The 72,089-nt window shown below is 45.9% G+C and overlaps 1 protein-coding gene across 1 annotated transcript; it reads left to right on the forward strand.

Annotated features, from left to right (window-relative positions):
- Positions 1-1,522: 1,522 nt before the first annotated feature.
- On the forward strand, positions 1,523-28,758 carry LOC136654023 (vomeronasal type-2 receptor 26-like). Its single transcript, XM_066630885.1, has 5 exons — positions 1,523-1,666; positions 2,586-2,779; positions 6,076-6,313; positions 26,606-26,720; positions 27,848-28,758. Exons 1-5 carry the CDS (start codon positions 1,523-1,525, stop codon positions 28,756-28,758), a joined length of 1,602 nt encoding a protein of 533 aa, XP_066486982.1.
- Positions 28,759-72,089: the final 43,331 nt, after the last annotated feature.

Here is a 72,089-nt window from a genome sequence, read left to right on the forward strand (position 1 = left end):
GAATACTTGTCCAGGAATCTTCCTAACAGTGCAAATGTATGCATGTTTATTCAGAAGGAGAGTCCAATGAAGCTGACTCCCAGGAAAGGTTGTATATAAGATTGCTGCCTATGTGCATCTGACTCCTGTCTGGCAGGAGAGAAGCAGCTTTCTCTGGTTCGCACCTCTTCTCTCCTCTTTCTTTACACTCTGAGTAAGACTCAGTTGGCTGCTCTCAAAAGTGGTAAGCTTGGATGTGTGGGACACCAATGGGCTTGACCCATTTGCCTCAAGCTCCTTGAGAAGTAATCTCTTAGTCAACGTGATCATCAGAGCATCAGAGCCGGTGATCTGGAGGCATGAATTCTGCTCCACCTCCTTGGAAATGGAAGTCACCTCCTCACAGCCATTCTACATTCCATTAGCTTGCCAGATTCTTAAATGTACAGGACAATGTGGTTCTTTCTATCTTCCTGTGGATTTTACTATGATGTATCAGCTTCATCCTTTTCATCCCCTTTTCTCTCCTTAACCTGACAATAAACTCTTTGATTCTGATGTTGTGGAGTTTTTAGACCATTGCCCCTAAAGACTCAGGAGTCTGACTTCTTAAGAGCAGCATCTGTTTTGTCCATGCTATTGGGGGGTGGGGACTGAACTGAACCATCACTTCTGGCTGCACTGACGGGGGAGGGGGATTTGTCCTTTTATCTTCAGCAAACTCTTTCATGAAATGTTTATCTACTTAAAAATCCAGTTTGAACTTGTGTGCATCACTGGCATAGCTGGAGGGAGAGCAAAGCACTAATTTTGCAGGGAGCCTCACTGCGAGATGTGAGCAGACCCACTTCCATTCAGAGCCATTCTGGGTCACGAGAGCAAAACAGAGGCAACTTAGTATTTTGCAGCCCCTGTGGTGTGGATAACTGTTGAATTGGTGGAAGTGAACGTTAATTAAGGTGACCAGACATCCTGGTTTGACTGGAGCAGTCCTCAATTCTGCATGCATTCCAAAGTATTCAGACATTGTGTGTTTCTTTTTATTCATTAATTAGTGAATACATATATTTAAGATAGTCATTTTAATAGCCCATGTCATCTACACGGGATCAAGGCAGAGTATATCCAGTTCAAACCAATGGATCCAAAGCATCACAGCCTCAAAATGTTTGTAAGTTTAATATGGTTGTTAAAGGTCTTGAGTAAACAAAAAAAGGGAAACACAAGTACAAATGCTCTAACTTGCATAAGGCATATGAAGACGTTTGCACTGCACCACCCCACTGACTAGTATATCAGAAATAACTTCTCACCATGAGAAACGACACTGGTTGTACAGAAATTCAGAAGTTGTGCATGTCAGGACCCTAACACTCCCTGAAATCTCCTTTGCAGCATAGTGCCTAACAACTACCACCATGTCCTTGCCGTTTGGTTTGCCATGAGTGAGATCAACAGGAATCTTCACCTCTTACCCAACAGCTCACTGAGTTACGCCTTCTGTCTAACTGTTTTCAATGCAAAAGGATCCTGCGCTGGCACGATGGAAGTTCTTTTCTCAAGACTTCAGAGTCCTCTCAATTACAACTGTGAGAAGAAAGACAAGCTAAGGGCCATCATTGGAGGGCTCACCCCTTATAACTCCAGGCAGATGCCTCAGATCTTAAATCTCTACAAGATACCTCAGGTATGTGTCTTTACCCATAAGTATTGGTGCAACAGGTGGGAGCCTCACAACACAATCCTATGCATTTCTACTCAGAAGTAAGTCTCATTGAATTCAATGGGATTTACTCACAGGACAATGTTTATAGGATTACAGCGTTGGGAGTGGAAAACCTATCTTTAGTCCGAAGCATGTTTCCCATCAAGATTTATGAGTTAAAATGGCTCTGCATTGTTTAGCCCACAACATGTTAGATATTCAGGTATTCATCATCAGGTATTAAATAATGCAGTACCTGAATTTCTGTGTATATTGTGTATTAGAGCCCTGGTTCCTTTTTTTTACCAAGCAGAATCTAATCTCCTTTGCTCTGTTGCTTGAGAAGCACTTTTATTTCTTTTTATTTTGAGCCCCATTTGCACATGCATGTGGTGCTGGGTGCCTCCCAAGAGAGCATGACCCAAGCCAGTAGTGTGCCTTGAAGCAGGACTGATGGCAAGAAGTCTCAGATTCTCCAGGCCTCCTTTGGTTCAGGGTACAGGCAACAATAAAAAGATCCTGCCTTCAGCTGCAGCCCAAATTCCAGGAACCCGTCTTCTTCTTTGTCTCTCACCCATAGCATCTCTCCTCTCCCCCTCCTTCCTAAGTAGGGAAAGAGCTCAGCACATATCACCCAATTCTCTGCTCCAAATCCCAATTCCTAAACGTTTTAAAAATATTAATTAGACTCTGACATGTGAAATTATGCATAAAATATAATTAGGACTCCAGTAATCCTGCGCAGACTGCAGCATCAGAAGTCTCCACAATATTTGCTGGACAATGAACACAAACTGAAATCAAACTTCTATTGTGTCACACATTTTGGGGCATCAAATGACATTTGCAGATTGTGAAAGATTCTACTGTGCTCTGAAAATATCCCTGGCGTTCCCTTTAGCTCAGCTACGGCTCCTTTGATCCAGCCTTAAGTGACAAAACTCAGTTCCCCTCCTTATACCGGATGATCCCAAATGAAAAGTCTCAGTACGATGGGATTGTGCAGCTGCTTCGGCATTTTGGATGGACCTGGGTTGGCCTCATTGTCTCAGATGATGACAGCGGAGAGACCTTTGGGCGGATCCTCAAGCCCAGGCTCCTCCAGAGCCACATTTGCATCGCTTTTAGGGAAGTTGTTCCAACACTCAAGTCCTTCTGGGGAGAAATGGAAAAGCAGATTCATGATCAACTGGAACGAACACGTTCTACCATCTCCTCAGCCAAAAGCAACGTGATTCTCGTTCATGGGGGGTTTCGTTCCATGGAGGGTTTACGCAAGATTCTGTCAAAAAGTGAACGTGATAAAATGAAACCAATAGAGAGGGTTTGGATCATAACAGCTCACTGGGATTTCTCAGTTTTTTGAGAGTTGACAAGGCACCTCATGTGACTGATCAACCCCTGCTGCCTCCATGCCCCTGGTCCTCCCCCTCCTCACCCGGTTTTCCCAGTAGCCACCCCTCCCCACCCCCACTCCCCCCGCTCCTATTCATCACCTCCCCCCACTGAACACCTTACTTGGTTCTGCAGGGTCTGTTTGGCTGAGCTGCAGCACTGCTGCCTCTTGAAGCAGCGCTCACAAAATGGCCACCAACGGAGTGCTGCATACTCTGCTGGCAGCCACCTTACGACAGAGGATGTCTTCTGCTGTCATAAGTAGCTCCATGCGACAGCCCAATCCTGGTGATGAAAGGATTGCCATAATCCATAGAGAGAATATGACAATACTTACATGCCAGTATGTGGATATATAACTAACGGCACAATCCTAACCCCTTTCCAGCACTGACATAAGGGCAATGCAGCTCCAAGATAAGGGAACAAACATTCCCTTCCTTTGAGGAGGACTCCGTGAGTGACACCCACAAGATTGCCACAAGTGCCCAGAAGATCACCACCCAAACAGGAAGCAGGATCAGTGCATCCCTAAAACAATAACTTACTTGTCGAGTCAAGAGCCCTTGGGAATTACACTGATTTCCTTGGCTCTCTTCTTTTCTGCAGTCACTGGAATAGTGATGTGGGTCTTCATTCAACACCACGATACTCCCATAGTCAAGGCCAACAACTGGAGCATCACCTGTGCCCTCCTCTGCTCTCTGCTGCTTTGCTTCCTCTGCTCCTTTCTGTTCATTGGCCAGCCTGGGAGGGTGACCTGCCTTCTCCGCCAAACCGTGTTTGGCATCATCTTCTCCACTGCTGTTTCCTGTGTGTTGGCCAAAACCCTCACTGTGGTGGTGGCCTTCATGGCCACCAAGCCTGGAAACAGGATGAGGAAATGGGTAGGGAAGAGGCTGGCAGTGTCGGTCATCATACTCTCCTCTCTGACTCAGACTGGCATCTGTGCAGTGTGGCTGACCACGTCTTCCCCCTTCCCAGAATCAGACATGCATTCTCAATCCACTCAGATCATAGTGCAATGCAACGAAGGTGCACCCACCATGTTCTACACTGTGCTTGGCTACATGGGCTTTCTGGCCATCATCAGCTTTGCCGTGGCTTTCTTTGCCAGAAAACTGCCAGATACTTTCAATGAAGCCAAGTTGATCACCTTCAGCATGCTGGTGTTCTGCAGTGTCTGGGTATCATTTATCCCGGCCTACTTGAGCACCAAGGGAAAATATATGGTGGCCTTGGAGATCTTCTCCATCTTGGCCTCCAGTGCTGGATTGCTGGGTTGCATCTTCATCCCTAAAGTCTACATTATTGTGCTGAGGCCTGAACTGAATACCAGGGAACAGCTAGTAAGGAAAAAGGATTTTGCTACCTGACTGAACTTCTCTTTCTTCTTACTTGTCTCATTATTTCCCCCCTCACTTTTATGGTTTGTCTTTTAAAAAAATTGTGAAGTCCAACTACTTTGATGTTCGTAAAACACTTTGGAACATGCATGCATTTAGTACATTAGAAAAGGTTCCTCATATGTCATTTTTTTGCCCAATTATTGTTCCAGCAGAGCCCTGCTCTTAACTTGATGAAAAGGAATGTGTATGCACACACAAGCAAACACACACACACACACACACACACGCACACACACACACACACACACACACACACACAGAGAGAGAGAGAGAGAGAGAGAGAGAGAGAGAGAGCCTTTAGCCCTGCTTTGCTACAGTGCTCTTCAGCCAGGTCAATGGACAGCCATTTCAGCCAATGGAAGTGAGCCTTCTGGGTGTGACAGGGCCAAACAGCTCCCATTGCCTTCAGTGGCATCTCCTTTCATTCGGTTTCACGCAGGGTTTTTGTGATGCACAGGCAGCTCTTTCACACTGCTAAAATGACACTGGAAGAATCATGATCCTGATATAAAGTCCATCTTTCTTTCCATTAAATGTGATTTAGAAGAGAATTTCCATTAAAAGACAATTTCAGTGTAAGTAAATTGCAATGAGCCTGGCATGTGTGTCTTGAATCAGTATTGCTGGGTAGGTACTAAAGGCCTGGGTGCCTCAAAAAAGCCCACTGCTGATCCCAGAGAGTGCCTTTGGGTGGTAATGGCAGGGGGACTTTCATGGGCCTAGCCGGGCAGCAGATGCTCCAGGGTGGGGAGGTTGCAAAGGGTCTCCTGAAATAAGGACAGGCAGCTGGTAGCTTCAAAATACAGCGACACAGAAATGTTTGCACTTCAACAGATTTGTTGGTCTTCAAGTGGTGTGTGTGTGTGTGTGTGTGTGTGTGTGTGTGTTATGAGATAGAGGCTGCAATCCTGTTGACACTTACCCAAGAGAAAGCCTTGTTGACTATAATGGGACTTACCTCTGAGCTTCCTCAACCCCCTTTTCTGATGTTATTGAGAAAGCATTATTGGCATTTGATGAAGTTAAGCATGGAGTCAGGACGGGATAGCTTAAAAGGGGAGAAAAGACAGCAGCTGACTCTCTCCTCCAGCGTAGCACTGGAGGACTAAGTGGGAATTTATATGTGATAGGAAGTAATGTCCACTGCAGGCCATGCTTGAAACTGATATATGCATTATTTAATAAACTCTGGCTCTACCATCCTATAAGTGCCTTGTCTTCTGTGATTTATTGGAGGTTGTGCAGGCAATTCATAAAGTAAACCACAACTTGGTGGAAAAATGAAACCTTTCCCCATCTTTTGAAAACAAGTCTTGAGACTCTCAGTGTTTTGTGGAGAGTGTTAATGTCCCGGAACACACTCCAGCACCCTGTGTGGGTAGCAAGCTGGACAGCAGAATTTCAGAACATGGGATTCTGAAATAGCCAGCAATCTCCGGCAAAGAGCACCTCAATGAGATCAGGGTATGTAGAGAAAGTGAACTTGTTCATCTAATCCATGGAGTAAGACTACATTTGAGAAACCCCACATTGCAGGTTCATGCCTAAATACTACCAGCATGCCCTTGCATTTCTCTTTGCCATCAGTGAGATCAACAAGAATGCCAAGCTGATGCCCAATGCCACGCTAGGACACCAGATGTTGGACGATTCTTTTAATTCAAGAAGAACCACTTGGAACACTCTGGAACTCCTCTTCAGCAAAGTGAAACTTTCCAATTACAACTGTGTCAGGGGGAAGAAGTTAATGGCTGCGATTGGTGGGCTCACTTCTCAAAACTCCATGCAGATGGCCAACATCTTGAATGCCTACAACATCCCACAGGTATGTGTCTTCATAGGCATGTTTCTTCACAGGTGTGCACCTTCAATGAGAGAAGTGGAGATGGGCTTCCAGTACCCTACCTGTACCCCCTCCAAGTGTGGAAGTTGACAGGACTACTTAGCAGAAGCTGCTGTCATTAATTCCTTGGGCTTCTTGGAATGACAGGGCCATGGCCTTATAATTCTAGTAGGGTTTGCTTCACCTCATTACAGAGCATGAGGTACTTTAAGCCTGTACTTTAAGCCATGAGTCAGACAAGAGTCAACGCAATTCCTCTCATAGTTGCTTAGCATTCACTCCATGGTATAATTTTATGTGTGTATCAGTGCTCTCTGCTCCAATAGCAAGTTTTTGAAGGGTACCTCTGTTGGAGTAGTGTTTTCTCTGAATGTAAGAAGAAAAACACTGTTTAATAATGAAGGAATACATTTCTTGCTTTAAAAAAATTTGTCTTCCTGAGCTGAGCTATGGCGCTTTTGACCCCATGTTGAATGATAAAATTCAGTTCCCCCTTTTCACCTGGAAGATTCCAAACAAAAGCCTTCAGTATGCTGGAATTGTTCAATTGCTTAATCATTTTGGATGGAATTGGATTGGCCTTTTCATACCAGATGACGACAATGGAGAACATTTTCACCGAACACTGAGACTGAGGCTCCTCCAGAAAAATATTTGCTGCTGCACTGGTGCTCTGCACACTTAGGATTGGGCCATCAATTTAGTGGGAAGAGACCTCACATCTTAAGTATCTACAAGATTCCACAGGTACGTGCGATCATCCATAGCTTCAGGACACGCAGCCCACACTGTACCCAGTGCTGGGTTTGAGCAGGCTGGAGGTCTCCTCAGTGTAAGAGAATGTTTGTGGCACTAGGTTTGCAACACCCAGCACCAGCTGCTGCACTGGTGCTCTGCACGCTTAGGATTGGGCCGTCAGTTTAAAGGGAGGATTCCACTGGGGTTGGAAGGCTCTTGCAAAGCAGGTGTTTTCCTCTTGCATATCTCCATCTCTGTTATAAATGAGCCATGAAAAACAGAAAAACCACTGGCAGCAATGTGCACAGAAAAGGTTTTAGCAAACACCCCCAACCCCTTCTTGTTGCTCTGCTCCTAAATCTCACCTGTATAAACTGCTTTTTTTTGGGGGGGGGGGGAATAATTGAGGTTCTGGGACTTGCATTTGCAGATAACTGAATTAGATCATTGGTAATCCTTTCCTGAGAACCATATCACAAAGCCCAGGCAGCCCAGTCCTCACCTGTGCTGGAGCAGGCAGGCCAACTGGCATGGGCTGTATCCAGTGCGGGTGAGGAGGTGGCTGTGGTGCAACTTGGAGAAAACAAATATCTATCCCCTTACCCCATGTCACGCACCAGCCACCCTTTACGGGGCTATTCTGATCTATGCCAGTGAAATCTGGCCAAGTTGATCACCTTCAGCATGTTGGTCTTTTGCAGTGTTTGGGTGTCCTTTGTCCCAGCATATCTGAGCACCAGGGGGAAATATATGGCGGCAGTGGAGATCTTCTCCATCTTGGCTTCCAGTGCTGGGCTACTAGGATACATTTTTCTCCCCAAGTGTTATATTATTGTACTGAGACCTAACCTAAATACCAGAGAGCAGCTGGTAAGACACAAACATCTGCAGCACTAACTTATGTTCCCAGTTCATCACACACCTCCCCCCTCTCCGTCTCTATGTAATCCTATGGACAAGTTGTGTCTTCATCATAGTTGGAAAATAATCTAGCATGTCTTAAGCAGTCACCAGTCTGATCAGTGTTTTACACTGGCACCCCCCAAAGAAGCACACGAGACACAGGCTTGGAATGATTTAAACTTTAGTAATAAACAACAAAACTGCAGCAGGGAGAAATTTATCTGAAGTCCCCCAGCATGCTGGCATCTAATAGCTTGGGGAAAATGGCACTGGCCATCTATCTCCCCCTGACCCCAATAGGGCGTCACATCCTGGCCCAAGGTGTCACTCAATCGAGGACTGAGTTATCCTATCGCAGCCAACCCCAAAGGGTCAAGGCAGCCAGCCAGCACAGACCCACACTGGAAAACCTTGTGTAAGCCTTTGCTTGAACCAGCCAAGGGGCTCGCCAGCCAGCCTCATCAACCCGGGCAAATGTTGTCAGAGCAGTTCTGGCTTACCCCTTGGCGTTACTAACCTCAGCATGTATGCCAGTCCCCGCTCCTGGCTACCCAGCCAGCACGCCACCTGCCACACGGGGGGGGGGGTAACCTAGCGCTTAAGCCCCACCACCCCAAGTAAAAACCCTACAGGTTCCGCAGACCCTGCTGCAGATGAAACAGAAAAATATCGGCCCCAGTCATAGATAGATGTACTCTGTGAGAACATGATCTCAGGGTGGAAGACGAGGTTCCACCCTGTCTAGACATTATCCACCTTAGGTATGCATAGATCTTGTGCCTGGAGATGTCAACTACAAGAGGGTACAAGAGAGCCCCAAGCCAGACCCTTCTGGGGAACATGTCTGACCAAATTATGACAATTCCTGATAGCCAGCTGTGAGTCAGAGCAAGATCCCTACAGACCAGTAGCCTGAAGGACAACGAGGTCCTCTGGTGCAGGTCATTCTCACTAAAGTGTATTAACAGTACCTGAGCAGGTGTCCTGGAATCCAGAAAGTTCACACAGCAAAGGGAATAGCTGGCCCCAGAGCATACATCTCTTGGAAGCCCACTACATCTCCGCCATGTCGCCCAAGTCGAGCTGGGTGCCAAATTCCAAGGCCAATGCCCTCTTCCTCACCCAAAGCACAATGGAGTGTCCAATAAGAACATAAGAACAGAAGAACATAAGAATGATGCGGATACAGGTGGGGAACACTCAGCAATGACTTGAAAATACAGAAAGGAGTGTAAGTAACCTGAATCTGTAACCTAAGACCTGTAACAGTACACCTTAAGTGTCCATCACACTGGGCAAAAGAACTAGGAACTATCACACCCATCCCTGATCAGGCCGCAGCCACAGCCCCCACATGGGAGGCCCATCACACCGGGCACCCAAACACTCACTTAGTGGTACCTATCACACCAGGTACTGTTCATCTGCAGGCCAGGCCGGCACATAGCCTATTGGCCTAGTACTTACTTGGGTAGAACTTATAAGCGACCAACCTCCACTGGCCGATGCACTGGTAAAAGGCTAATACTGCTGCAACAGATGCTGCCCCAATTCTGAATGAATGCAGCCCACCCATGTAGGGTGCTGAATACCAACCAGCCACTGCAAGGCAAACACTGGGCAATGAGGGCCTACTTCACTTGCAAATGTAGCCCATACAGTGTGCTGAATGCTTGCCAGCCACTGCCAGGTAACCAGGGGCCAATGAAGTCCTCTTTCACTCACAAAAACCTACTCCTATAAAGAGTGCTAAATGCCCGCCAGCTACTTCCTGGCAACCATTGGCAACTGAAGGACATCACTTGTAAGTGTAGCCCCATATAGGGGAATGAAACTCTCTGGTTACTGCCAGGCAAACACGGACCAATGAAGACCTATTTTACTTGCAAATTTTGCTACATATAGGGTACTGAATGCCCACCAGCCACTGCCTGGCAAACATTGGCCAATAAATACCATTTTCACTTGCAAACATAGCCCCATATAGGGTGCTGAATGCTCGCCAGCTACCGCTGGGCAACTATATGCTAGTAAATGCCTACTTCACTAACAAATGTAGTCCCATATAGGGTGCTGAATACTTGCTGGCTATTGCCAGGCAACGAGGGGCAGTAAAGCCTACTTCACTTGCAAATAGGGTGCTGAAAGCTTGCTGGCTACTGCCATGCAACCATGGACCAATAAAGGCCTTCTTCATTTACAAATGTAGACCCATACAGGGTGCTGAATGCCCACCAGCTACTGCCAGGCAACCATTGGCCACTAAAGGGCCTACTTCCCTTGTAAATGTAGCCCCAGATAGGGTGCTGAATGCCCAGCAGCTACTGCCAGACAAACACGGGCAAATAAATGCACCTGCAAATGTAACCCCAGAGAGGGTTCTGAATGCTCGCTGGCCCCTGCCAGGCAAATATGGGCCAGTAAAAGCTTATTTCACTTGTTAATGTAGTCCCTTATACTTTGCTGAGTGCTTGCTGGCTACTGCAGTGAAATCATGGGCCAATAAAGTAATATTGAACCTACAAAGGAACTCCTATATAGGGTGCCAAATGCTTGCCAGCTATTGCCAGGCAACTATGGGCCAAATATAATAGTTTCCCACGATCTGATGTGCTACAATATCTGAGTAGATGTACAAAGTGGTAAACCCTGCTGTTATATCTGCGGTGAAATGTACTCTCTTGACGGGGTTGCCAGGGAACAGCCCTAATATATAGGCCAGCTCACCATTTTCTAGAAATGTGTAAGTAAAGGGGGTTTAAGCCTGACCTTCCTAGCCATGGTGTCATAGTGCGGAACCATTCCCGGGGGGCCTCGTGGGCCCACATGGTGTTGTTCATGTGATCCAGCAGCTTAGGTATGGATGCGTAATAGCCCCTTGGTAGAAAAAACACCCACTTCCTCACCCCATTAGAAATTTCAAATGTTGCATCCTGTGTTTGTATTCCAGCTGTGCGGGTACTGTATCTCTGCTAATCCAACTTCCCAGTCCCCCGGCAGTTCCAGGGGTTATGCCAGCTGTGTGGTGAAAGATGCACTGGTGTTCTGAGGAAATACTTTAGAGCATGCATTGCTAGATAGAGTGATATAAAATCCATTTCCCCCCATTTTCTCACCTATGCAGGTTCACGCAGATCTGCACCCGCAACCGAATTGTTGAATTTGACAGGCCAGCCTAACCATTTCACCAAGTGTTGCTTTTTGTTACCCCGCCCCTTCGTAGCTAGAACTTTTTCAATCCTGTAAACCTGGTCCTTGTTCTTCACCTTTTGTAATTCTTCAGGGTAGAATGTCCCAACAATTGGGTCCCCTGCATAATCTTTTAACCTGAATACAGGCCTTTTTGCTTTGTGGTGGGCTTGGTCAACTATGAAAACCTTTGTGGTAAAACTCTGTTCATAACCTTTTTCGAAAACCCCCTTGAGCTTGGAGACTCGTACGTGATCTCCTTTTCTGAACAAGGGAGCTGCTTTTTTTTCTGTGTACCCTGTCTCCATGAACTGTTCTCCAGACAGATAGTGTGTTGAATTTGTTAACATCCACAGGCCGTGTCTTGATTGTTCTGTGGAAAGAATGGTTATAACACCTTATAAGCTGTGGAAGCACTTCAATATAGCTGAATGTGTTCGTAGCTGTAAAAAATCTCCACATTCTTGTTTTCAGAGTCCTGTTAAAATGCTCCACAACTGCAGCTTTGACTTCATTGTTGGTAACAAAGTGGTGGACGTTGTGCTTTTTTAGTAGCTCCCTTACAGGCTTGTTCAGGAACTCTTTACCAGAATCAGTCTGTAACTTGCGAGGTATTCTTCCCTGTTTGAAGATATGTTAAAAAGCCCCAGAAACCTGCCTTCCTGATTTATCTTCTAGGCTCCTAGCCCATGCATATTTAGACAGTATGTCCACCACCGTTAAGATATACTTGTGACCATTGTTGTACTTAGAAAACTGCTGCATGTCCACTAAATCTGCCTGCCATTGAGCATCCACTCCCGAGACAATAGTTTTGTTTCTTTTAAAATGGACTCATGCCTATTTGTGCAGTGTGTAAGCATTGTGTTCTGAAAGCCATGTGCTAACTTGTTTTCTGGTCAGTGAATTACTTTGCTTTTTATCCTCCTGGTAGAGTAGGTTCACCCCTCCGTAGCTCCCGACTGACCCTGGTGAATAATATATGTTCTTTAAAATTTGATCTGCCGTGTTGTTGACTAGCACACATATGGACACAAGTGTCTGTTGTAAAACATTTTTATTTACAGGTGATTCTTCTCCTTTTGCCACAACAAGTCATTCAAGGAACAGGCCTTTGCAGGGTTGTCCTAGAAGCTCCCCAATAGACAGATTTTGAACACTTCTAACCAGCTCATCTGTCTAGACAAAGAAAAATTTTCTCAACACACAGTATATACGATGGAATAGCAGGCCCCAATACATTGCCCCAAACTTCTACCTCCATATATTTACTGGTGAAATGAGGCGACCGGGCCCTGCATCCCCCTCTAATTCTCGGCTTCCAGCCGCTGTGTGGTCCCCAACAAGTGGGAGGATGCTTGCTTCTTCTTCTCCTTCCAGTTCTAAAGCACGACTCCAGTATGTCACCCATTCTGGCGCTGTCATCCTGTGCTCCATTTCCTCCAACCTCTGGTTATAAAAATGTATAGTTAAACCATAAGCACAAATATTCACAGACCCCCCCCCCCCGGTTATAAGCACACTTCCCACCACCCTTCTATGTCATAAGCACTTTTTGTAAAGCGTGTATATTTACCATTGGTTTTGGCCAAAAGGGTCCTGCACCCGTCTCTAATTCTTGGGGAGCCACACTAAGGGGATCAACAATTGTCTCATCTTTCAGTTCTAAAGCACAATTCCAACATGTCACCCATTCTGGTGCTGTTGAACTTTGCTCCATGTCCTCTGGCTCCTGGTTTTAAAAATTGATTGTCGTCCCAAAACACTGACTGTCTGGCAAGTCAAGTTCCATGGGTCTCTCCAATCCAAAACACTCTGGCAAGTCAAGATCCATGGGTCTCTCGCTTCTTCATTGGCCTTGGTTTCTCTGTCATGGCCATCATTGCCATTTGGGCATGAAGGGTTACCAATGCTGGTGTCTTCATGGGAACCCATCAACATCTTCACAACCTAAAAAGCTAAAAAACATTTAAACACCTGTGAAGGAAACTGCCCAGGAGAAAACTGAGTTTCAAGATGATACAGCTGCCTGTACGAGGCAATCATGTATCATAGTTCACTATATCCTGGATCTACCAGGAGTCGATAATAAGCAGCACAGTATTTGAAAGTCAATGTGGAATATGGAGAGACCTTAGGCAAGGAATGTGGGATTCAGCAGGGGCCTGGATAATGGCAAAATTGGATTAAATGCCACTTAAGGAGTTTGAGTGTGGAAAAAATTAAATGAATGTGTTGGTTGTGTTGTCTGGTTTTGGCCAAGGCTGCCAGGGCAGTTTACATGGGCTGCACTGGGTGCTTTGTATCCCTAATTCACTCAGCAGAAAAAAGCAGCAGCCAATGGGTACTGTAGTGCCAGACAGCATCAAAAAGATGAATATCTACACAATCAAAATGGCTTTCATTTAAAAAAAAATCCAATTGGAATCAGTGGCATCACTAAGGTTTGTGTTACCTGGTGCGGGATGGCAGCGTGTCATCCCCCCATGCAGTGGGCGGGGCAACACCCCCGGTGGTGGGCGTGGTGTTGTACCATCACTCCTGGTTTTTTGGCTGTACCTTTAGATAGAACAAAGATAGAACGCATTCTGCAAGAAATTACACATTGATTGATATACTATGATGGTATTATTCCTCCAAACTGCGATTTTAGTCACTAGTGGTGTCACACCCCCACACCCCCGGGTGTCAATTTACTAATACCTTATTACAGCAGTTCTCAAATGTTTAGCACAGGGACCCACTTGTTAGAATGACAATCTGTCCCAAGACCCAGCAGAAGTGATGTCATGGTGGAAGTGACATCATCAGGCAAATTAAAATAAATAACTACAAATAATTAAAGTAAAACAAATGATTAAACAAGCAAGAGCCAGCCTCATCAGCTGAAGCCTCTGGTTTTTTGGATCCTTTTCAGTGGAGAGGGGAAGCTGCCTTCTGGAGCACTTGTTTAGCTCCTGGTGCATAGGCTCAGGACCATTCTGGTAGCCTTGCACTCTCCTTCACCCGATCTTCCATACCAGCCAAGGCATGTTTGCTTACTTGTGAGTAAACGCGACAGTGAGGCTTAGTTTTGCTTTCCATAGGGCTCAATACATTCATCTGCTTGGAGGGAAGGACGTCCTTTTCAGGTATTTTTGGGGGCTGCATTCATTGAATCAGGACTGTTCTGGTGTCCTTGGATTCCTCTCAGCCTGCCCTTTCCAACGGACTAAGACAGGTTTGCATACTCACGAGTAAACATGCGATGCAACTCACTTTCCATAGAGATCCATGCATTTTTTGTTATCTGGTTTATTGGTCATAACTTTTGATAGAAAGGAGATATTTCACTCTGGTTTATTGCATTGCATTCTGCTCAAAATTCCACATCCAATGGTATATAATATGTTGGGGTTACTCCTAACCACCGCAATTTTAGTGTATCACCCCCCCATGCACATCACCCGGTGCGACCCGCACCGCCTGCACCCCCTAGCAACACCACTTATTGGAATTGCTAATTTCTACTCTACAGTGGTAAGTTGAAAATAATTCAGCACAGGTCCAGTGTCATCCCTTCCCCAGACCTCGACTGTGGCCCTGAGAGTCACTGTTTTCCAACTAAGGAATTAAAAAGAAAAAATTGAGAAACTGCTGAATTAGAATTTGTCAGGAATTTTGACCACAGTGGATTTGGTTTGAAGAAAGGTGAAGCTTTTCTGTCTCATTTCATTGTGAAATAACTTACAGTCCCATTCTATCTATGTTCCCATTCCACTGATGCAGCTGCACCATCAAAGTACCTACTACATCCTGTGGGGGGGGGGGTAAATAATCCTGGAGGTCTCCTCTAGGTAAGGGAACATTCGTTTTCTTGCATGGGGGTAAGCCTTTGCAAACATTATGGGTCTACTCTGACCTATCAAGTTCGCTCACTCAAGTGTAAGTGGACCTGAAAAAGTGGATTGAGGCCAGAAAGGGGGATAGGATAAAATGGGGCTACTGTCATCAGTACTGCCTTTCCTGTTCTCAAAAAACACATTTGGGCTTGAAGCGTTGCCAGTGCTGGTATCATCATGGGAGTTCATCAGCATCTTCTCAACCTAAAAAGCTGCACATTTAAACGCCCATGAAGGAAACTAAGTTCCAAGACAATACAGCTGTCTGCAAGAGACAATAAAATATCGTAGCTCACTATCCTCTTTCCTGGAGCTATCAGGATAATAAGCAGTATAGCGTTTGCTAACAGGGCCAGAGGCTGACAGACACAGTCATGTTTTCTGTAGCATTTTCTACCACTCCATGAAAGCCAATGTGAAATATAGAGAGACCTCATGCAAGGAACTTGGAGTTCAGCAGGGGCCTGGATAATGGCAAAATGGGAATAAATACCACTTAAGGAGTTTGAGTGTGGAAAAAAATAAATGGCTTTGTTGGTTGTGTTGTCTGGTTTTGGCCAAGGCTGCTAGGGCAGTTTACACGGACTGCACTAGGTGTGTTGTATCCCTAATTCACTCGGCAGAAAAAAGCAGCAGCCAGTGGGTACTGTAGTGCCAGACTGCATCAAAAAGGTGAATAACTGCACAATCAAAATGACTTTCATTAAAAAATATCCAATTGAACTTGCTCATTTCTACTCTACTGTGGTAAGTTGAAAATAATTCAGCACAGGTCCAGTGTCATCACTTCCACTGACCTCAGCCGTGGACCTGAGAGCTACTATTTTCCAACAAAGGAATTACAAAGAAAAAATTGAGAAACTGCTGAGTTTGAATTTGTCAGGAAATTTGACTATGTTGGATTGATTTGAAGAAAGGTGAAGCTTTTGTGTCTCATTTCATTGTGAAATAACTTACAGTCCAATCCTATCTACATTCCCACCCCACCACTCCAGCTGCACCACCAAAGCACCTATTGCATCTGGTGGAGGGGAGGGATAATCCTGGAGATCTCCTCTACGTAAGGGACCATTTGTTCCCTTGCCTGGTAAGCCTCTGCTAACATTATGGGTCTCCTCTGACCTGTTCCATCAATTTTGCTTGCTCAAGCCTGAGTGGACCTGGAAAAGTGGATTGAGGCCAGAAAGGGGGATAGGATATCAGTGGTGCTATTGTAATCAACACTGCCCCTTTCCTGGTCTCAAAAAACATACCCCCCTGACTCTGTCTCCACCTTGTTCCTCCCACACTCTGTTCTGCCCACCCCAGCCCACTCCCAGTACCAATGTATTGGTGCCAGGGCTGTTCAGGAGGCCACTACCATGTAGCTGTGGTCACTTACTACTTGTGGCAGTGGCCTGGCTGTGCTAAATGGTGGATCGTGCTATGTGACATTTCAGGCTGAATCTAATTTCACATTACCACGCATTCCCCAAATAAAAACAGCCGAAATCAGGTATGGAATTAAAATGGGCCACTTTATTGAATACAAAATATTGCAACAGGGCAAAAAACCCGTCCCTAAACGGGGGAAATGGCCCTAGCCGTCTTGGTTCCCCGGTCTCATAGTGCATCCACCCGACTCCAGGCGTAACTCAAATGTTATGAAGCCCGCCTCTCAATGTTGCCCGAAGAGGGTAAGTCAGCAGAACTGCTATGCCTTGCAGGTCACCCCTGCAAGGCCCACCAGTTTGGGCAAGGGGCTTGCCAGCCGGCCTCCTCGAGCCGGTCAGGCATCATGGGAGCAGTTCTGGTTCACCCCTCATCCTTGCTGACTTAGACTGGACACCCAGAATGTCTTCTGCCTGCCCACCCTGCACTTCTAACGCCAGTGACCAGGACGTTAAATACCTATATCAAGACCCAAAACCCACTCCACAGTCAGTCTGGGGTAGGCAAAATAACCACCATCACAAACCAATTTAGATGGTGATTAAGAATTATGACCAGGCCCTCGCAGAGCAACCAGCTAGTCCCAAGCCCATTGCTGAATTACTAGTGAACAGCCAGAAAAGAAGCGGAGTGCAAAAGGCAATGGGGTGGGAGGGACAGACAAACAAAATGGGCAGGGGGCAGATGGCAGCCACTCATGGTGCTCATGAATCCCTGAAAGTGTAGCAGGGAGTGGGATGGGACAGGCAGAGTTCTTCTCCACTGGGTCCAGAACTCTGCGTCAGGCCTCCTGGGGCATTTCAACTCTGTGCTGGCCGTTTCTCCGGTGCAGACTTGAGTAGCCCCATTCTGGGACCTGCTCTCCTACCTGGGGGAAGGGAATGAGTATCCCCTTCCCTCAAGGAGCCACCAGCAGCTGCCTGGTGCACTCAGGATGCAGCGGTCACCATTTTAGTGCTGCTGCTCCTCAGGGTGCTGGACTCTGGATTGGACGGTTAAACTCCTCCACCTGTTGATCACCATCCATGCACCCATCAGCAAACACTGGGTCCTACATGTGTTGGGCTGTTGACACAAACTCACACACACATGTGCACAGCTCCTTCAGCCTTACAGGCATCTGAAAAAGTTTCTTAATGCGATCATCTGCCTGGCAATTATCTAAATCATTGCCTTCCATTAGAGAAGTCCCAGGGATAATCTGAAGCCACCTTCAAAACTCATAACAACAACAGCTGACTCCACTCGGGAGCTGAGGATAAAATATGCACTTCAGCTTTGGAAAAGCCAGCTACACCATGTAGCTCTGGGATATTCTGTGTAGACAGCTGTGTTATCTACTGCTTGACTATGAAGATTTCAAGGGAGGGACTTGGCAGTGGGGATTCGCTCAGCCCCTCTACGGTCATTTCTGCTCGTGACTGATGATTGTGTTCATACTGCCCCGTGTGTGGAAGTCACTGGAAATTGGTTGAATGCTGTGGGGCTGAGGTTCAGATATGCTGCTGTTCAGACGGTCAACAGTGCTGCTGCTACTGCTGCAGCTGCCTTACATTGTCAGCAACAACTGCCACTACAGGGGGGTGGGTTCACAGAAGATCAGCTATCGGTCTCCAGATGTAACTATTGGTGTCTTTTCCTCTTTCATACTTGTTGACAAGAAAGATCTCTCTTTTAAAGAAGCTCCAGATGTGTCTTCCCTGGAAGGAAAGTAAGTTGGGTTGTGGTTTGGATTTAAACTCAGTGTTGGAAATATACGTAGAAAAATTACTCGGGATTACATACTTTGGGACTGGTGGCAATAGGAGCAGTAGTGGTGGCATGAAGTTCAAGTTCACATATGCAAAAAGACCCCAGCAACTAGAGAACTGGAAGGTCAAGATGAACACAAAATAAATATTGCTATTGTTATTATTGTTATTGTTATTATTAACACTAGGCTAGAACTCTTTCGATGTGCCCTGATCATTATCCTTGTGCAGAGAAGCTTGTTTGTAAGAAGGAACAGAACTTTTGGTTATGTGAGCTGCAGCCGGTGCTCTAAAGTGGTTTTGCTAGTGGGTGTGCTTTTAAAGACATGTGGAACATGACCACACATGGAGGAAAGCTAATAGGCCTGCAGGTTTGATTATGGTGGTCAATGGCACAAGTTTGTGGACTGACACACAAAAACTATGGGACACAATGCTGACTATGTAACAATGCATCGCATTTATTGTGGGGATAATAATGCAGTAGCAGAAATGTGGAGTCAAAATACAAAGCAATAGAGTGTATCGGATATTTTCAATCTTTTTCAGCTCATGGCATACTGACAGGGGTGTAAAATTGTAAAGACTCACCATGGGTTCCTGAACAAGGCACACCCAGCTGCCAGTCAGAGTGCTCACATCACCCAATGGCCTAATAAATGACCCTCCCAAACATCCACGGCACACATGCAGACCGTGCATGGCACACCAATGTGCCACTCACAGGGGTTGAAAATCACTGCAGTGTATTCACTACTCACTCATGCAACTCGGCAAAATCATAAACAGTTGCTAGGGCTGCAATCCCATAAACACTGACCACATGTTCATATCATTTGTTGAATGCTTGGGGCTGATCTCAGGCCTCCCCCTTAAATGATTCCAACCTAGACAAGAGTCCTGGACTCAGACATGTCAAGGAGAACATGATGGAGGTGCTAATTGTGTCATCAACTTGGCTGCAAATGTGCGAAGAAGCTAGAGAGGCTTAGTGAGTCACTGGCCAGGCTTGCCGAAGGTGCTCTATCTATATCTGCTACAGGAGTTTGAAGAGTTGCAGGAATCATGAGGCTAATTTGCCAAGACTACTGGCCCAGTGTGATCCGCGCCTTGTGCTGACTGCACAAATGGCTGGAGGCCCCTGAACGTGGAAGGTGTGCAGATCCCATTCCAGAGCAGGTGGGTCAGCAGAGTAGGTGCTCTGAGGAAGGATCAGGCTGGGAGGCATGTTGAGGGTGAGCCTCAGTGACAGTGGTGGTGCCAGTAGGCTAAGCCCCCAGACTGGGTCGAATGCAGTCGCTTGGAGCTACTCAGATCTATGTCAGCAACAAAGCTGGTTTCTTAAAAGCCGGAGGAGTTTAAAATGTAGAAGGAAATAAATCAATAGAGGCAAAATGGATACTTGATTAGAGACACAGACTGTCCAATCCCATCTCCTGCCACTCTAAAAGGTGGAGGTGCACACTGCATGCTCTAGGAAGAGCTTGAGGTTTCTGGTGGTGCACACACATGGTTGCCAGCCATTCACGCTGGTGGCTCCATTGAATGCACTGTCACTGCTTCTGTAGTGGAGAGGGATTCCAGTGATGGAACACCTGCTCCATCAACAGAAGGTGCCATAGGATTAGGCCTTAGGGCTGCGTGGCTATTCACATTGACCTGGAATTAAGCCGCATTGAACACAATGAGGAGACATGCATATGGTGGCAAAGTAAAGAATAATACAATCTTAGAGTTGGAAAGGACCTAATAGATCATCTAGTCCAAACCCCTGCCTGTAAGCAGGAAATTCTCTTAGAGCACCCCCAAAATAAAACAAAACCAGTTTTGAATGAAACAATCCCTGCAATATAAGGGGATTTGTTTGTCTCTTTCTACCCTTGAAGGTCATCAAGGTACGAGCAAAGGGCTGTTCCGTGACAGAAACAAAACACGTTACCTCTCAAGCCAGCCTTCCCTTCTCAGGAGTTGGGGAACTGAGGCTCCACTTTCCTCATTGGCTTGTTCCAGGAGAAGAAACTTGTCATCCTGTTCAACCACCCATAAACTATGGGAATATGAGTGGACACATCCAGCAGGCCAGGTGACCAGATCCCTTCAGACTTTTGTTCAGAAGGAACTAGTGTGATAGGGCTATATTATTTCCCACCTCGCTTTCTTGTTGGGTTATTGAAAGATGTTACTGGGAATTCTTTGCCTGTAACTGGGCATAGCAGGAGCTGGAAAGTTCATAAAAGCAGAGGGGCATGAGGGCCAATCAACTTGATTTTAAGCACAAGTAAGCACATGCAAAGAGCACATGCAAAGAGCATGGAGCATTCCCATTCACCATATGGAATATGAACCAGAGCTTAAGACTACATGATTGTCTCATTTCAGAATAATTCCAAAGTACTTTCAGCGTCTCTTTGCCATGATGTTTGCCAGGTTCGAAATCGAGAAAGATGTCAACCTCTTGACAAATAAGACATTGATTATATTATCAATTGAAAATGATAACAATGCCAGGGGATCCTGTTTAGGAACTATGCGTCTCCTTTTCACACATCAGGGACATCCCCTTAATTACATCTGTAGCAAGAAAAAGGAGTTCATTGTCATCATTGGGGGGCTCATTCCTCAAAACTGGAAGCTGATGCCTCACATCTTAAATATCTACAGGATCCCACAGGTATGTGTGTTCCCTAATCTAGAGAGAGGTACAGCCACTAGGATTGCTAGGAGAGCAGACAATCTGGGCTACAACAAGTGAAGACAGAAGACTCTTCTCTGTCCATTTAGCACATAGTTGGAATCAAATGTTAATCAAGTTTTGTGTGAAATTGTCAAAACCTGATTAAGTTCTTCAAAAACCACTTTAAGGAGGGAATAATTTGTACTGAATTAGTAGCAAATCTATGTGGGTAAAATATTTTCTCCAATACCGTCCCTTGAGGAGGCCTTCATGAATGCCCCACACTGCAGGATGCAATGCATAACACATTGACAGCTGAATTAAAGCTAGAAAGTTGGACAGGATTGGGTCCTGAGAGCCCAAGCCTATGCCTGTCTACTCAGAAGTAAGTCCCAGGATAGTAAATGGAGCTTACTCCCAGGAAAGTGTTGACAGAATTGGAGCCTGAATGAATTATCCTAAGCCTCTTGGTCATCCTGCCCAAAACACTACACCCCAGAAAACAGAGACTTCCAAATTTTTCTTACAGGATCAAGTACAAAATCTCTACTATATCACCTGCCAGGCATTTGAGAGAGGACCTTTTTATTTAGGAAAAATCAGATGTTTGTCTGCCCTAAAAAGCTCCTTGTCTTTCCCCTTAGCTCAATTATGACTTCTTTGACTCTGCACTGAGTGACAGAACTCAGTTCCCTTCTCTCTACCAGATGGTCCCAAATGCAAGATCTCAGTGCACTGGGATTGTTCGACTGATTAGATATTTCAAATGGAACTGGATTGGTGTCCTCGTTTCAGACAATGACACTGGAGAAACATTTCTGAGGACTCTCATTCCCAGGTTCCTCCAGAACAACATTTGTGTGGCTTTTACGAAGGCTATTTTGGAAGCAAAGGTGTACTTGAATGATAACAAACCCTTTAAAGATCATCTATTTGGTATAGGATCTACTCTCTCTGCATCCAAAAGCAACGTGACTGTTGTTCATGGAGATTCACGATGTATGGAAAGTTTGCGAATGATTCTAATATTTTATGAAATTGGTCAGCAAGACCCAACAGAAAAAGTATGGATCATGACATCTCAGTGGGATTTTGCAACTGTATTAAACCCACTTTTTTTCACACCCAAATCCTTCAATGGTACCTTGTCGTTCGAACTGCACACAAAGGATGTGCCAAGATATGAAAACTTCCTTAAGGCCATAAATCCGTATCGGTCTGTGTTTTCTTACTTGTATGATTTCTGGTCAGCTGCATTTCTGTGTTCATTCCCCACATTTAACTTATATCCACCAAATGCAAGTAAATGCACTGGGAAGGAGAAGCTGAGCAGTCTCCCTAGTTCTATATTTGAAATGAAAATGTCTGGTGAGAGCTACAATATCTACAATGCCGCTCATGCCGTAGCACATGCTCTCCATTCCATGTACTCTTCAATATCCAAGCATAAATGGAAGGGAACTGGAGGCACAGGGGATATTTGGGCTGTTCAGCCATGGCAGGTAGGAGTTTCCTGGAAGCCTCTACTATGTATGGTCACGGATGGACTTGGATCCACTCTTGCAATGCAACTGGACTGAGCGAGAAGTGAGCCAATGTTTTCACTTTAGTTTGTCTAAGCCCAAGTCTTTTCTATTTGGAAAAGGACTGGCAGCCCAATCCAATGCATGTTTACTCAGCAGTAAGTCCCATTAGAGTCAATGGGGCTTACTTCCAGGAAAGTGTGGCTAGGATTGGGTTGTTAATTGCCTGCCGCATCATCCATGTATTAACTGTTTTTAAGCTCATTATTAACAGTGAGAAACCCAGTTGAGACAGGCTGTCCCTCAGTTCTGCTACTATGCTGATTACCTCTGAACTGAATGTCACAATATTAGTATGTCTACAGTGGTTTAGCTCAAGGGAGGCAGGTAGTACCATGTGACACACTCAGGGACGGTGATAATATGAGTGGCCTAAACTGTGGATATTTTTCTATGTTTGAATCATGCCATCATGATATATATCCTTTGATAGGTAACAATGCAAAATGTAATGAAGCAAACCATGTTATCTGTTTTCTGTCAAACATTCTAGCCAAATAACCAGAAAAGGAAAACACAACTGCCTTATGTAACAGAAAGTGAATTTCTTTAACTCAAAACTAACCATTGAGACTTGGGGTGCAATCCTAACCAACTTTCCAGCACTGACTTAGCTGTGCCAATGTGGAGTGCACAGCATCCTGCAGTGGGAAGACAGTCAAAGGGGCCTCTTCAACATATGGGCATGTTTGTTACCTTACCTTGGGGCTGCATTGCAGCTAGGTCAGTGCTGGAAAGTTGGTTAGGATTGTGCCCTAATTGTACCAAGAGCAAATGATGTGAGATAAAACAGCATGGAACCAATAAGTGTTAGTCTGAGTCAGTTCTAATTTCCATGGATGAGAACTCACACTAGCACTCCTATTCTTTTGTGTGTGTCATCACGTTTGCCACTTTTTCTTTGTTGGTTACTGATTTGTTGGTTGACCTGGAATTTTGTATAGTAAAATAAATAAATAAAGTTAATGGGGGTGACACTAACCCTAGTCATGACACTAGTGGGACTTTTGGGTGGTGTTAGTCACTGACTGAGTTGAAGTTAGATTGTCACTTTTAAGTTAGTGGACGCCAGAATCTTGTGGGGACAGGATGACAAAGAGGGGGACATGTGGGGGAGGGGATAACATTGGGGATGGAAAGTTTCTTATCTTGGAAGGACGGAGATGAGTAGAGGAGCAATAGACTGAAGGATTCCTATTGGGGCTTATTAAATGAATTGTGAATTCTGGTGCAAATGGGGACTGGGAATAGGAGGAGGGGGTGAGAATAGCTCTGAGAAAGTTTTACTATGCAAAGTTTATAATAATCACAGATAAAGAAATGTTCTCATGGGTTTTGCTGGCATGCAAGGTCTTTCAGGTCACACGGAATTCCTGCAGCTTGTTGACTAGGAGGAAGGGGTTGCTAATTAATGTGGGGCATTGGGCACTTTGTGTGTTGTTGTTGACTGCCTTAGATGACTTTAAAAGTGGGTTCCAAACATTAATGGTGGACTACAGGTCTATCCGTGGTTATTAACCATTCTGGCTACATTGAACCTCCAGGTGCAGGGGCAGGATATCACAGAGTACTAGGTGCAGAGACTTTGACCCCTTGCTTGTGGGGAAATGTTCAATGCCTTTATTTTCTGACCATGAATATTATTTATTTCAAGTCATGACTCCAACTGAAAATAATTTTGTTGTATACGTCTGTGTGTGTGTGTGTGTGTGTGTGTGTGTGTGTGTGTGTGTGAAAAATGTATGGGCCCCGGGTGTCCAATGACCTAGCCATGCATCTGCTTATATAATCACAGTCTCTGCATTGCCAGAAGGCCAAGGTGGCAGATTCCAGTGATCTCAAAAGAACTCCTGCTCCACAATTGAACCCAGTGTTTTATTTTTCTTGTCCTCCAATCAGCTTCACCACTTTCTGAGAAACGTTCGCTTCAACAATAACGCAGGCGAAGAAATATTCTTTGAAAATGGGGAACTGGCAACAGGTTTTGATATCGTCAACATAGTCACGTTCCTCAATCACTCTTTCCGTAGAGTCAAGGTAGGAAAGATGGACCCCTGGGCTCCTGAAGGAGAAGAGTTTGCCGTTAATGGAAGCGCCATTGTGTGGAAACAGAAGTTTGATCAGGTGGGAAGGATCTGGATGCATTTTCTGAGCTATAGTTCCATAGTTGTAGAAGAACCCAGAATTACTCTTCAGCAGATGCCTGGGAATGCATATTCCTGTACATGATGCACTTACTCTGAAGCAAGCCCTATGGCATTCACTGGGATTTACTCTGGATCTGCCAGCCTTCTATGATGATCATAACAGTGATGCAAGTGTAACACTTACAAATTTGACTGACTTGTTATAATGTTTGTGCTTGTAGACTAGGATGAATAACCATGGATAAGCATGAATAACCATGGATAACCGGGATTTAATCCTGGATGAGAAAGCCGACCTGGTACGTATTACGGAGACCTGGTTGGACATGGCGGGAGGAGTTAATCTCTCCGAACTTTGTCCATCAGGTTTCCAGGTGTTGCAGCAGCCAAGATTGCAGGGACGGGGAGGAGGAGTTGCAATGGTCTATCGTGAGTCCATCTCCCTTGCCAGGTGCCCTGTCCAGCAGTTTGATGGGTTCGAGTGCCTGCATGTTGTGTTGAGAGGGCCGGACAGGATTGGGATTCTATTGGTGTACCACCCGCCCTGCTGCCCAACAGTCTCCCTGCCTGAGCTGACTGGGGTGATCTTGGGAGAAGCATTGGAGGCCCCCCCCCGTCTACTAGTGCAGGGGGACTTCAATGTTCATACCGAGGCCCCTGCAGCAAGTGCGGCTCAGGATTTCATGGCCTCCATGACAACCATGGGCCTGTCCCAGAAAATCTTGGCCCCAACACATACTGCAGGACACGTGCTGGACCTGGTGTTTACAGCTGGGCACGGGGGTAGTGATCTGGATGTAGAGGAGATCAAGATGATCATGACAGATCATTTCGTTGTCATGGACAGATCACTTCCTAGTAAGGTTTAGGCTTGTTGCGACTTCCTACCTCCGCAGAGGCAGGGGACCGTTTTCTATGGTCCGCCCCCGGAGGCTAATGGATCCTGAAGGTTTCCTGAGGGCTCTGGGGGATCTTCCCACTGCCAAGACTAGCATCTCATCTGAGGCCCTGGTTGACCTTTGGAATGGGGAAATGACCAGGGCAGTGGATGAGATTGCTCCAGAGCGACCTCCGCCACATCGCAGATTCGGAGCGGCTCCTTGGTTCACTGAGGAGCTGCGAATGATGAAGACTTGAGTCCCTTCGGGGAGAAAGGCAGGGTAAAAATAAAGTTGTTGTTGTTGTTGTTGTTGTTGTTGTTGTTGTTGTTGTTGTTGTTATATTTGCCAAACTCTCACATGTGCAGGCATATGTTATCCATGCTCTTTTGTCCTCTTGTTTGTCCATCTCTTCCTATGAATATTCAGGCTGAATTGATTAAGGTGATGAGAAGAGGTGGTATGTAAAGGAACTAAAGGAAAACATCTGGAGGCTGAAGGATTCTATATATACAACAATATTGTAAAGACCCTCATTGGAACTAACTAGGACAGCCCACCTATGTAAACCGTCTTGAGTAATATCTGATGAGAAAGGCCTTAGGTAAATACAGGTGTGCGCCACTTAAAGACAGGGATACATTCCCTGATCCCTGTTATGTGATTAGGTCATTCAGTGAACATTCAGTGCAATCTATTGCCTTTGTTGTGGAAACAGACACGCCCTGCCAGACACTAGCTGGCTGCACAGGCTACTGGAGACAGATGGCCTCTTCTTTGCATTAAGGGCCTCTGTGTTGTGTAGACAGACACTCTGCTGCAGGCTACGGGAGATGCGATTGCCTGCTTACAAGCACCTTCATTGTGCTTTGACCATCATCATATATGCGATCAGTCATGAAGTGAAGTGTTGTTAAGCGGCGCACGCCTGTATAGAAGTAAATTGATACCTATAAGAGGTCAGAAGAGCTCATGAGCTGTGTGTCATAACTGTATTCTCGTGGACAACAAACAAAACCAAACATCACAGCAATGAGAAAACAGTTGATTTCCATGCTAACCATTTCTCCTTTGGGGTTTTTTGAAGATGCCACCCCGATCGACATGTACTGAGAGCTGCCATCCTGGACAGACAAAGGTGGTACGCCAGGGGGAGCAGATCTGTTGCTATGACTGCGCTCAGTGTTCTGAAGGGAGGATTTCCAGCCAGCTGGGTAAGTGAAGAAGGTGATGCTCCATCCAATCGGTGTAGCAGAAGTTTGTGGAAATGAGCTGCTCAAAGGTCTTCCAGCCCAATCTTTTCTTTCCCAGCACTCAGAGGAACTGTGGCATCAAGGAACTATTGTCCCCTTCCCCTGAGGAATGTCTCAGATCCCGCTATGGGGCTTCTCATGTTTGCACCAGCTATTTTGCTGGCACAGATGTGAGAACCTATATGTCAAGCTCTTAGGTCGGACACAAAGGATATGATCTTGCGGAGGAGGCCTCTGCCACTCCCACACCCCTCCCACCCCATCTCTTTCCCCTTCCCCACTTCCCCTGCTCAGATCACCATCCCAAAACTGATAGGCTATACCACTGCCTGGTGGTCCCATTTATCTCCACGCAGTCACATGGCATTCTTCATCCAGCACCACCTACTCCAAGGGTGCCGTAAATGTGCTTTATGACATGTTTACAACACCCAGTGCCAGCACTGGAGCTCAGCACCGGTGCTATGAACTTTTAGGATTGGACCCTGAGGGCCCAATCCTCAATTCATCATACTGATGCAGTCAGTAAAGCAGCAAATCAGCAGAACGTATGGCCCAGTCCTATGGGACTGTTATGACAGTGGGGCAAGGGTCTACTGTTGTAAAAGGCCCAGTGATGGCGTGAAGCTGGTGCCACCACTGGGCCAAACCAAGCATCTGCTTCAAAGCAGTTGCAGATCAGGAACCACATTGCTGCAGATGCCGGTTCAGAAGTGGGGGCATGTTGTGGATGGGGTGGGGTCAGGCCAGGGAAGAGAGGAGGTGGATCCTGGTGGCAGCAACATGCACCAGTATCTAATCCTTGAACCTGCTGGCCGGCTGTTTGCCCCCCATGACAGCACACACTTCCTAGGCACAGCACAGCTGACCTTTGGGTAAAGCCTGATGCCAGTTTTACTAAAGGTTAGCATTGAAAGGATACCTGATTGTGTTACATACAGTGATGGATGTAAGGAAAAATTTGAGTGATTTATTTTGTATATATTAATTGACATGCTTCATAATATGATCGCACTGCACTGTTGCCAGACAGCCTAAGGTGACACAGACACACTTTGAAATATTGAATCCCTGCATGTTTCTCTTAGATGCAGATCATTGCAGTGACTGCCCAGAGGACCAGCATCCAAGCAGGAACCAGGATCACTGTATTCCCAAAGCCATCACATTTTTGTCCTATGAAGAGCCCTTGGGAATCATTCTGGCTTCTTCTGCTCTGCTGCTCTCCACCATCACACTTGTGCTCGTGCGGAGCTTCATTCGGCACAGGAACACCCCCATTGTCAAAGCCAACAACTGGAACATCACCTGTGCCCTGCTGTTCTCCCTGCTGTGTTGCTTCCTCTGCACATTTCTGTTCATTGGCCAGCCCAGAAAGGAATCCTGCGTTCTCCGGCAGACCTTGTTTGCCATCACTTTCACAGGAGCTGTTTCTTCAGTGTTGGCCAAAACCCTCACTGTGGTCCTGGCCTTCATGGCCACCAGACCAGCCAACAGGATGAGAAAATGGTTAGGGAAGAGTTTGGCCATGTCTGTCATCGTGGCGTGTTGTCTGATTCAAACTGGCCTCTGTGCAGTGTGGCTGGCAGTGTCTCCCCCCTTCCCAGAGTTTGACGCGCACTCCCTGATAGGTCAGATCATAGTGCAGTGCAATGAAGGCTCAGTCTTCATGTTCTCCATTGTTCTGGGCTACTTGGGATTTCTGGCCCTTGTCAGTTTTGTGGTGGCTTTTTTGGCCAGAAGTCTGCCTGATACTTTCAATGAGGCCAAGCTGATCACCTTCAGCATGTTAGTCTTTTGCAGTGTTTGGGTGTCCTTTGTGCCAGCCTACCTGAGCACCAAGGGGAAATACATGGTGGCCGTGGAGGTCTTCTCCATCTTGGTCTCTAGTGCTGGATTGTTGGGTTTCATCTTTCTCCCCAAATTCTTCATTCTTGTGTTGAGGCCCCAGCTGAACACCAAGGAGAACTTAGTAAGGAAAAAGAATGTTGTTACCTGACTGAATTGCTTGAGTTCCTTCGTCCGTAGCATTGTGCATGAACCCCTTGAGATATGTCCACTGTTTTATAGAAACTCATGTGACTTCCTTCTCTATTCCCAACTGTTCCTCTTGGACATAATCCTGAGATTCTTTTCAACTTTCACCAATCTAATTTCTCATTCCTATTTCTCCTCCAAAGTGCAATCATCTACTTTAGTTATCCTAAGCTGTTTGTAACTGCTTAAAAAATAATAAATTGTTACGAAGATGGTGAATTGCATCTTTAAATTGATTGAGTGATTGACAGCCTTCATGTTCTTGCGTGAGACGTCATGAAGTGGGCAGTAGAAAAGGGTATGTGTTATGGTCTCAATACAATCCCTACCACACTTGCATTTCCTCTCCGAGTAGGGAATACCACTGAACCTGCCCGATAACACGGCTGATGGAAGAGCATTACATCTTGCAAGTGTGAATGCTCTCCGAGCCTGTGGGCACTCCAGGTGATAAAAGAAGGAGGCCAGTTTCCCAAAACTGATTGGAACATGGAGATAGAGTGGAGAGCATGTGGTTCTGGCGGCACTAAACAGCTCTTGTTGTTCGATGTCAAGAATTCTTTCTTTGACGATTCTGTAAGCAGCATCACACCCAATCATGCCTAGCTCTGCAGTGTCCAGCCCTATTGACTTGAGCTTGGTTAGAAGATCAGTGATCTCTAATGGCAGGACTGAATCCGACAATAATTGGAGCATTAGACCAGAGGAGGTAGGGTTAAATAAAGTCCTAAACCAAAATTTCAGTAATCTAAGCCAAGCAGTAGTCTTTAGCCGAATTAACCCCACCTCAAGACACAGAACCGAGTAGGGAACGCACCTGGGTAAACCCAAAATCTTCCGCAGAAAGGAGGCTTGAATGCGTTCTAATGGTTGGGTAATAGCCTTATACCAGATGGGAGAGCCATAAAGGACCAGGGAAAGAATCTTTCCCTTAAATGCCTCCAGAGCAGCTGGAACATAACCATTGCCGCAGGTAAAAAAGAAACGGGAAATAGCTGAGGACGCCAGTTTGGATGCGTTCTGCACTGCCTTACGATGAAAAGCCCAAGTGAGCCTGTAATGGAAGTTGATTCCCAGGTACTTGAAATGCTTAACCTGCTCCATTTTATTGCCATTACAAGACCACTTAAAAGCCTTCCATCTATTGGCAAATATCATTATCTTAGATTTAGCATAGTTGATTTGCAATTTGTTGGACAGAAGATACTCTTCAGTGCGATTCAGCAGACATTTTAGGCCAATCCTAGTACGGGATATCAGTACTGCATCATCCGCATACAGAAGTAGCGGCACTTGGCTTGCGCCAAGCTTCGGGCAATGGCTATCTACTTCCTTCAGGGATGGGGCAAGGTCGTTTAGAAACAGATTGAAAAGCATGGGGGCCAAGACACAGCCCTGTTTGACCCCTTTGTTGGTAGCGATGGAATGAGTTAGATTCCCACTCCAGGAGCGTCTAACCCTGCATGAAGTATTTAGATGGAGGGACCTAATCAGTAGCAACAATCTTTTATCAATCCCCATGTTTTCCAACTTGGACCAAAGAAGCTCCCTATCCACAGAATCGAAGGCACCTTTCAGATCAAGGAAGGCTACATAAAGGCGAGCCTTGCATATCCTAACCTGCTTATGGGCCAAATGAGATAGGATCAAACAATTGTCCAAAGTTGATTTGCCCCGACAGAAGCCAGATTGCTCGGGGCCTAAGATGCCTTGCGAAGTAACCCAGAGAGTAAGTTTATTGCATAGATATTTAGCATAAATCTTACCTATTACAGAAAGCAAACTAACGGGCTGAAAATTTCCTGGTGTGGTAGGGTCACCCTTTTTATGGATAGGAATAACTGTCGCTGTAAGCCAGACATTGGGCAATAGGCCAGAACTGTCAATCACTGTAAAGACGTGGGCAAGTATCTGGGCCCACCATTCCGGATCGCCTTTTAAAAGCTCAGGTGGTATTTCATCTGGACCTGCAGCCTTCCCTGGCTTCAATTGCATAATTAGTTCTTTAATTTCCTCAGGGGTCACAGGAGGCCAGATAGGCAGATCCACAGAGGTAAAGTCAGGGTAGGCGTCTGGGGATTTGCTCTTATCGTAAAAAATGTCTGTGAAGTGTTGAACCCATGTAGATGATGGAATAATAGCAGAGTCGTATGTTTCTGATCTACACGAACCTGCTACAACTGCCCAAAATTGTTTATTATTTTTTTGTTGAATTGCTTGATGCAGCTTGTTCCACTGAGTTAAAACAAACCTTTTCTTTTTCTCTGTCAATAAAACACTTAGTTGTTTTTTAAGGATAGAGTATTTAACCAAACACTTGGAGTCATTGTACTTTCTAAAATCTAAATAAGAAGCCCTAATACACACCTTAAGATTCCTACATTCACTGTCAAACCAATCCTTTTTGTCAAATGCACCACAGGATTCAACCAACTTAGGCTTCATACTCAAAACCTTAAAAACGTGACCAATAAAACCTTCAAAGGATTTGATTTGAACAAGGGGATCCGAATCCTGTAGAATGGCTGATAAAAAATCTCTGCTTGCTGGTTCCGTACTTAGACGATGGAAATTAGGGGAAAGGGCGCTATTAGCCACAATTTTATACCTACCCTCTGGATTTGTATCCATCTCAGCTTGTGATGGAACACTCCCAGAATGGAGGTCAAGGACCAAGATTAAAGGTAGATGGTCACTAAGGGTTAGGTCCCCAATGGCAAAATCTTTCACATGATGTTTCATTTTAGTGGAAACTAAAATGTAATCCACAACGCTGGCACCACGAGAGGATACAAAAGTAAATTCATCAGCGTTGGGGAACTCTCTTAGACCATTGAGCCAGATCATGTTAGAGCTGATGGAAAACTTAGCAAGGGCCATACCATTAGCATTATAGTATGCATCTTTGGACCGCCTGCTTAATGCGCAAATGGGGGGGAGGGAGCTGTCATCAACCACATCCCAGGCTCTGCGAAAGATATCTGCTGAATTTCCCACCCTGGCATTTAAATCGCCCTGCAAAAGAATTTCAGCATGGGGGTGGGCCCTCTTGAGGTCATTCATACATGATGATAGATCATTCCAGAGCTGGGTCCTTTGTAAACTATTAAGCAAAGGAGGGATATAAGTGTTGACGCAAATTAAGTCAATGTCTGCAAAAGACACCCTCAGTGCTTGTATCTTGCAACAGCCTGGAATGATGTCTAGAGGGCATGACTTAAACTGCTTCAGTACAAAGCTGGCTAAACCCACCAAAGGACGACCATTAGAGGTGGATTTAGTTGCAGGTACTACAAAAGCCTTGTAGCCAGGGATATACAGATGGTCCAAAGCCCATGTCTCCTGCAACAAAATAATGTCAAAGGTTCTAAGATAGCTTAAGAAGCCACTGTCATTTTTCTTATTCTTCCACCCTGCAATGTTCCAGGAAAGAATTTTTAGTTGGGAAGAAGTAGCAGGGGCTACTTTTAGTTGGGAAGTAGTATCTAGGCCCTTTGCTAACTAGGATGCAGGGCTGGGAGGACTCAATCATGCTTCAGTCTCTCCTTTCCACATCTGACTCTGAGACCCTTGATAGGGTCGCTGCCTTTTTATCTGGGGTAATTGCCAGGCAGAGCTCTGGAACTCTGGGCAGTATGTGAGGAAAAGACTGATGTCTATGTTGTGGTGTCTTTGTATATTTTTGTTTTGTTTTGTTCTTTCTCTGTATTTTATGCCAATAAAGGTCTACTGAACTGAACTGAACTGAACTGAGCCTTCATGTTCTCCAGCTCCAAGGAGAAATACATGGTTGCTGTGGAAGTCTCCATCTTGGTCTCTTGTGCTGGATTGTTGGGTTTCATCTTTCTCCCCAAATTCTACATTATTGTGGTGAAATCTGAGCTGAACACCAGGAAGCAGATTGTAAGGAAAAATAAATTGGGTCCCTGACTGGCCTTCTATTTTCTCTTCATACTTCTCCTCCCATTCAAGTTTGTGCCTTGCAATTTTGTGCAATATAAACTTGTATTGTATTTGTATTGCATTTAGCAGGTTGCAACCAGTGAGAATAGATAATAAATGAGGGTGAATTGACTCATTTTCCTCCCAGATGCAGCAAAATATGTTCTGTTGATCCCTTTGGGGGATGAGACTTAGATATGCTTCTGTCAAGCACCTGACACTGACATCTGACCTGACAATAGAGAAAGAGATTTCTGTCCAGTAATGCAGGACGCTGAGGTGGTGCAACATTTGTGCCATCAGAATTTCACTTATGGCAGTGGATAGCTAAATGGCACCCATTGAGGACCAGGGATGAGCAATCACGGGCCCTCAGGTCACAAATGAACGTGTCTTGATGAGCTCACTCCTCAAAAGTTCTCACAGGATTCTAGGGGAAGAACAGGTCTAGAATTTGGTTCATAGGAGACTTGATGTATTTCCTGTGACATTGAGATCCATGTGACATTGGTTCATTCCTTCCCAGTCTGAACTGTGATGTTTTAGTTGACCAACAGCCTCACAATCTCAATGAGTCATGGATGGCAGGAGGTCTGGTCTAGAGGGTAGAGCCTCCATTTGCCTGAAGATTAACATCCACAAGGTCGCCAGTTCGAGGCCACCGGCACCGTGCGACCTTGAAGCAGCCGGCAAGCTGCAGCTGAGCTGTTCCATCTGCTCGGAGCGTGGGAGGATGGAGGCCAGAATGTTAAACCAGATCGGAGTGTAACATCTTGAATGTGGTGGTTCTTGAAAGAGAGAACCTTCTTTCAATTTGTAAAAATCCCTGCGTGGATTTAATAAGCCTGCCTGTGTAAACCACCTTGAATAAAGTCTTGAATAAAGACCAAGAAAGGCGGTATATAAATACTGTATATTATTATTATTATTATTATTATTATTATTATTATGGCTGCTTTTCACCTGCTTTCTACACCAGTATAACATGTCTGTCAACACCCCCTGCCAAGTAATCTCCAATACTCAGGTTATTCTGAATCCGCTGAACTCCACACACACACAACCATTGGCTACAAATCAGACAAAAATGATTTCTTTACCCCTGCAGATAGTCAAAAAACTTCTGGTCTGCAATGACCTATCCTGTAATCATAATAATCCCTGCCTTCAGTTCCTGAAAGCACCAGGGGCAGACAGCAGCCACTTAAGGATCTTGTAACTAAAACCTTGAATTCTCCTTGGGAGCTGGTGATCTGCTTCAATCCCTTTATAAAGCCTCTCTTCAAAACAATGTGCATCATGTGGATTTAGGAGGCTATGGCTGCAATCCTGAACACATTTTCCTGAGAGTATGCCCCATTGAACAAAACAGAACTTACTTCTGAGTAGACCTGGTTAGGATTGTGCCCTAACTGAAGATAACCTTCCTCAGTGGATGTTTGGGAATTAGACATGGTGTAAAGGTCCTGTTTCCCTCACCCCTTTGGCTGTCAAGGTGGATTCCATAGTTTTGTTTCTTTGTTTGCAAAGTCCGATGGTTTTGTGGCCCCAGCACTTCCAGTGTCCATGTCACCTTGAAAGTCTCTGAGCGCAATTGAGACTGAGACCAAGATATGCTCCTGTTCAGGCTGTTCTCGTTGCTGCTGCTGCTGCTTTTGCTTCTGCCTCATGTTGTCAGCAAGAAAGCTAAATCGAGTTGGTGTCTGCTGCCCAACATTCAACGCAGCCTCCGAGATTCTTCTTCCGATGATCTTGTCATTGGCGAATTTTCCCCCTCTGTGTTGCTGAACTGAATGAGGTTTCTTTCAGCAAAACTCCAGATGTGTCTTCACTGGAGGCTTAGTAAGTAGCTCTCCTCTGCTTGAAAGATGTACCAAGGGCCACATTGGCATTCTGGTTCTCCTGCTTCCCATGTATGGTTGTGTGGTCATAGCGCTGTGAGCATCCATGTCACCAGGAATGCCTTTGAGTGCAGTTTGGATGGTGGCCTCCTCTTCTCAGCCCCATCCATGCAGCTGTGTGTGTTCATTTTAATTCTCATAGTTGCCCTGATAAGTAGCCTGGAGTCCCTGTGATTTCTCTGAGGTGATGGGGAGAGCTTTGCAACTAATCATAGATTTGAGTCTGGGCTACTGGTATCCAATCACAACTCTGAAGTATCTGCTTCATGCTGGATTCCCACAGTTTTTCTCTTTCTTTGAGTGAGAGGCAGAAACATCCCCAATTATTGAGTTGAACTGATAATCTGCTCTTTGTTAAAACCAAGGCACAGTTTCCAGTGTGGTAGTGAACCTGTGTCTGGTCAGTTCCAGTGCAGACTGGAGGCTGGGACTGCATGATAGATTCCTGAGATGTTCAAGAGAGTCACACCACATATTGAAATCCGTATGGACGTCCTATTAGACCTGATCATCACTGAGGTTAAATACGCTTCTCCTGACAGGGATGTTTCCAGATCATTTTCTTTCCCCATTGATTTCTGTAGTAAAGAAAAGGTGTAGAGGGGGGGGGAATTCTAAAAATATTTTACATAATGATAAAATATGTGAGATAATAATAGAAAGAAAACTAGAATTTCAAGGAGAACACCAGTCTAGAACCCTTGTCCTTCATATACTAGCTTTCTGCCTGCGTGGATTTTATTTTTGTACAGAGGAGCATATGAAGCGGCACAGCCAGGCACAGAATTATTTCTGTACTGAGAGCTGCATCTGGTCTAAGAGGCAGGAAGGCAGTGAGGACCTGTCAGGCTGCTGTCAGAACAAAAACCACCCCCAACACCAATGCCCCACCCCATAGGTTGGTATCTTGCGTGTCTGTGTGTTCATTGATTTAATCACCTGTTCCTTAATTGTAAAATTTACTGATTCGTTTGGGCAGATTACAGCAGTGACTAACAAATGTATCTGATCAACTGCATCCCTCAAAAGAGTCAAAACCAGATTTAGGAAATGGAAAGGATGTGGGGAAACAGCAGCAGACAAAAGTAACACAGTAACCATCTGTAATGTCCATGGCGGCAGGAGGCCCCTGCCCTGGGGTTGGTACCGAGCGCGAGGGGCTTACCTGGTCGAGGCGTGGTGGTCGGCGGTGAATTAAGGAACAGGAAGCGGGTAGGGCAGCTTTAAACAGACGGTTTAATTGAGTCAACCTCTTTGCATTCATGGGGGCTCGTTACTTCACGGCCCCCCTCAGTCTAGGCTGACTGGTGTCATCATCGTCGGAGCGGCTCAGGACCCAGTCCTTCCGGTTCTTTGGAGATTGTAGCCCCGGCCTCCTGGCCCGAGTCCCTCGGCCCTGCGCCCTGGCTCTGGAGGGCTCTGCCCCGGCTCTCTGGAGTCAGGCTGGCTGGCCTTGGGAGGGCCCACGGTACCTTGTTGTTGGCTCCCTTCTCAGTTAGTCCCCCCTGGGTTGTAGTAGGCATCGAGCGTCCGTCTTGACAACCACCTCTCAACAGGGTACATCCTCTGGGTCTGGGCAGGCCCTGGGTCAGGGAGGTCTCTGCCCCAGCCTCCTCTCTGTAGAGCTGACTGCAGCCCCCTTCCTATGGAGGCCTTTCTCCTTTTCCTTTGGCCTGGGTCACCTTCTCCCACTGGCTTCCCTCTGGCCTTCCAACACTCTGGAGAGGAGCGACCCCCTCCTCCCTCTCCAGCTCCCTTATGAGGCTTACCTCTGGTCTGTCTAACCCCACCCTTCCTGCCCACATGTCTTCCTGCTCCCAGCTGTTCCCTGTCCCTACCCCCATGTAGGTGTCCTGCACGGGTCCCCAGTCCTGCTGACACTCGGGGCTTACTCCTGAGGAGGCCTTGACTCCCGAGGACACCCCTGTGCCCAGGGAACTCCTGGTCACCTGGGCTGGATCCAGGTGACACCATCTTTTAACAATGACAGCGTATTTATGAAGGTTTTGCCCTAGTGCTGCATATACACAGTAACAGCTTCTAAGAGTCAGAAAGGCCATGGTGGGTACATTAATCCAGCAATGTGCATTGGAACCTAACACTGCATGTAAATCTCATTGCAGCATCATTCCCAAGTACTACCACCATGTCCTGGCCTTGGCATCTGCTGTGAATGAGATCAACAAGGATGCCAGCCTCTTACCCAATAGCACGTTGGGATGCAAGATCTATGAAAATGCTTACAATGCCTTAGGAACCAGCTTTGGAACAATGTCCCTCCTTCTTACAGGACAGGAAGACTCCCTGAACTACCACCGTGGTGGGAACAGGAAGCTGGTGGCCATCATTGGAGGGCTCACCCCCCCCAAAACACCAAGCAGATGCCCCATATCCTACTTATCTATAAGATGCCACAGGTATGTGCAATTGTCTATATGGAGAGGTGCAACTCCAAAGAAATGAGATATTCCTCATCTCTTGGATCAAAGCTAACTGCACTATCTATTCCAACACACACCTTCAAATGTTGATGCCTTCTTTCTAAAAGCACTTTAAGAAAGGGGGATTAGAATGGGATAATGGCAGAGGTGAGGAATTAACCTGTTCTCTGCTCACATCATATACAAATTAGCTGAATGTTAAACTCTTTATTTGGAAAAGTATGGGTGGAGCGGGCTTTGGGTTGAAGAAGCTCTAAGAAACCAGGGATCCCAAAATTCAGACTTTTGCACCAACTGAAGAGTGCCTTTTGCCCTAAGTTCCCAGGCAGGAGTTCCCAGGCAGGAGGATTTATTGCCCTGATTTTACAACACTGCAAGGCCATCCTTATGAGTACCAGAGCTATTACTGCAACACGCCGCTGAGTTGCTTTGGTGAACCAAAGGTGCCTGTGATCTCTTGGTTCTTGATAGTTGGGGTGAAAAGAGACATCTTCTGGGCCTTGGCAGAAGAAAGAGAGAAGAAACCAAAGCTAGTGGAGAAGAAAAGGAAGATGAAAAAAGACCTGCCCTTTTGGGATTCTGCATTAGGGGGAAGGTTTTTTGCTGGCATCTCCATGTGACTGAAACACATCAATATTCAATAAATGTTTTGCCTTTACTACATATTTGAGGCGTTCTCTCTTTCTAAACTTGAACAGTACAGAGAAATATGTGATTATTCCATATTATCATCCCACCCACCTTCAACCCAATCTAACCTGCTATGCCTTTAAGATGGAGCATTGGACAGTGCAATCCTATGCGTGTGTTCTCAGAAGTAAACCCCATTCGGTTCAGAGGGACTGGCTCCCACCTAAGTGCATATTGGATTGCCAGGCCCTACTAGCCTGTCACTGACTAAGTGCAATGTGACCAGCCACTTTGAATGTATCTTTATCTCCATTCCTATGGATTAACTTAATTCCGGTGGCACGTGAATTAACGTGCCACTGGCGTTTGCCCTGGTCCCACACGAGGCACAGGAGGGGCCAGCCCTGCAGCCTATGGGCGGGGGGCTAATTGAATTGAGGCCACGTGCAGGCTGCTTGGAAAGCCCGCACAGTCAGGACGAGGCAGTGATCAGAGAAGGACCTCCTTCGCGCTGCTCCCCGACACAGGTCACGTTGCTGTGGCCCTGAGCCCAGCGAACTCAGCAGTGGGCACACGCCTGCCCACCTGCCCTCTTCTGAGGCTTACCTGGGGCAGTGAGCGTCTGCTGGCAGTGGTACCCGAGTTGGGGCTGCTTGACTGGGCTGCTGGGGGCTTTCCTTACAGGGGCAGCTGTCTGGCTGCGCCCCTCCTTGGCTGCGTGAGCGCAGCTGGTGCTCCCATGCCTGGTGCAAGGGAGGACACGGGCTCCCCACTCGCAGGCTGAGAGGCAGCTGGGCGTGGTTGCCGGCTGGGCTCAGCGGGAGCCGCAGAGCACGCGACCTCCCCCCCAACTCCCATGGGCGGTTTGGGCAGCCAGCACTGGGGCACGTAGCGGCTCTGCTTGGGCAGTTTCATGCCTGAGCCTGCGCTTCGAGTAATTTAATTGAAAGTATTGTAGGGGTGATAGGTTAGTTAGCAGTGCCCCCCCAGTTGTTCAATTGTAAGTATGCCTAAGAGAACCAAGAAATTCGGGGGAAGGCCCCTAAGCGTCCCCCCCAATCCTGCACCAGCTTCTTCCTTGGATGAGGAGGATGATACAGCTGTGCTGCAGACCCTGGTTGCACAGGGGAGGCGCTTGAGAAGGAGAAGGCAATGCGTGAGACTGGTCTGGGAGATGGTGGCAGCACATCAGGTAATCCGGAGATGCGTTTCAACATTCATCAATCTGACATTTCAGGGTCAGTCTAATTTCTCGTTCCTCCCTTCTCCTCCAAAGTGCAATCATCTACTTTAGTTATCCAAGCAGGAACCAGGATCGCTGTATCCCCAAATCATAACATTTTTGTCCTATGAAGAGCCCTTGGGAATGGTTCTGGCTTCTTCTGCTCTGCTGTTCTCCACCATCACACTTGTGCTCGTGTGGAGCTTCATTCAGCACAGGAACACCCCCATTGTCAAAGCCAACAACTAGAACATCACCTGTGCTCTGCTGTTCTCCTGGCTGTGTTGCTTCCTCTGCACATTTCTGTTCTTTGGGCAGCCCAGAAAGGCATCCTGCATTCTCCAGCAGGCCTTTTTTTGCCATCAACTTCGCTGGGGCTGTTTCTTCAGTGTTGGCCTCACTGTGGTCCTGGCCTTCATGGCCACCAGACCAGCCAACAGGATGAGAAAATGGTTAGGCAAGAGATTGGCCGTGTCCATCATCGTGGTGTGTTGCTGATCCAAATCAGCCTCTCTGTAGTGTGGTTAGCAGTGTCTCCCCACTTCCCTGAGCTTGATGCACACTCCCTGATAGGTCACATCATAGTGCAATGCAACGAAGGTTCACCCATCATGTTCTACACTGTGCTTGGCTACATGGACTTTCTGGCCATCATCAGCTTTGCTGTAGTATTTACATACACAGGCACTAAGGTTTAAGATGTCTTAGCATATTTGGCATCAAGGATAGTCAGTCACGCCTGCGCAGTTGAGCACGCTCAACCTACCTTGAAAATATGTTGGGTCATTGAACTCTGTGCCTGTGAGCAGCAGAATGCTATGAAGGAGAATCATATCTAGGAATGTGTTTGTGGTTAAGCTAGAACTAGCTAGTAGGCAGCCAGAATGAATCTTAGCATCTTTGTGGAAATTTCCCTACTATGTAACCTTATATCATGTGTTTTGAGACTTAATAAAAAGCTGGGTCAGAAGCTGGGAGACTTCACTTCACTTCTCCCTTGATTTCATTCTTGCTCCTGCTTCCAGCACTTTCAACCTCTCTGAAACCTGTCTCTGTTGTCTAATTCTTGCCATGGCTTCTCTGCCACACCAACGCAGCATCTCAAGCTGCTTCCAAAGTAGCACCAAAATGCTACATCTGGCGCAAGGACCCTCGCTTTTTCTTATTTCAAGCAGCCTGACTTTCTTTGTTGTTCCCCACTCGCTGCTACATCCAGCACAGTGAATGGGGACCCTTTCTTTCTCTGGCTTCTGCGCCACATCAAGCAGTCCTTGACTTCCGGGGTCTCGGGCTGCTCCCCAGGTAGCATTATTGCTACATCTAGCGCAGCAGGCAGAGACTTTCTGCAATGATCAGGTACAGTAGAGCCAGGCGGCCTTGATCAAGCGGCCTGTCCTCTGCCTCCGAACTCATTGCTTTGACTATCTGTTGTTCCAGTTTTAACTTTCAAACCCTCAGAGTGCTTCTGCTTAGCACTCTCCCTCAGGCAACAAGGTACAGTCTTGTGTGTCTCCCATCAAGCACCAAGGCCTCAAAAGCCTTGGGTGCTCCGCAGAGCAGCATCTTGTGCTGCTACATCAGGCGCCCAGCACGTGGGGCCAAAATTACGCCCGGCAAGGGCTAGAGCTCAATCGTCCTTCGGGACCCCAACCAATGGTAAGCATAAGTACTTAGGTAAGTATTAAAATAGTACAAGCCTCCGGCTACACACTTTTCTATAAAGCTGAGCACCTTGTTTTCTTCTAAGAGGTCACAGACTTAATTTACCATTCAAACTTTCACTCTGCATGCAGAGTAGTAAAGCAGTTAGAGGAAATAAACAGTAATACATCTGTCCTCTTATCATAAAATTGTGCTCCTCAGCCCAAGCCACCAGGGCGAGAGAAAAGCACTTCTCTGTGTTCCTCCAGGTGCTCTTTAAAAGCCCTTTTTTGTCAGCTTGTATTTTTCCCCCCTCTGTACCAACTTAGTAAGAAAAGAACTCCACAGTAAGCAAGCATGAGTAACACACAGCCAAACCAAACTAGACCTCTATAAGAACAACAAAAACCATGCCCTCGGTATTCCGAAAGAAGCGCCTTTAAACATGGTGCTTTGCAAACAGAACAAAAGGAACAATTAAACATTACCAAATAGCCTTTATTTGCAAAGGCTATGGCGCAAAAAAGCCCTCAAAAAATTAATAGCAAAAGAAACTCTAGAAAAAAGAAAAGCTATCCATAATTTCTTTTGTGTATTCAACCAATCAGAATAAAAACTATAATTTGCCATATGGCACAACTCCACAGGCAATGTCCTGCTACTTACCTGGCTACCAGGTAGCCCAGTTTAGGTGAAGCAATAGCCTCTGTCTAAAGAAAAATTGGAGGCATTGCACCCATTAATTTAAGAACAATTATAAGTCAAACATTGTTCTTTTCATCAGTCCATGGAATATACCAATATTGTCATAAGAAAAGAAATTTAAAAAATGGAGACTCTTGTATGATCTCCATGAAGTAAACAAACGAATCCAACCCATGAAACCACGTTAATTTGGCCTCCCAAATCCAAATTTAATTTTTATGATGTAAAATAACCCCATCTTGTGTTAGTAATATGTAAATCAAGCCTTGCAGCCATTTAATTATGGAGCAGGCCCTCAATTTTAAATGAAATAGCATAAACAAATATTCTTAAAAATTAGGAGCTTGCCTTAATAAAATAAGCAAGTCTTTAAAAAATAGTAAACTCCTCCTCATTCTGTGCCACAAAAAGTATAGATTGCACTTAAATATTCTGGCATCATTAATAGATGCCAAAAATCCACAAAGTATAGTAAACAAGCAGCCACCCTGCCAAAAAAGTCAAATGTAGTATACCAATGCTCCTAACTTTGCCAAGACAGACATCACTCCAATAGTTCAAACAGCAAAACCAACCCCCCACCATAAACAGCTTTCCTATATGCTGTTAGGTGAAAAAGCATTTAACACAGCAAAACCACAAGCTTATTATTCTAACCATCAAACATACGTTATATTTAAAATGTGATGCCACATTTCTGGCAATAAGAAGCTCCTAAAGCGCATAGTTTTAACAACTGCACAAAATGCAGTATGGCTCCATAAGCATCAACCACCTTAAAGAAAGGACCAAAAAAATTATTAGCAAGTTTTCCTTTAAAGTAAGTCTAACAGCCCAACTTTGTGTTAGCCTCCTCTTTTTGGGGTATTAGTTCATCAGAACAAAAAACCATGATTTGCCCTGTGGTACAATGCCACAGGCAAGCCCTCAAAAAACAATAAATTCCCCTTCATTCTGTGCCTTTTATAGGTACAGATTGCATTTAAAGTTTTTGGCATCACTAGTATATGCCAAAGATTTGTAAAATATAGTAAACCAGCTATCACCTTAAGAAAAATCTTATAGTAAGAAGTCCCTAAAGTAAATTTTAAGTTTTAATTCCTGCACAAAATGCAGGATAGCCCTGCGAATTCCAATTACTTTAAAAGCCCCCAAAAGCTGCAACAATAGCAGCAGCACTGACCTTTTAGTTTTTCCCAGTGCCCTTAAGAAAACAGTTCCATTTTCCAATTAAAGATGAAAAAACATCATAACCACAGTCATTAGTAAAAAGATTTTATAAAGCACCAACAACCAATGATGAGCTATAAAACGTGTTAAGCAAACCATAGCCATCATTTTTCAGTGTTTTTTTTTTTATTCCACACCCTTTAAGACAGCAACCACCAGCCATTTTAAGTTTGGTAAGTTTCCATAAAAAAAAATCCCAAACTTTTTCCATAAGTTGAAGTTACTATAATAGTTTTCAAACTTTATAGTATCTCACATTCCACATCCTTCAAAACTGCAGCCATTAACCATTCTACCCATTAGTAGCAGTCATTATAGCATTTAAAGTCATGTTATTAAGTTTTATGTTTTTAAATATTAAAAGCAAACCGAAAGTCACCAGCAGTTTGTTTAATTTAGCTGTAAACCACAGTGTTCCCAAACATAGATAAGAAATTGTAAACAACCGTGAAAGTCTTGCTGTGTTTACAATCACAGAAGAGAGGGAAAAAAAGTGCTCCAACAGGTTAATTTTTTGGTTTGCAAGCCTCTTCCAATTACTATCTAAAGAAAACCATATCAGATCCCCCAGATCTTGTATAAAAAGATACCAGTCAATTTAGATTTTTTATAGTTTAATGTATATGTATAAATGATTAGTAAATAATATTTTAAGTTAATTGTGGTGGTTTAATTACATCAGAAAGTTCACAGTTTAAGATCTCACAAAGAAGGTAAAAGCATGTAAGTTTTAGCAACAGTTATGTTGCCTGTTGAAGGTTAGAAGTAAGTTGTGTGATGGTTGTGAGAAATGAAGTCATGTGAGTGAAAGTGAAAGTGCAATGCCACTGTTGAAAGTATGTGATGTGTAAGATTGAACAACAGAATTGTTTCTAGTGAGAAATATAGGTATTTCAAAGAAAGAACCCCACTTTGTAAAAAATTTTTAAAAAATAATTAAAATGAGGGATATGATAATGATGTGTTTGTTTGATTAGATCAATATATATTTTAGAGATATTTCATAGGCTTAGGAGCCTCCCTGTTTTATTAAATGAAATATAATTGACAATGTAATTGTTTGTTTGTTTGTTTGTTTGTTTAATATTAGATGCAGAAAGGATTCACCTCTCAAGAAAAGCACCGCCCACAAAAAGGCAAAGTATTGCCTTTTAGCCAAAAAATGAAGTAACTAACCCATATGTTTAAACAATTGTGAGACCCAAAAAAGGGACAGGCCCAAACCCCCAGAATTTAAGGTAGGCTCTATTATTGTGTTTAATTTTACAGAAACGCTTAGTGTCACCACAAAATCAGCCAGGAGAACCAAGGCCTGAAAAGAAAAAAATCCAATTTCCAATTTTCAAACTTTCAACTGCAAGAACAAAACTCAAAACCAAACCACCCGGCAACAAGGCCTCAAGCCTTGATTACCTTCCATAACAGCAAAAGACAAAAAAAGAAGCCTAAGCAAAAAGCACATCCCATTTTTATATTGACATTTAAAAGTTCAGAAACAATTGTTTGTCCTGATGGAAAAAGGAACCAAAGAACTTTTAAACAGCAGTTAAAAATGCCATGGCACAATCACAACCTGCACACTACAGCAGTTCCCAACAAATTACAAAAGACTTATCTGATTTCAGTATGTAAACAAAAAGAACTCAAAGCCATAACAACTCTGTATGCCCATGAAAACCAATTCAATGATGCGTTATTATTTTTTGAAAAGTCTATGTATGTGATAGCAAAATTTTTAGAATTATTTTAGCCAATTGATTAAGTTTTAATGTTTTCCCTTGTTGTGTTAGGTTTTGTATTTTGTAGTGTTAAACCTTGTATATAATAACCCCATAGCGTAATTTAGAAAGAAAAAAAGGGTGAGATGTAGTATTTACATACACAGGCACTAAGGTTTAAGATGTCTTAGCATATTTGGCATCAAGGACAGTCAGGCACGCCTGCAGAGTTGAGCATGCTCAACCTACCTTGAAAATATGTTGGGTCATTGAACTCTGTGCCTGTGAGCAGCAGAATGCTATGAAGGAGAATCATATCTAGGAATGTGTTTGTGGTTAAGCTAGAACTAGCTAGTAGGCAGCCAGAATGAATCTTAGCATCTTTGTAGAAATTTCCCTACTATGTAACCTTATATCATGTGTTTTGAGACTTAATAAAAAGCTGGGTCAGAAGCTGGGAGACTTCACTTCACTTCTCCCTTGATTTCATTCCTGCTCCTGCTTCCAGCACTTTCAACCTTTCTGAAACCTGTGTCTGTTGTCTAATTCTTGCCATGGCTTCTCTGCCACACCAGCGCAGCATCTCAAGCTGCTTCCCAAGTAGCACCAAAATATGACTTTCTTTGCCAGAAAACTGCCAGACTTTCAATGAGGCCAAACTGATCACTTTCAGCATGTTGGTGTTTTGCAGTGTTTGGGTGTCCTTTGTGCCAACCTATCTGAGCACCAAGGGAAAATACATGCTGGCCTTGGAGGTCTTCTTCATCTTGGTCTCTAGTGCTGGATAGTTGGGTTTCATCTTTCTCCCCAAATTCTTGTGGTGAGGCTCCAGTTGAGCACCAAGGAGAATTTAGTAAGAGAAAAGAATGTTGTTACCTGACAGACGAGCTTGAGTACCTTTGTCCATAGCATTGTGCAAAAAACACTTGAGATATGTCCATTTTAAAAAATACAAATTCATGTGACTTCCTTCAATATTTCCAGCTGTTCCTCCTTGGATGTAATTCTGAGATTCATTTCAAATTTCACCACTTTGACATTTTAGGGTCAATCTAACGTCTCATTCCTCCCTTCTCCTCCAAAGTGCAGTCATCTGCTTTTGTTATCCTAGGCCAATTGCAAATTCTAACTGCTCCAAAAATAATAAATGATGATGATGATGGTGAACTGGATCTTTAGGTAAATTTATTTCTTTATTGTGATTTCCTGCTTGTCCTGATGAACATGCAACACTCAGAGATCATTATGCCTTGAAGCAACAGGCTGAAAGCCAAGATGGGAGAAATAGTCAAAGTGATACAGTGCTGGTCCTGACATATCATGAGAGCTTTATTGTAGCATCGTGGTAAACTGAATGAGCTAAGAATCTGGATTTGCCTGGGGAGATACTCCATTTACATAAGACATTCCCTCTCTGCCTTAGCTGCAAGTGGGCATACTAATTATTGAAACAACAGCACAATCCCATGTGTGAATATGCAAAAGTACCATTAAGCTCAATATGATGTGCTCCCAGGGAAGTTTTTATAGGCTATCAATATGTTCCATTGAATTCAATGGGACTTATTTCTGAGTAGTCATGCACAGGGTTATGTGAGAGCAGCAGTTCACAAACAATTTGGTTTCTGGAACCCTTTACACTCCTAAAAGGAGTCTCTGCATGTGTAGTGTCTCGGGTAGCCCCTGAGCACCTGTGCATTTACAGAGTGCTGCAGCACCAAATGCCTTGCAGACATTTGAAAAGGTTTCTCAATGCAGTCATCTTCCAGGTAATTATCTAAATCACTGCCTTCCGTTAGAGAAGTCCCAGGATAATCTGAAGCCACCTTCAAAATTCATAACAAAAACAGCTGACTCCACTCGGGAGCCGAGGATAAAATGTTCATTTAAGCTTTTGAAAAGTCATCTACACGAGGCAGATGTCGGGTATTCACTGCATACAGCCAGGTGTCTGTCGCTTGAGTATGAAGACTTCATGTGAGAAACTTGGCAGTGGGGATTCGCTCAGCCCCTCTATGGTCATTTCTCCTCATGACTGAGGATTGTGTTCATGGTGCCTCGTGTATGGAAGTCACTGGAAATTGGTTGAATGCTGTGGGGCTGAGATTCAGACATGCTGCTGTTCAGATGGTGCTGCTGCTACTGCTGCAGCTGCCTTATGGTGTCATCAACCACTGCCACTCCAGGGGGGGTTGGCAGAAGAGCACACATCAGCCTCCAGACGTTACTGTCGGAGTCTTTGCCTCTCTTGCAATTGTTGACCAGAAAGATCTCTCCTTTAAAGAAACTCCAGATGCGTCTTCTGTGAATGGAAAGTAAGTTGGGTTGTGGTTTGGATTAAAATTCAGTGTTGGAAATAAAGAAAAATTACTCGGGATTACATAGTTTGGGACTGGTGGCAATAGTGGGGCAGTAGTGGTGGCGTGGAGTGAGTTCAAGTTCACATATGCAAAAAGACCTCAGCAACTAGAGAACTGGAAGGTCAAGATGAATACTAAATAAATATTGTTATTGTTATTATTTTTATTGTTATTATTAACACTAGGCTAAACTCTTTCCATGTGCCCTGCTCATTATCCTTGTGCAGAGAAATTTTTTGGTAGGAAGGAACAGAACATTTGGTTATGTGAGCTGCAGCCGATGCTCTAAAGCGGTTTTGCTAGTGGGTGTGCTTTTAAAGACACGTAGAACATGACCACACATGGAGGAAAGCTAATATGCCTGCAGGTTCCAGTGTGGTGGTCAATGGCACAACTTAATGGAATGACACACAAGAACTATGGGACACAAGGCAGACTGTGTAACAATACATCACTTTTATTGTGGGGATAATAATGCAGTAGCAGAAATGTGCAGTCAAAATAAAAAGCAATACAGTGTATCGGATATTTACAATCTTTTTCAGCTCATGGCACACTTTCAGGGGTGTAAAATGGTAAAGACTCACCATGGGTTCTTGGACAAGACACACCCAGCTGCCAGTCAGAGTGCCCATATCACCCAGTGGCCTAATAAATGACCCTCCCCAAATGGCCACAGCACACATGCAGACCATGCGTGGCACACCAATGTGCCACTCACACGGGTTGGAAATCGCTGCAGTGTATTCACTACTCACTCGTACAACTCGGCATAATCTTAAGCAGTTGCTAGGGCTGCAATCCCATAAACACTGACCACATGTTCATATCATATGTTGAATGCTTGGGGCTGATCTCAGGCCTCCCCCTAAAATGGTTCCAACCTAGACAAGAGTCCTGGACTCAGACATGTCAAGGAGAACATGATAGAGGTGCTAATTGTGTCCTCAACTTGGATGCAAATGTGGCAAGAAGCTAGAGAGGCTTAGTGAGTCACTGTCCAGGCTTGTCAAAGGTGATCTATCTGTATCTGCTACAGGAGTTTGAAGAGTTGCAGGAATCATGGGGCTAATTTGCCAAGACTACTGACCCAGTGTTATCCGCTGATTGCACTTGCAATCCTTCAGCCAAGGCTTGGGCTGCAGAGGTGCACAGGCCCCCAGCACAAATGGCTGGAGGCCCTGAACGCGGAAGGAGTGCAGATCCCCTTCCAGAGCTGGTGGGTCAGCAGAGGAGGTGCTCTGAGGAAGGATCAGGCTGGGAGGCATGTCGAGGGTGAGCCTCAGTGACAGTGGTGGTGCCAGGATGCTAAGCCCCCAGATTGGGTCGAATGCAGTCACTTGGATCTACTCAGATCTATTTCAGCAACAAAGCTGGTTTCTTAAAAGCCGGAAGAGTTTAAAATGTAGAAGGAAATAGATCAAAAGAGGCAAATGGATACTTGATTAGAGAGGCTTTGTCCAATCCCACCCCCCACCCACTGAAAAATGGAGATGCACATTGCATGCTCTGGGGGGGAGCTGGAGGTTTCTGGTGGTGCACACACACGGCCGCTAGGCATTCACGCTGGTGGCTCCACTGCATGCACTGTTACTGCTTGTGTAGTGGAGAGGGATTCCAGTGGTGGAACACTAGCTCCGTCAACAGAAGGTGCCCATAGGATTGGTCCCCAAGGCTGCATGGCTATTCACATTTACCTGGAAGCAAACCACATTGAGCACAATGAGGAGACATGCATACAGTGGCAAAGTAAAGACAGTTAGCGCTGTTTGCGCTACCGGCCATTGCCCTGCCCCACCTCGTGCGGGCAGGCTGAAGGGGCTGGCTCCCATTGGACCGTGCAGTTTGGCACGGTGGGGGCTGAGCTTATGTGGGCAATTCCTGCCTGCAGGAGTTCAGTCCTGGGAGCAGCAGCGATGCAGGGCAGGCACGCGCAAGAGGCTCTCCTCTTCCCTCCGTGTCCTCAGCACCCAGCGAGGCTGCGAAGGCAGTGATATCGGGCGGGAGGGAGGCTGGCTGGAGGAGCACTCCCAAGGAACCACGGCAGTAGTGTCTGGGAGAAGCGGGGGATTTTCTTTTCCCCGTGTTTGAAGGCAAAGCGGCAGGCGGGCGAGCAAGGACCCCCCCCGCCTCCCCCCTCTCTTTGGGCAGCCACCCGAGCAGTGCCTTTGTAGTGCACCCGAGGCTGCAGGACCCCTTGCAAGGGGTGAGGGGTGTGCTGGGTGCCCAGGCGCTTCAGTAAGGGGTTGCTGGAGCAGGCAAGGTCACACCCCACTCTGCCACCTCACAGGCAGTCTTTTTTTGGGGGGAGGGCTGCTTAGGGCTGGTTGCCCCCCTTTTTTCCATGAAGGTTGGTAGCCACTGCTCTTCCATAAGAGGAGTGGGCTGGTGGTTGAGGGTGCTTGGGTTTGGGAATACAATAAAGCTAAGAAGGTCAGCTATGGTTGGGTTTTGGAGGGGAGACCTAGAATTGGATAACATAGCGTTTTTCCCCCTTTGCTTTCCATAACATTCAAGTGCAGAACTCCCCCCCCCCCATTTATTTAAAGGCTGGTATAGTGGCACTGCTTGCTTAAGTTGCTACCATGCATAAGAAAGCCCAGAAAAAAGGTGGGAAGGTGCCTAAGCATCCCCCACCCAAGCCGATGGAGCCTGCCTCATCTTCCGATGAGTTGGAGGAAGTTAATGAGCTGAGAGCTTTGGTGGCATGTTTTGGGGCATGCCCAAAGGAGAAAGCTCTCCGTAGAGCTGGCTAGGGGGACGGTGGTGCTTCTTCAGGGTCCCAGGCGCCTGGGCGTACATTTAGTAGGCCAGGGCGTGGGTCTAACCTAAAGTCAATTTTATCCTGTGGAAAAAGGGCCAAGGCCATGGTGGTTGCTGAGGACTCTTCTGAAGGCGAAATGCAGGTGTCCGGGGAGTTGGAACAGTGCCATTGGCTGCTCCTATGGCCAGTGCAGGTGAGGTCAATTCCAGCGAGCATAATGCCATTGCAACGGTATGGGGGGAGGGAGAGGCCTCACCTGGTCAGATCTCACCTCTGGCCCCACCTCATTCAAATGGATGGCAGTGGTGGTGACCACAAGGAGCAGTTGCACAAATTTATCCGACTCAGCCCTGGCCAGCTGGAGGGTATTATGGGCATACTGGCACAGCTCCTGTTGCTTTGGGTTATGGTGGCATGCCTTCGGTATCACCTACTATTCCTGGTCCGATGCCTTCCCCGTCCCTGGGGCAGCTGGTGGGCCCACAGGGCCCCTGGTTGGGGGGTGGATTGATCACTGAAGCAAGTGAGTGCCCAGGATCTCCTATGGAGATATTGCTCTTCCCCTGGGTGGACACCTAGCTCTAGCTGTTAAGGAGAAGATATGGAGGGGGGAATATGTGGACATATTCAACCTCTTGCAGATGGAACCCGAGCCAGTTCCAAAGGTGGGTGAACCTTTGAGAGACCAAGAGTTAGTTCATCGTAGAAAGATAGATAGGAACTGGACCAACTGGCTGAATGGGTTTGTGATATATGCATCAGTGGTGCTGCAAATGTACCCCAATAAGGCTACAGCCTTGTTCAAGTATCTTGACATAATCCATTGTGCTTTTCGTGATTATTCGGGGCCCGCTTGGCTGTCTTATGACCAGCACTTTAGACTGAGGGCATCTCATGACCCCGCCCTTCATTGGAAGGATCCCCAATGGGAGTTGTGGTTGCAGCTGGTCGTGCCTTCAAAGTCAGCCATGGGTGACCATTTGGACAGTCTCCATCTCATTGCCCACAACTGGTATGATCATGTTAGGGCACCTAGTGGTGCGCAGGGGGTTCAATACCCATGCACCTGTTTTGAATTTGACTCTTCCAGTAGGTGTAGCCAGGTTAACTGCAACTTCCTGCATGCATGCGTCCAGTGCGGGGCAAAGCATGCCGTTGCTGCCTGCCCCATGCTTGGGTGGTCATGCCCTGGATCAAGGGGTACCTTCTCCAGTGGAAGGAGAGGTGGAGGCCCTGCACCTGCAGTTTCGGGAAAGGGGGCCAATGCTGATTAGGTTTTCTACATTGTTTGCTTTATTGATTGATTACCCCAATAGGTCGGCTGCTCAATATTTAACTGGAGGTTTTTATCAAGGTTTCAGAATTCCGGCACCGCCTCCTCTCTGCCACACTTGGGCGAAGAATCTTCGCTCTGTCTGTGTTATGGAGGAGATAGTTCAGAATAAAATTAAGAAGGAGGAGGGGGCGGGTCAAGTGGCTGGCCTGTTTCTTAATTTGCCCTTGCCTAACTTGCAGGTGTCTCCCCTGGGCGTGGTCCCCAGGAAGGCCCCTGTTGAATTTCATTTGATTCACCGCCTTTCATACCCCAGGGGTGATTCTGTCAATGATGGGATCCCCCATGAGTTGTGTTCTGTGAGGTATACTTCTTTGGACCAAGCCATAGCCCTTTTGCGCAAATGTGGCCCCGCAGCTTTAATGGCAATGGCAGACATTCAGTCCGCCTTTCGTCTCTTGCCAGTCCACCCAGTTGATTTTTGTCAATTGGGTTTCCACTTTGATGGTGCATTTTACGTGGACAGAGCACTGCTGATGGGCTGTTCGGTTTTGTGTGCAGCCTTTGAAAGTTTTAGCACTTTCCTCCAGTGGGCGGTACAATCCAGAGTTGGGTCTGGATTCACCGCCCACTATCTTGATGATTTTTTTAAGGACCATGCTGGATCCAGCGCCTGCCGCGACACCTTGGCGGGCTTTATTTCTTTGTGTGAGGATCTGGGCATCCCTTTGGCTCACGATAAAACTGAGGGCCCCACCACTTGTCTTACTTTCCTTGGATATGGTCCAACAAACGAGCAGCCTTCCTCAGGTAAAACTTGAAAGGATTGTGCAGCTATTGAGAGCTGCCATTTCATCCCATAAGCTTACATTCCGGGAGTTGCAGTCTCTGGTTGGGCACTTAAATTTTGCATGCAGGGTAGTTTCACCTGACAGGGCTTTTTTGAGGTGCCTCTGTGTTGCAATGGCAGGTTTGAGGCGCCCCTACCATCGTCTTAGGGTTACAGCTGAAAGGCGGGAGGACATGCATTTATGACACAAGTTTATGGAGCATTTCAATGGAGTTTCTTTTGGGAGGGAGCAAAGGCTTTTAGAAGCGGAGCTCCAGATCCAATCTGATGCTGCAGGTGGTCTTGGCTTTGGGGTTGATTTGGGGGCTGCTTGTGCGCCGTACCTTGGTCGGCATCTTGGAAGTGCGACGGCATTTGTAGGGACTTGACCTTTTTTAGAACTAATCCCAATTGTAGTTGCAGTATTTTTATGGGCATCAGAATTTGCTAATTCTGCTGTGAAATTCTGGTGCAACAATCAGGCAGTGGTGCAAATAGTGAATAGACAGACCTCCAAATCTCCCCAAGTCATGCGCTTGTTGAGGGTTTTTGTTCCACACTGCCTGCTTAAATATACTTGTTTACTGCTAGACATGTGCCCAGGGTCCAGAACAGCATTGCCAATGTGCTCTCTAGTTCTCAGGAGGAGCATTTTCGACCGCTGGCCCCAGAAGCTTCCCTGGACCGAGAGCCCAGGGAAGGAGGAGTTCAAAATGATAGAGCCCTCCAGTGGGATGATTGCATGTTGGAGAGGGACTCTGATCGCCTTCGCATTCGAATGTCCAAGACAGATCAGGCAGGTAGGGGGCATCTGGACACACTTAGGTCGCCTACTGTGAGCATTTGCCCTGTAAGGGCCTTAGCTGCATATCGCGCTTTGGCCCCACCTGGCCCGGACCCCCTTTTTCGCCACAGCGATTTTTCCCCATTAACTGTTGCGCAATTTAGAGTTCTTTTCCAGAGGGCCATCAGGCGTATGGGCCTCCCTCCAGGTGAGTGTAGTCTGCACTCCTTTCGAATTGTTCTGGCCTCGGCAGCAGCGCAGCTAGGCCTCCCAGTTGCGGCCATTCAGAGGATTGGTAGGTGCACTCCGGGGCCTTCAAGTATTACGTGAGGTGAGGCTGCCCGGCATTGTTCAGAGTTCTGTGAGTATGGTTTGGGACCCTTCTGCCCCTCAAGGGAGGTCTCAGTGGCATTGTGCCTTCCTGGGGGCCGTGTGGCTCTGTTTTGTTTTGGGGTTCCTAGTTGGTCTCCTGGTTTCTGCCCTGAGGGGAGTTTGGGCATTTTGCTGGTTATTGATTTGTTTTTCTCTTAACTTGGCAGGTCCTCAGTGGCTGACCCCAGTGCAGGTCCTCATCTGCGGGCACTCTATCGTTTTTGGGGCCAGGAAGCACGCCTTGTCCACCAGCTATGGCTCGCAGCTGGGGTTTAGCAGTTCTGCCAATATCAGCTGTGCAACCCAAAGAGGCATGCGCTGGGGACAATGCCTGCCCCTGGTTTGTCAGTTCACACCCTTTCACACCCTCCTCCTCAGGTAATCTTGATCCATTTAGGTGAGAACGACCTGGGCCAGAGGACCTCTAAGTCCTTGAGGCTCCAGGCCCATAGGGACTTTATAACATTGCAGGGTTGGTTCCCAGGAGTTGTTATTTTTTGGTTGAACCTGTTGCCCTGTAGAGTGTGGCGTGGCACTAGAGTGTGAGGAGGATTGATGTCACCAGAAAGTGTGTCAATGATTACCTGGGGAGGGTTGTTGCGAGTTTGGGCAGGACCGTTATTCCTCACCCAGTTATCTGGTGGGATTGCCATGCCTTCTTTCGTAGTGATGGTGTTCACCTTTCTTCTTAGGGCTACGATTTGTTGTTAGCAGATTGGCAGCAGGGCTTGCGTAGCCTATTTTTGGATGGGGAGAGGAGGGACAAGCAATAGGCTGTCCCTCCCTGTGGCGTGATGCATGCGGGGCGGGGTAGGTAGGGCAACTCGGTGTCCATCCAGGGCAGTAAGGTCAAGGGGGGCGAGCCAGAACAACCCACATGATGCCCATCCGGCTCGAAGAGGTAGGCTGGCAAACCCCCCTGACTGGTCTGGCTACGCTTGCATGGTTTGCCCAGCGAGCCAGCTGGCCAGCTCCCCTGCCCCCTTTGGGAGTGATGTAGACAGGCTGTACCCAGTCGATCGACTGGTGGCAGCCCGAGTTAGTTGGTTCCACCTTGAGCCCCAGGGGAGATAGACGGCTAGATTCGTTTCCCCCAATTTTAGGCCCCTGCATGCCGGGGGGCTAGCCCCCTGGCCCCATCTAGTCCTGCTGCTGTTTTGTGTTGTTGTTGTTAATAAAGTGGCCCTAGTTCAACCCCAAAAACCTCAGCCTGGCATCTTATTTGGGGGGGTCAGGGGTAAAGAATAATAGAATCATAGAGTTGGAAAGGACCTAATAGGTCATCTAGTCCAAACCCCTGCCTGGAAGCAGGAAATCCTCTTAGAGCATCTCCAAAATAAAACAAAACCTGTTTTTAATGAAACAATCCCTGCACTATAAGGGGATCTGTTTGTCACTTTCTACCCTTGAAAGCCATCAAGTTATGAGCAAAAAGCTGTTCCATGATAGAAACAAAGCACACTACTGCTCAAGCCTGCCTTCCCATCTCAGGAGGTGGGGAACTGAGGCTCCACTTTCCTCATTGGCTTGTTCCAGGAGAAGAAAATGGCATCCTGTTCAACCACCCATAAACTATGGGAAGATGAGTGGACACATCCAGCAGACAGGGTGACCAGATCCCTACTGACATGTAACTAGCGTCATATAGTTATATTATTTTCCATCTCTTTTTCTTGTTGGACCATCAAAAGATGTTACCAGGAATTCCTTGCCTGTAACTGGGCATAGTGAGGACTAGAGGGTTCATGAAAGCAGAGCTGCATGTGGGCCCATCAACTTGCTTTTAAGCACGAGCAAGGGCTATGCAAAGAGAATGAAGCATTCCCATTCACCATACTGAATATGAACCAGAGCGTAAAGTATTGGCAACCTTCAGTCTCGAAAGACTATGGTATCGCGCTCTGAAAGGTGGTTCTGACACAGCGTCTAGTGTGGCTGAAAAGGCCAATCCGGGAGTGACAATCCCTTCCAGCGGTATCTGCCCTCTGGATGGTGAGGGAGGGAAAGGGGAGATAAAAGGAGACTTAGAGATGGCAGAAAAATTAAATGAGTTCTTTGCATCTGTCTTCACGGCAGAAGACCTCGGGCAGATACCGCTGCCCGAACGGCCCCTCCTAACCGAGGAGTTAAGTCAGATAGAGGTTAAAAGAGAAGATGTTTCAGACCTCATTGATAAATTAAAGATCAATAAGTCACCGGGCCCTGATGGCATACACCCAAGGGTTATTAAGGAATTGAAGAATGAAGTTGCAGATCTCTTGACTAAGGTATGCAACTTGTCCCTCAAAACAGCCACGGTACCAGAAGATTGGAGGATAGCAAATGTCACGCCTATTTTTAAAAAGGGAAAGAGGGGGGACCCGGGAAACTATAGGCCGGTCAGCCTAACATCTATACCGGGTAAGATGGTGGAATGCCTCATCAAAGATAGGATCTCAAAACACATAGACGAACAGGCCTTGCTGAGGGAGAGTCAGCATGGCTTCTGTAAGGGTAAGTCTTGCCTCACAAACCTTATAGAATTCTTTGAAAAGGTCAACAGGCATGTGGATGCGGGAGAACCCGTGGACATTATATATCTGGACTTTCAGAAGGCGTTTGACACGGTCCCTCACCAAAGGCTACTGAAAAAACTCCACACTCAGGGAATTAGAGGACAGGTCCTCTCCTGGATTGAGAACTGGTTGGAGGCCAGGAAGCAGAGAGTGGGTGTCAATGGGCAATTTTCACAATGGAGAGAGGTGAAAAGCGGTGTGCCCCAAGGATCTGTCCTGGGACCGGTGCTTTTCAACCTCTTCATAAATGACCTGGAGACAGGGTTGAGCAGTGAAGTGGCTAAGTTTGCAGACGAAACCAAACTTTTCCGAGTGGTAAAGACCAGAAGTGATTGTGAGGAGCTCCAGAAGGATCTCTCCAGACTGGCAGAATGGGCAACAAAATGGCAGATGCGCTTCAATGTCAGTAAGTGTAAAGTCATGCACATTGGGGCAAAAAATCAAAACTTTAGATATAGGCTGATGGGTTCTGAGCTGTCTGTGACAGATCAGGAGAGAGATCTTGGGGTGGTGGTGGACAGGTCGATGAAAGTGTCGACCCAATGTGCGACAGCAGTGAAGAAGGCCAATTCTATGCTTGGGATCATTAGGAAGGGTATTGAGAACAAAACGGCTAATATTATAATGCCGTTGTACAAATCTATGGTAAGGCCACACCTGGAGTATTGTGTCCAGTTCTGGTCGCCGCATCTCAAAAAAGACATAGTGGAAATGGAAAAGGTGCAAAAGAGAGCGACTAAGATGATTACGGGGCTGGGGCACCTTCCTTATGAGGAAAGGCTACGGCGTTTGGGCCTCTTCAGCCTAGAAAAGAGACGCTTGAGGGGGGACATGATTGAGACATACAAAATTATGCAGGGGATGGACAGAGTGGATAGGGAGATGCTCTTTACACTCTCACATAATACCAGAACCAGGGGACATCCACTAAAATTGAGTGTTGGGCGGGTTAGGACAGACAAAAGAAAATATTTCTTTACTCAGCGCGTGGTCGGTCTGTGGAACTCCTTGCCACAGGATGTGGTGATGGCGTCTAGCCTAGACGCCTTTAAAAGGGGATTGGACGAGTTTCTGGAGGAAAAATCCATTATGGGGTACAAGCCATGATGTCTATGCGCAACCTCCTGATTTTAGGAATGGGTTAAGTCAGAATGCCAGATGTAGGGGAGAGCACCAGGATGAGGTCTCTTGTTATCTGGTGAGCTCCCTGGGGCATTTGGTGGGCCGCTGTGAGATACAGGAAGCTGGACTAGATGGGCCTATGGCCTGATCCAGTGGGGCTGTTCTTATGTTCTTATGTTCTTATGTTCCACACCGGGAGCAAGTGCAGTCTGTCCCTGGTCTGTCTCCCTGGCTATGGGCCTTCCTTCTTTGCCTCTTTGCCTCAGACTGTTGGCAAAGTGTCTCTTCAAACTGGGAAAGGCCATGCTGCACAGCCTGCCTCCAAGCGGGCCGCTCAGAGGCCAGGGTTTCCCACTTGTTGAGGTCCATCCCTAAGGCCTTCAGATCCCTCTTGCAGATGTCCTTGTATCGCAGGTGTGGTCTACCTGTAGGGCGCTTTCCTTGCACGAGTTCTCCATAGAGGAGATTCTTTGGGATCCGGCTATCATCCATTCTCACGACATGACCAAGCCAACGCAGGCGTCTCTGTTTCAGCAGTGAATACATGCTAGGGATTCCAGCACGTTCCAGGACTGTGTTGTTTGGAACTTTGTCCTGCCAGGTGATGCCGAGGATGCGTCGGAGGCAGCGCATGTGGAAAGCATTCAGTTTCCTCTCCTGTTGTGAGCAAAGAGTCCATGACTCGCTGCAGTACAGAAGTGTACTCAGGACGCAAGCTCTGTACACCTGGATCTTGGTATGTTCCGTCAGCTTCTTGTTGGACCAGACTCTCTTTGTGAGTCTGGAAAACGTGGTAGCTGCTTTACCGATGCGCTTGTTTAGCTCGGTATCGAGAGAAAGAGTGTCGGAGATCGTTGAGCCAAGGTACACAAAGTCATGGACAACCTCCAGTTCATGCTCAGAGATTGTAATGCAGGGAGGTGAGTCCACATCCTGAACCATGACCTGTGTTTTCTTCAGGCTGATTGTCAGTCCAAAATCTTGGCAGGCTTTGCTAAAACGATCCATGAGCTGCTGGAGATCTTTGGCAGAGTGGGTAGTGAGAGCTGCATCGTCGGCAAAGAGGAAGTCACGCAGACATTTCAGCTGGACTTTGGAATTTGCTCTCAACCTGGAGAGGTTGAAGAGCTTTCCGTCTGATCTGGTCCAGAGATAGATGCCTTCTGTTGCAGTTCCAAAGGCCTGCTTCAGCAGGACAGCGAAGAAAATCCCAAACAAGGTTGGTGCAAGAACTCAGCCCTGCTTCACTCCGCTTCGGATGTCAAAAGGGTCTGATGTGGAGCCATCGAAGACAACAGTGCCCTTCATGTCCTTGTGGAAAGATCTGATGATGCTGAGGAGCCTGGGTGGACATCCAATCTTGGGGAGAATCTTGAAGAGGCCATCCCTGCTGACCAGGTCGAAAGCCTTCGTGAGATCTATGAAGGCTATAAAGAGTGGCTGTCGTTGTTCCCTGCATTTCTCCTGCAGTTGTCTAAGGGAGAATACCATATCAGTGGTGGACCTGTTGGCTCGGAATCCACACTGCGATTCTGGATAGACGCTCTCTGCAAGTACCTGGAGCCTCTTTAGTACAACTCGGGCAAACAGCTTTCCTACAACGCTAAGGAGAGAGATGCCGCGGTAGTTGTTGCAGTCACCCCTGTCACCTTTGTTCTTGTACAGCGTGATGATGTTTGCATCCCTCATGTCTTGAGGTACTCCACCTTCTCTCCAGCAGAGACAGAGGATTTCATGCAGCTCAGTGACGATGATCTCTTTGCAGCATTTTAGGACTTCAGCAGGGATGCTGTCTTTTCCAGGTGCCTTGCCAAAGGCAAGGGAGTCCAGGGCCACGTGAAGTTCTTCTAGGGTTGGTTCTTCTAAGTCTTCTAAGACTACATGATTGTCTCATTTCAACATAATTCCCAAGTACTTCCACCATCTCTTTGCCATGATGTTTGCCAGGTTCGAAATCGAGAAAGATGTCAACCTCTTGACAAACAAGACATTGAATTTTTTATGGATTGAAAATGCTAACAATGCCATGGGGTCCTGTTCTGGAACTATGCGTCTCCTTTTCACAGATCAAGGGCATCCCCTTAATTACATCTGTAGCAAGGAAAAGGAGCTCATTGTCATCATTGGGGGGCTCATTCCTCAAAATTTGAAGCTGATGCCTCACATCTTAAATATCTACAGGATCCCACAGGTATGTATGTTTCATAATCAGGAGAAAAGTACGGCCGCTAGGATTGCTAGGAAAGTAGACCATCTGGGCTACAAGTGAGGACAGAAGACCATTCTGCCCATTTAGCACATAGCTTGGAATGCTGATGTCTCACATCTTCAATATCTACAGGATCCCACAGCAATTGTGTCCCATAATCTAGAGAGAGGTACAGCAACTAGGATTGCTAGGAGAGCAGACCATGTGGGCTACAACAAGTGAAGACAGAAGACTCTGCTCTGCCCATTTAGCACATAGCTTGGAGTCAAATGTTAATCAAGTGTTGTGTGAGAATGTCAAAACCTGACTAAATTTTTAAAAAACCACTTTAAGAAAGGAATAAATTGTACTGAATTAGCAGCAAATGTATGTGGGAAAAATATTTTCTCCAATACCTCTTCATGGAGGCCTCCACGAAAGCCCCACATTGCATAATCCAATGACAGCTGAATCAAAGCTGGAAAGTTAGACAGGATTGGGTCCTGAGAGCCCAAGCCTATGCCTGTCTACTCAGAAGTAAGTCCCATGATAGTCAATGACACTTGCTCCCAGGAAAGTGCGGAAAGGATTGTAGACTGAAGAACTTATCCTAATCCTTTTGGTCATCCTGCCCAAAACACTACACCCCAGAAAATTGAGACTCCCACATTTTCTGTACAGGATAAAGTACAAAAAGTTCTACTATATAACCGGCCAGGCATGTGAGAGAGGACCTTTTTATTTAGGAATAATGGGAGATGTTTGTCTGCCCTAAAAAGCTCATTGCCTTTCCCCTTAGATCAATTATGGCTTCTTTGACTCTGCACTGAGTGACAGAACTCAGTTCCCTTCTCTCTACCAGATGGTCCCAAATGCAAGATCTCAGTACACTGGGATTGTTCGACTGATTCGGCATTTCAAATGGAACTGGATTGGCCTCCTCGTTTCAGACAATGACACTGGAGAAACATTTCTGAGGACTCTCATTCCCAGGCTCCTCCAAAACAACATTTGTGTGGCTTTTACAGAAGTTCTTTCAGTACTAAAGACGTTTGTGAAAGAGAACAAACCCTTTTATGACCGTTTAGAAGGAGTAAGATCTATTGTCTCTATGTCCAGGAGCAATGTGATTGTTGCTCATGGAGATTCACAATCTATGGAGAGTTTGCAAATGATTCTAGCTTTACATGAAAATGTAAAGCAAGACCCAACAGAGAAAGTTTGGATCATGACATCTCAGTGGGATTTTGCAACCGTAACACACCCGCTTTTTTTCACACCAAAATCCTTCAATGGTACCTTGTCGCTCGCACTCCACACAAAGGATGTGCCAAGATATGAAAACTTCCTTAAGGGAATAAATCCATATCGGCCTGTGTCTTCTCGTGTATGCCCAGGCATATGATATCCATGCTCTTTTGTCTGTGTGTTTATCCATATCTTCCTATGAATTGTGAGGTTGTATTGAATATGGTGAAGAGGTGGTACGAAGGGTAAGTAACCTTGGAAGGAAAACATCAGGATTCATATATAGAACAATATTGTAAAGACACTTATTGGGTCTACAGCCTGCCTACGTAAACCAGCTTGAGAAACATCTGGCAAGAAAAATATAAATATAGATGTAAATCAATCAGTATATGAGGAGCACAAGTGGAATATAGATGTTTACAGAAACGTGACTTATATGTCATTACTGTATTCTCATGCAAAACAAACCAAACTTCACAGCAGTGAGAAAACAGTTGTTTTCCATATTAAACCACTTTCCTTTGGGTCTTTTGAAGATGGTGCCCCGATCTTCATGTACTGAGAGCTGCCATCCTGGACAGACAAAGGTGGCACGCCAGGGGGAGCAGATCTGTTGCTATGACTGTGCTCAGTGCTCTGAAGGGAGGATTTCCAGCCAGCTGGGTAAGTGAAGAAGGTGATGCTCCATCCAATCGGTGTTCCAGAAGTTTTTGGAAATGAGCTGCTCAAAGGTCTTCCAGCCCAATCTTTGCTTTCCCAGCACTCAGAGGAACTGTGGCATCAAGGAACTATTGTCCCCTTCCCCCTTGGAATGTCTCAGGTTCCGCTATGGGGCTTCTCATGTTTGCACCAGCTATTTTGCTGGCATAGATGTGAGAACCTTCATGTCAAGCTATTAGGTCGGACGCAGAGGATAGGATCTGGCAGAGGAAGCCACTGCCGCTCCAACACTCCTCCCACCCCATCTCTTGCCCCATTCCACCTTCCCCCTCACAGAATGCCATCCCAAAACCAAAAGGCCATACCACTGCCTGGTGGTCCCACATATCTCCATGCGGTCACATGGCATTTTACCTATTCCAAGGGTGCCGTAAATGTGCTTTACGACAAGTTCACAACACCCAGTGCAAACACTGGAGCTCAGCACCGGTGCTATGAACCTTTAGGATTGGACCCTGAGGGCCCAATCCTCAATTCATCATACTGATGCAGTCAGTAAAGCAGCAAATCAGCAGAACGTATGGCTCAGTCCTATGGGACTGTGATGACAGTGGGGCAAGTGTCTACTGTTGTAAAAGGCCCAGTGATGGCGTGAAGCTGGTGCCACCACTAGGCCAAACCAAGCATCTGCTTCAAAGCAGTTGCAGATCCGGAACCACATTGCTGCAGATGCCGGTTCAGAAGTGGGGCATGTTGTGGATGGGGTGGGGTCAGGCCAGGGAAGAGAGGAGGTGGATCCTGGTGGCAGCAACATGCACAAGTATCTAATCCTTGAACCTGCTGGCCGGCTGTTTGCCCCCCATGACAGCACACACTTCCTAGGCACAGCACAGCTGACCTTTGGGTAAAGCCTGATGCCAGTTTTACTAAAGGTTAGCATTGAAAGGATACCTGATTGTGTTACATACAGTGATGGATGTAAGGAAAAATTTGAGTGATTTATTTTGTATATATTAATTGACATGCTTCATAATATGATCGCACTGCACTGTTGCCAGACAGCCTAAGGTGACACAGACACACTTTGAAATATTGAATCTCTGCATGTTTCTCTTAGATGCAGATCATTCCAGTGACTGCCCAGAGGACCAGCATCCAAGCAGGAACCAGGATCACTGTATTCCCAAAGCCATTACCTTTTTGTCCTATGAAGAGCCCCTGGGAATCGTTCTGACTTCTTCTGCTCTCCTGCTCTCCACCATCACACTTGTGCTCGTGTGGAGCTTCATTCGGCACAGGAACACCCCCATTGTCAAAGCCAACAACTGGAACATCACCTGTGCCCTGCTGTTCTCCCTGCTGTGTTGCTTCCTCTGCACATTTCTGTTCATTGGCCAGCCCAGAAAGGAATCCTGCATTCTCCGGCAGACCTTGTTTGCCATCACTTTCACAGGAGCTGTTTCTTCAGTGTTGGCCAAAACCCTCACTGTGGTCCTGGCCTTCATGGCCACCAGACCAGCCAACAGGATGAGAAAATGGTTAGGGAAGAGTTTGGCCATGTCTGTCATCGTGGCGTGTTGTCTGATTCAAACTGGCCTCTGTGCAGCGTGGCTGACAGTGTCTCCCCCCTTCCCAGAGTTTGACGCGCACTCCCTGATAGGTCAGATCATAGTGCAGTGCAACGAAGGCTCAGTCTTCATGTTCTCCACTGTTCTGGGCTACATGGGATTTCTGGCCCTTGTCAGTTTTGTGGTGGCTTTTTTGGCAAGAAGACTGCCTGATACTTTCAATGAGGCCAAGCTGATCACCTTCAGCATGTTAGTCTTTTGCAGTGTTTGGGTGTCCTTTGTGCCAGCCTACCTGAGCACCAAGGGGAAATACATGGTGGCCGTGGAGGTCTTCTCCATCTTGGTCTCTAGTGCTGGATTGTTGGGTTTCATCTTTCTCCCCAAATTCTTCATTATTGTGTTGAGGCCCCAGCTGAACACCAAGGAGAACTTAGTAAGGAAAAAGAATGTTGTTACCTGACTGAATTGCTTGAGTACCTTCATACGTAGCATTGTGCATGAACCCCTTGAGATATGTCCATTGTTTTACAGAAACTCATGTGACTTCCTTCTCTATTCCCAACTGTTCCTCTTGGACATAATCCTGAGATTCTTTTCAACTTTCACCAATCTGACATTTCAGGGTCAATCAAATTTCTCATTCCTCCCTTCTCCTCCAAAGTGCAATCATCTACTTTAGTTATCCTAAGCTGTTTGTAACTGCTTAAAAAATAATAAATTGTTATGAAGATGGTGAACTGCATCATTAAATTGATTGAGTGATTGACAGCCTTCATGTTCTCCAGCTCCAAGGAGAAATACATGGGGGCCGTGGAGGTCTCCATCTTGGTCTCTTGTGCTGGATTGTTGGGTTTCATCTTTCTCCCCAAATTCTACATTATTGTGGTGAAATCTGAGCTGAACACCAGGGAGCAGATTGTAAGGAAAAATAAATTTGGTCCCTGACTGGCCTTCTATTTTCTCTTCATACTTCTCCTCCCATTCAAGTTTGTGCCTTGCAATTTTGTGCAATATAAACTTGTATTGTATTTGTATTGCATTTAGCAGGTTGCAACCAGTGAGAATAGATAATAAATGAGGGTGAATTGACTCATTTTCCTCCCAGATGCAGCAAAATATGTTCTGTTGATCCCTTTGGGGGATGAGACTTAGATATGCTTCTGTCAAGCACCTGACACTGACATCTGACCTGACAATACAGAAAGAGATTTCTGTCCAGTAATGCAGGACGCTGAGGTGATGCAACATTTGTGCCATCAGAATTTCACTTATGGCAGTGGATAGCTAAATGGCACCCATTGAGGACCAGGGATGAGCAATCACGGGCCCTCAGGTCACAAATGAACGTGTCTTGATGAGCTCACTCCTCAAAAGTTCTCACAGGATTCTAGGGGAAGAACAGGTCTAGAATTTGGTTCATAGGAGACTTGATGTATTTCCTGTGACATTGAGATCCATGTGACATTGGTTCATTCCTTCCCAGTCTGAACTGTGATGTTTTAGTTGACCAACAGCCTCACAATCTCAATGAGTCATGGATGGCTCCTTTTCACCTGCTTTCTACACCAGTATGACAAGTCTGTCAACACCCCCCGCCAAGTTATCTCCAATACTCAGGTTATTCTGAATCCGCTGAACTCCACACACACACAACCATTGGCTACGAATCAGACAAAAATGATTTCTTTACCCCTGCAGATAGTCACAAAACTTCTGGTCTGCAATGACCTGTCCTATAATCATAATAATCCCTGCCTTCAGCTCCTGAAAGCACCAGGGGCAGACAGCAGCCACCGAAGAATCTTGTAACTAAAACCCTTGAATTCTCCTTGGGAGCTGGTGATCTGCTTCAATCCCTTTATAAAGCCTCTCTTCAAAACAATGTGCATCATGTAGATTTAGGAGGCTAAGCCTGAAATCCTAACCACACATTCCTGAGAGTATGCCCCATTGAACAAAACAGAACTTACTTCTGAGTAGACCTGGTTAGGATTGTGCCCTAACTGAAGATAACCTTCCTCAGTGGATGTTTGGGAGTTAGACATGGTGTAAAGGTCCTGTATCCCTCACCCCTTTGGCTATCAAGGTTGTTTCCATAGTTTTGTTTCTTTGTCTGCAAAGGCCGATGGTTGTGTGGCCCCAGGACTGCAAGTGTCCGTGTCACCTTGAAAGTCTTTGAGCGCAATTGAGACTGAGACCAAGATATGCTCCTGTTCAGGCTGATATGCTCCTGTTCGTTGCTGCTGCTGCTGCTTTTGCTTCTGCCTCATGTTGTCAGCAAGAACTCTAAATCCAGTTGGGGTCTGCTGCCCGACATTCAACGCAGCCTTCGAGATTCTTCTTTCGATGATCTTGTCATTGGCAAATTTGTCCCCCTCCGTGTTGCTGAACTGAAGGAGGTTTCTTTCAGCAAAACTCCGGATGTGTCTTCACTGGAGGCTTAGTAAGTAGCTCTGCTCTACTTGAAAGATGTACCAAGGGCCACATTGGCATTCCGGTTCTCCTGCTTCCCATGTATGTTTGTGTGGTCATAGCGCTGTGAGCATCCATGTCACCAGGAATGCCTTTGAGTGCAGTTTGGATGGTGGCCTCCTCTTTTCAGCCCCATCCATGCAGCTGTGTGTGTTCATTTTAATTCTCCTAGTTGCCCTGATAAATAGCCTTGAGTCCCTGTGATTTCTCTGAGGTGATGGGGAGAGTTTTGTAACTAATCATAGATTTGAGTCTGGGCTACTGGTATCCAAACACAACCCTGTAGTATCTGCTTCATGCTGGATTCCCACAGTTTTTCTCTTTCTTTGAGTGAGAGGCAGAAACATCCCCAATTATTGAGTTGAACTGATAATCTGCACTTCATTAAAACCAAGGCACAGTTTCCAATGTGGTAGTGAACCTGTGTCTGGTCAGTTCCAGTGCAGACTGGAGGTTGGGACTGCATGATATATTCCTGAGATGTTCAAGAGAGTCACACCACATATTGAAATCCGTATGGACGTCCTATTAGACCTGATCATCACTGAGATTAAATACTCTTCTCCTGACAGGGACGTTTCTGATCATTTTCTTTCCCCATTGATTTCTGTAGTAAAGAAAAGGTGTAGAAGGGCGGGGGGGGGGAATTCTAAAAATATTTTACATAATGATAAAGTATGTGAGATAATAATAGAAAGAAAACTAGAATTTCAAGGAGAACACCAGTCTAGAACCCTTGTCCTTCATATACTAGCTTTCTGCCTGCGTGGATTTTATTTTTGTACAGAGGAGCATATGAAGCGGCACAGCCAGGCACAGAATTATTTCTGTACTGAGAGCTGCATCTGGTCTAAGAGGCAGGAAGGCAGTGAGGACCTGTCAGGCTGCTGTCAGAACAAAAACCAACCCCAACACCAACGCCCCACCCCATAGGTTGGTATCTTGCGTTTCTGTGTGTTCATTGATTTAATCACCTGTTCCTTAATTGTAAAATTTACTGATTCGTTTGGGCAGATTACAGCAGTGACTAACAAATGCATCTGATCAACTGCATCCCTCAAAAGAGTCAAAACCAGATTTAGGAAATGGAAAGGATGTGGGGAAACAGCAGCAGACAAAAGTAACACAGTAACCATCTGTAATGTCCATGGCGGGAGGAGGCCCCTGCCCTGGGGTCGGTACCGAGCGCGAGGGGCTTACCTGGTCGAGGCGTGGTGGTCGGTGGTGAATTATGGAACAGGAGGCGGGTAGGGCAGCTTTACACAGATGGTTTAATTGAGTCAACCTCTTTGCATTCATGGGGGCTTGTTACTTCATGGCCCCCCTCAGTCTAGGCTGACTGGTGTCATCATCGTCGGAGCGGCTCAGGACCCGGTCCTTCCGGTTCTTTGGAGATTGTAGCCCCAGCCTCCCGGCCCAAGTCCCTCGGCCCTGCGCCCTGGCTCTGGAGGGCTCTGCCCCGGCTCTCCGGAGTCAGGCTGGCTGGCCTTGGGAGGACCCACGGTACCTTGTTGTTGGCTCCCTTCTCAGTTAGTCCCCCCTGGGTTGTAGTAGGCATCGAGCGTCCGTCTTGACAACCACCTCTCTCCAGGGTACGTCCTCTGGGTCTGGGCAGGCCCTGGGTCAGGGAGATCTCTGCCCCAGTCTCCTCTCTCTAGAGCTGATCGCAGACCCCTTCCTATGGAGGCCTTTCTCCTTTTCCTTTGGCCTGGGTCACCTTCTCCCACTGGCTTCCCTCTGGCCTTCCACCCATCCGGAGAGGAGCGACCCCCCTCCTCCCTCTCCAGCTCCATTATGAGGCTTACCTCAGGTCTGCCTAACCCCACCCTTCCTGCCCACATTTCTTCCTGCTCCCAGCTGTTCCCTACCCCCATGTAGGTGTCCTGCACGGGTCCCCAGTCCTGCTGACACTCGGGGCTTGCTCCCAAGGAAGCCTTGACTTGGTGTCACCTGGGCTGAGTCCAGGTGACACCATCTTTTAACAATGACAGTGTATTTATGAAGGTTTTGCCCTAGTGCTGCATATACACAGTAACTGCTTCTAAGAGTCAGAAAGGCCATGGTGGGTACATTAATCCAGCAATGTGCATTGGGACCTCACACTGCATGCAAATCTCATTGCAGCATAATTCCCAAGTACTACCACCATGTACTACCACCCTTTTTGGATTCTGTATTAGGGGAGAGGTTTTTTGATGACATCTCCATGTGACTGAAACACATCAATATTCAATAAAATTTTTGCCCTTAGCACGTATTTGAGGCATTCTCTCTTTCTGAACTTGAACAGTAGAGAGAAATGTGTAAATATTCCATATTATCATCCCACCCACCCTCAACCCAATCTAACCTGCTATGCCTTTAAGATGGAGCATCGGACAGTGCAATCCTATGCGTGTGTTCTCAGAAATAAACCCCATTCGGTTCAGAGGGACTGGCTCCCACATAAGTTCATATTGGATTGCCAGGCCTTACTAGTCTGTCACTGACTATGTGCAATGTGACCAGCCACTCTGAATGTATCTTTATCTCCACTCCTATGGATTATCGTAATACAAGGGACCCATGTTCCAAAATGAGGTAGGATCAGTGTTCTTTAGTATTGTGTGGTATCATGTCCAGGGTGCAGAATCCATGGGTTTTTAGCCTAATATATACAAGAAGATCAAATACTATGAGACTAAACTTTTCCCTTGTTTGTCATTTGTGATTTGTATTCAGGATTAATGGTAAATTTTTCATGCTAAAGAAGCCATTCTTTTCCATCTTAGATTTATGGCTCGCTTGATCCTGCTCTGAGCAATAAAACTCGATTTCCATCTCTTTATCGGATGGTCCCCCATGAAAATGATCAGTATGCTGGGATTGTTGTACTGCTCAAGCACTTTGGATGGCCCTGGGTTGGCCTCATTGTTTCTGAAGATGACAGCGGGGAAAGGTTATTGAGGACTCTCATTCCTCAGCTCCTCCAGAGCAATATCTGTCTTGCTTTTAAGGAAATTATTCCAACCCTGAAGTCATACTGGATGGAAGAAAAACAGTTATATGAAAATATAGAAAGAATTAGTTCTACTCTCTTATTGACCCAAATTAATGAGATTCTCGTTCATGCGCCTTCACGGTGTCATGCGCCTTCACCTTATGTCAGAATGCCAGATGCAGGGGAGAGCACCAGGATGAGGTCTCCTGTTATCTGGTGTGCTCCCTGGGGCATTTGGTGGGCCGCTGTGAGATACAGGAAACTGGACTAGATGGGCCTATGGCCTGATCCAGTGGGGCTGTTCTTATGTTCTTATGTTCACGGTCTGTGGACTCTTTACGAAGGGCTCTATTTATAAATGAACATTTTTTAAACCACACAACCCGGACAGTTTGGATAGTGACAGCTCAGTGGGATTTTGAAACTTTGTTCAATTGGGGCTTATTCACCCCCAAATCTTTCAATGGCACCTTGTTCTACACACCACACACAAATGATGTAGCAGGAAATGAACATTTCCTGGAGACATTAAACCTTTTTCATTTTAGACTTGATTCCATACATGAGTTTTGGTCTGTCGCATTTCAGTGTTTGTATAACTGGTACATACCAGGCAGGAAAATCTGCACTAGGAAGGAGAAGCTGAGAAATGCCCTGGGATCCTGCTTTGAAATGAAAATGTCTGGCCAGAGCTATGGTATCTACAATGCCGTGTATGCTGTAGCACATGCTCTCCATGTGATGTATTCCTCTAAATTCAAGCAGGAAGCAAGGGGCTATGGAGGCCTTTGGAACTTTCAGAAAATTCAGCCGTGGCAGGTGGGAATAATTTCTCCATCTGTACTATAAAGATCAAGAAGTATGTAGAGACATTACGCCTTCCCGGGATGAACTCAAGGATCTTGTTATTGGATTCAAGAATAGGTTGTCTGAAACACTGCTAATGTGAAATTTGGGAAAGGAAAAGATGTCCTGGTGAACAATTGTGTTTTATGATTTCTGAAGAGGAGATTAAAATAATGTTGCCTTATAATGTTAAGATTATAGTTTAGCATAATAACTAAAAAAATTGTGAATTTTAACAACTTGTCCCAGTTTATTCATTGGTTTCTCCTCCAATCTAGCTTCACTTCTTTCTGAAAAATGTCCACTTCAACAATAGTGCAGGAGAGCAAATATTCTTTGATGAGAATGGGGAGTTGGAAGCTGGATATGATATCATCAGTTTGGTTGCATTTACCAATAAATCCTTCCATAAAGTCAAAGTTGGAAAGATGTTCCACCAGGCTCCTGGAGGAAAAGAGTTTGCCATTAATGAAAGTGCCATTGTGTGGAACCGTAGGTTTAATCAGGTAGAAAGAACCATTACTGTAGGTAATGAACCATTACTGTAGAAAGAACCAAACTGTAGGTTTTAGAGTTGCAAGTTGTAATCCAGGTTGTTGGGTAACTGTTGAGATACTCTTGGCTGCTCTTATAAAGTTGGTGGAGCTAGTTGATGGTGGCATTTGCAATATGATATACAGTTGATTATATCTGAATATATATGAATATATATGATTGTTATATATATGATTGGTATGTGAGAAGAATATGATTGGTATATATGATTGGTATGTGAATATATATGATTGGTATATATATGATTGGTATGTGAGAAGTGAGACCGACAGAGAGAACAGCAGCTTCAGTCTCCAATGTCAGGCTCACTCTGGGGTATGCATTTAGTAAGTGGAATTGCAGGTGGTGAATAGTCTGCAGTGTTTAAACTGTTTTCCTCTGATTTTTTTTTTTTTTTTTTTTGCCAAGTGCATGTAATATACTTAAAGAGCTGTTGGAATGATTTTAGATAATCAACTGCACATGTCTTTAAATGCATAATTTGGCCCTTGCGTGCTTTTTGGATATTTTTCACATAGGAGCCAAGGGGGCAGATGGGTCTGAATTGGGGCTGCCCTGGGGGGAAAGTAAAAAAGTCCCTTTTCTTTACATCACCCTCCTGATGCAGATTGCCCCCAATCTGACACCTCGTGGTTACAGACACCAATGATCTGAAAAGGGACGATCTACTCATTTAATGCATTGTGTAGTTTGAACCTCAGAAACCATATGAAGTGCTTAAAATCTGCTCTACGAATGTGACATATTCAGACATTGCGCTCAAACATGCTACTTTTAAAAGCAGAAAAGTGCAGGGAAACAGTCTACTGTCGCCTTGCGACTCTCCCCAGAGTGCTTCAGGAGGTCTAATTCCAATTCATTGGGAAGTGAGTAGAGGGACTATGCATTCCCACTACAGGAGTGCATATATGTATCTGTAACTGCATTGGGGTGGCTGATGGTATAAGTATCATGAAGCAATATGACAATTCTCCCCAGAAAACCTCTTCTGTTGCTTTTAGGTGCTGCCCCAATCCACATGTGTTGAGAGTTGTCGTCCTGGCCAGAGCAGAGCGGTTCGTCAGGGGAAGCCAGTTTGTTGCTATGACTGTGCTCAGTGCTCTGAAGGGAGGATTTCAAGCCAGATGGGTAAGTAAACACATTCAAAGCTAAATGGGGAGGCCATTCCGATGTTTGTATAAGTGATCTGCGGAAAGGACTGGTTCATATAGGCATAAATGCCTGCAATCACAGTGATCACACAAATGGGTGAATGATGGGCCAATTCTACCCTCTCTTTCCTCTGCTGGAATATGTGTTGTGCCGGCAGAAAAAGAGGATAGGATTGGGCCGGAAAGCACTTTACGTTAGGCTCAGAGTTCCTGGGCTAAGATCACTTATGGAATGTTTTGGTCAAATGGTGAATTTAATCTCGATCTTCCAGGGCCTTATTCTACCCACTGCACTACACTGCCTCTCAGGTTTGCAAGCTTTCTGAAGCTGTTCCTTCTGGTCAGTTTTACTAGGTATGTGTTGCATTACTTCCAGAGGAATGCTATGTCCATAGAAATGTGTGATGCTGAATTAATTAGCTGAACTGGGACATGCCAGCTCCTATTCCACTGGTAAAACAGGAAATTCTATATTATTTATTTATTTACTCCAAAATGAAAAGAAGAGATTTCACACTTGGAGAGAGCATGGGGATATGATGAATATGATTTTTAATTAATGCTTTGTTCATTGTTTCTATGGTATACTACAACTTATGAAGTCTGATCATGATTCTCTGTCCATGCAGTATCATTATAATGCCAAACTCAGCTAAACAAAATTAAGCCCTGAACGTTAATCTGTTATCAGAATAAAAAGGTAAGGTAAAGGTTTCCCCTGCACAGTCATGGTGCTCATCTCCATCTCAAAGCCGAGGGAGCCGGCGTTGTCCGAAGACGTCTTCTGTGGTGATGCGGCCAGCGTGACTAAACGCCGAAGCACATGGAACTCTGTTATCTTCCCACTGAAGTGGTACCTGCTTATCTACTTGCATTTAGATGCTTTTGAACTGCTAGGTTGGCAGGAGCTGAGGCAAGTAACAGGAGGTCACCCTGTACTTCAGCACCAGGGTCTTGAACTGCAGGGCTGCCGACCTTCCAGTCAACAGTCTAGTGTTTTTAACCACTCAGTCACCTCACACCATGCTATTGGACCACTAGTGACATTAACCACAGGCCATGTGTGTGATTCATCTTGTATTGGTCCAATGGCATGTTTCATACCATTCAGGGTCAACCTACCATAAGACTAAGGCACGGATGCCACTAGGCTAAGCAGGTAAGTTGACCCATGCACATTTTGACATGTTAAAACAGTGTCCTCGTTGTTCAGATGCAGATCATTGTGACAAGTGTCCAGAAGACCAGTATCCAGACAGCAACCAGGACTGATGTGTCCCCAAAATCATAACGTTTTTGTCCTATGAAGGGCCCTTGGGAAACATCTTTTCTTCTTCTGCCCTGTTCTTTTCTTTGGTCACGCTCATGGTGATGGGAGCTTCATTCAGCACCGGATGACTCCAATAGTCAAAGCCAACAACTGGAGCATTACTTGCACCCTGCTCTTTGCTTTGCTGCTTTGCTTTCTATGTTCCTTTGTGTTCATTGGCTGTCCTGGGAAAGTGTCCTGCATTCTCCGGCAAACCTGGTTTGCCATCGCTTTCACTGGGGCCATTTCCTCAGTGTTGGCCAAAACCATCAAAGCCAGGAAACCACATAAGGAAATGGGTGGGGAAGAGACTGGCGGTGTCCATTGTCGTTCTCTGTTCTCTTACACAAACTGGCCTCTGTGCAGTATGGCTGACCAACTCTCCCCCCTTTCCAGAGTCTGACATGCATTCTCAGATGGGCCAAATCCTCATGCAATGCAATGAAGGCTCTAATATCATGTTCTACATTGTCTTGAGCTACATGGGGTTCCTGGCCATCATCAGTTTCACTGTGGCTTTCTTAGCCAGGACATTGCCTGATACTTTTAATGAGGCCAAGCTGATCACCTTCAGCATGTTGGTCTTTTGCAGTGTCTGGGTGTCCTTTGTCCCAACCTACCTAAGCACCAAGGGGAAATACATGGTGGCCGTGGAGATCTTCTCCATCTTGACCTCTAGTGCTGGATTGTTGAGTTTTATCTTTCTCCCCAAACTCTACATTATTGTGGTGAAGCCTGAGCTGAACACCAGGGAACAGCTAGTGCAGAAAAAGAATTTTAGCACTTGATTGATCACCTCCAATCTTTTTAAGCCTCTCCTCCCA

This window comes from Tiliqua scincoides, chromosome 5, assembly GCF_035046505.1.
Source record: "Tiliqua scincoides isolate rTilSci1 chromosome 5, rTilSci1.hap2, whole genome shotgun sequence".
NCBI classification, from domain to species: Eukaryota; Metazoa; Chordata; class Lepidosauria; order Squamata; family Scincidae; genus Tiliqua; species Tiliqua scincoides.

Excerpts from the sequence above, each read along its gene's own strand:
- LOC136654023 (XM_066630885.1), top strand. The coding sequence starts at position 1,523 with ATGGAAGTTCTTTTCTCAAGACTTCAGAGTCCTCTCAATTACAACTGT. Across the intron at positions 2,780-6,075 it reads GGGCGGATCCTCAAGCCCAG|TGAGATCAACAAGAATGCCA; the intron begins GCTCCTCCAGAG and ends CTTTGCCATCAG. Across the intron at positions 6,314-26,605 it reads ATGCCTACAACATCCCACAG|TCGACATGTACTGAGAGCTG; the intron begins GTATGTGTCTTC and ends ATGCCACCCCGA.